Below are 72,089 nucleotides of genomic sequence, written 5' to 3'. Positions count from 1 at the left end.
TTATGGTCCACCTGGGTTATTACAATAGCCTTTTAACAGATCTATCTCTAGAGTCAGCTGACATCCTACCTTATAAAATAACCAAATCAAAAATTTTGTAGAGCTTTACTTTATGCATATATAAATATATATATATGTACTCACATCATATATGACATTCTTGCTACAAAAATTTAATTAATTTCTATTTTGCATACACATGCAGTATATATACACATGGACTACATGTATGTTTGCATTCATGTATGTATGTGTCTCTATATGCTGAATACCTCATAAAATTCTCATTTGTTAATAGTGATCCTAAATCCCTGTCTTCTAAAAACAAAATCCAAATTAATTAGTTGAAACATCAAATTTAGCATTTCAGACATATTATAATTGAGATGTTTAATTACTTGAATGTTTCTGAGTCCTCTTGGAAACTTTCTATATCTGAACACTTTGAGATAAATTAAACCATCTTACCTTTGTCCTTAAGAGATATTCACTAGAGTAGTGGTTTTTCTTTTTAGTTTTGTTTTATTGCTTTTGGAGGCATACAAGTTTCCTGTCTCACGATTTGAAGTTTTTAGCTTTGATGAAAATGGAAGTGGGACAAGAGATGCAGCCAAGAAAGAATTAAGACATGTTTAATTCAATGATGAGAAGAAAATACTGCTTCTGAATCTGAAAGCAGACAGGTCAACCTTATCAAGTCTGCAATTATTCTCCTGAGAGTTAATCTCTGCAAAACACTAAAAATCTAATGCTTGAAATGTGCTAATCCAAAATTAAAGTACACATTTACTTTTCACTGAAATAATTAAACTACTTTCTCCCCAGTGAACAGCTTATACCCTGGAGAATAAGTTAGGCATTTAGAGAAGTACAGAAACTATTGTGTGGTCCTGAGACTCTGTGGAGTGTAACACTGAATTAAATGGTACAAAATTGACCTGATCCTGCCTCCAAACTTCAGAATTCCACTTAAAATGTGATCGCTATTCATTTCTATTAGAATATGGCTCTCTCCGTGCATTAATAAATCAATTAATTAATTAAACAAATATCTAGTGAACTTGTGTTATGGACCATACAAGGATCCTTGGTACTTGATACTTGATAGAGTAGCCAGTAAAACTAATCTTGTTCATTCCTTCATGCAGCTCGCAGTCTGGATTGGGGGGTGAACAGCTATTGCAGGGTGATCAGAAAAAGTAAAGTCCAAAGCCAATTTGTGAACTACCAGGCTTATTTGATCAATCACTCCTTCCCAAACACCTTCCTCATTGTAAGTCGTTTCCTCCTTTCATTTGCTCATGCGTCCACATATATGTCTCCTTGCTATTCTTTTGACAAACCGAGGAGAATCTTGCCTCAGGCCCTTTCTATTTACTGTAAGTATACCTGGAATGCTCTTCCACACACATTCAGATGATATTACCTTTACTCAAGCCTTTCTCAAATGTTATTTCCACAGAGAACTCTTCTCTGATGACACCATTCCCTACTCTAATACCTGGTTTATTATTCTTCAAAACACCACTTATACCCATGTCAAACACGTGCACACACACACACACACACACACACATACACACACACACACATGCACATTTGGCATAGACAATAGAGTCTTCCTTACTAGAGTATAAGTTTTGGGGATATCAGAACCTTTAATTTTTTTACCTGTTATATCTCTAATACATGTTACATGCAAGTCTTTCCATTAATAGTTTTTTGACAGTTTTATTGAAGTATACATGTGCCCAAACTCAACAAATTATATACATTAAATGTGGGCAGAGTTTTGTATATCTATCAATAATTTTTGAATGGATTATGACTAAGGATGTAAAGAGCATGTATGTTCTTATTCTAAGTACAAACTAAGGACAAATAGCAGGAAATACAATTTATAATTTAACATTTTAGAAAAGACTATTTTAAGCTCAATGACACATAGGTGTAATGCTAAGATACAGATCTTCCTGGTAATACAAAAGTTGTGATCATTCTATAGATGTCTGAGTATGATCACTAAGTAAGGAAAGTAAATTTTCTACTCCTATGTGTATTTTCTACTTTCTATGTGTCCAGAGTCCCTACATGCCAGATTGTCAATTCAATGTATGACTCTGGAGTTCAAGTGAGAGGTCAGGGCTGTACATATGGATTTTGGAATCATTTTAGACTTCTTAGATCACTTAAGAAGTGGATGCAGATGCAGAACCAATGTACCATAAACTAATATAAAAGATTAAGCTTTTGGCTCCAAGATTTGAAGGTTAGCATACAGAGGAGGAAAAGTTATCACAGTTACCTAGGAAGAAGTAGCAGTAGCGGGAGAAGGAAAATCAGAAGTTTGAAGTGATACAGAAATCTAGGAAAAGATGGGTTTTTTTGGGTAGCTGAAGGAATTAGCAGTGTCAAATCCTCCTGAAATACCTAGCAAAGGTAAGATAGAAGAGCAATGTTTAGAGACAGTAATGTGAAGTTCTTATGTGTCCTTGACAAGATTAGTTTCAATGGTGAGGCAGTAGAGAAATACAATTTGAGCATGCAAAATTGTATGAGATACTTGAGAAAGTAGAGATAAGGAGTATAGGTAGTTATTTTGAGAAGATTCATTGTAAAGAAAGCAGAGAAATAAGTCGGTGAGTGGACAGGAGTTTCAGCCAAAGAAATTATTAAGAAGGGTGATACTAGAAGATGTTTATAAACAAATGAGAACATTCTAGTAGAGTTTCTTTGAAGTAAAGTTTATGGAAAGCTCCAAAGGTGTGAAAGAACTAGTCTAAGGTACAAGCAAGGGACACACTATCTATTTGACAAGTGGGAATAAGAGTGTATGTACAAAGATTAGAGATGGTAAAATGGAGATGATCTTGTCTAATTGTTTTTATTTTGTAGAAAGAAGTATGACACAAGATCAGCAAGGGAGAGTAGCATGCTGAGAAGTTTTCTCTAATTGCACTAAGCAGCTTTGGTGGAGGACGGAACAAAGAAACGACTGAGTATCACTAAGCTGGAATTTAATCAGATGAGCAGAATGGAGAGAAAGTAGAGCATGGAATTGAGGCTGATTGAGAATGAGTCCTTATTTGATGAACCATGGAATTTCAGCTGGGCACTGAGAACAGTGATGAATATTGATCAAGTGCAACTCTTCTTAGGTTGGTGAATAAGAAGCAACTGAAGGACAGATATTATAGCATATGAGTTACAATAAAAGGGAACATGAAGGAGGATACCAAGCGTGATACAGTTTTGAATGTCTTTGAGAGAAACCTTGATTAACATTTGAAAGTGGAAATTATAGGGGGATGGAACTATTATGAGTGGGCAAGATGATTTAACACATTCTTTGTGGTCTCTAACCAATTTGGGGGGTGGGGAGTGAGGTGGCCTTACTTGGAGCATGAGAAGTACTGGCATTCTCCCTCAAGGTCTACAGTGGATAGTGGGATGGAGAGAAATAGGGAGTAGACATTTACGTGATTCCAAATCATCAGGCCTCCTTTGACATGCCATCTCATGGAAGAAGGTTGTTCCTTTATTGCTCCCACATTGTCAATGCCCTGCCCCCCCATTATGAGCAATAGACAGAGAATATATTTTCAATAAACATTTATTGAAAACCATATGAAACTCTGGAAGAAATGAAGATTAAAAGTTAAAGTACATCACTACCCTCAACATATTCCAGTTAACTTATTAAATCAGGAAAATACTACTCTGTTATTGTTGTTATACCTATATTATATATATCAGATCAAGCAAAGCTAAATATTGAAATTGGAACTTAAGCCCAAGTCAGCCAAATCTAAGAATTTTGATACTTTATCAAGCACCAACCTCCCCTACTATGTTTATTCATCATATAGGCTCATGGGTATACATGTAAGATACCAGAAGATTTAGAAGTATACCTGCATTTTAAAACAATCAAGTTTAACATACACATACACACACAGAGCTTAAGCAACCAAACAATAAAATTAATGTGAAAACATAATTTCTTCTACATAACAGGATGATATATAACACACCTTTACAGTATGTGTTTCTGTAAGATCTTCTTTAGGGCCCCTTTCACATCCTTATTTTTCAAACTATAGATGAGAGGGTTTAGCATAGGAATCACTACTGTATAAAAGACAGAGACAACCTTGTCCTGTTCCATTGAATAGCTAGTTGTGGGGCGCAAGTACATGAAGAGAATTGTCCCAAAAAATACGGTGACAGCCATGAGGTGGGAGGCACAGGTGGAGAAGGCTTTGTGCCTGCCTTCTAAAGAGGGCATCCTCAAGATGGCGATGACGATACACAGGTAAGAAATGAGAACAACTGTAACACAAGTGATGACATTAAAACTGGAGAAAGCCATGATCACAATTCCATTGATGCGAGTGTCTGAGCAAGAGAGCTTCAACAGTGGTGGGGTGTCACAGTAGAAATGGTTGATCTTATTAGAGCCACAAAAGGACAATCGGAAAGTCATTCCTGTGTGTATGGCTGCATTCCCAAAGCCTGCTAGGAAAGAGATAGCTACTAGCAAGAAACAGATTCTACCAGACATGAGAACTGAGTACAGCAGAGGGTTCCAAATGGCTGCATAGCGATCATATGCCATCATGGCCAACAGGAAGCATTCAGTCCCCAAAAAGGAGCCAAAGAAGTAGAACTGGGCAGCACATCCATTGAAAGATATGGCTTTATTCTCAGCCACAAGGTTCACCAGCATCTTAGGAGTGACAGAAGAAGAGTAAGAGGCATCCACGAAAGAGAGGCTGCTAAGAAAGAAGTACATTGGGGTATGGAGACAGGGATCCATCCTAATTAACACAATCATCCCCAAATTACCCACCATGGTTGCCATATAGATAAACAGAAACAATCCAAAGAGGACACCTTGTAGATCTGAATTGTCTGAGAGCCCTAAGAGGATAAATTCTGTCACTTCTGTTTGATTTCTGCCTTGGACCTGTTTCGTATATCTGATCATTTCACCTAAAAGAAGATGGAACATGACATTTGGTCAGATGCAAACATGACAGAGCCATAAACATCTTTTAATTGACATGTATGCATAGAAATTCCAAAAGTGTGTTGGACCTGATGACAAGTCAAAAGACATCGAAAGACTGTGCTAAGTTCTAGGTGTACTGCCTACTAACTAATGACCTTGAGATGAGTGACTTAATATATACATTAACTAAGCTCACGTCTACCAGTAACTATCTATTGGATAATTATAGGAATTTAGCCTTAAGATGTAGCTCTCTTCATTATTTATAATAAATAAGCTAATTGATATATTATATAGTCTTTAGACACAACTTCTGGAGAAAGATGGCAACATGAATTCAGGCCACTTCCTACTCCTGAAAAGTAGTGAAAGCTAGCAAAATTAGTTAAAAGTACCAAACAAAAAGAAAAGAGTCTTCTGGGGATGGAAGAAACTTTAAAAACTGATAACTTAGATAAAAAGAGGAAATTCGCATGCAACTAGCATGTTTGCAATCCTACTGGAATTTCCCAATGTCAGCATCTACAGAGGAGAAAAAAATGTTGCTAAGTACTGAGAATTTTGAGTAATTCCCTCCAATATTTACAGAATCAGATTACAAGAATTAGTAGACACCCTAGATAAAAGTAATAGAGCAAGCAATAGCACTGAGAACCTCTACCTAATACTCAGATTCCCAGGATTACACCAGAACTGGGAAGCACGAGCAGTGGCAGCACATGGAATGATCCAGCTACAAAGTTATATTGAGGGAATCATACACTGCCAGGTAATTTAACTGGAAATAAGATTCATCCCCAGCAAAGTGTAAAAAAGCCAAATACAAGGCAAAAAGAAATAAAGAAGAAAAAAGGAAGGGAAAAGGAAGGAAGGAAGGAAGGAAGGTAGGGAGGGAGGGAGGGAGGGAGGGAGGAAGGAAGGAAGGAAAGAAAGAAAGAAAGAAAGAAAGAAAGAAAGAAAGAAAGAAAGAAAGAAAGAAAGAAAGAAAGAAAGAAATGAGGGAGGGAGGGAGGAAGGAAGGAAGGAAGGAAGGAAGGGAGAAAGGGAAACGAGAAGGAAAAAGAAAACCAAGCTTGGAGATTCCACATAAAAGTTTAGGCAACATCTCCAGTGGAATTCTTCTCCACTTCCAGTCCAATCCTCTACCCCTTCCATGACCTCAGGCTGTTAAACAGTAGATAGAACTGGGCTGGGTTGGCTGTATAATCACAGCTCAAAGGGTTAAGTCGTTTATCACTCACAGCAGGAAGTTGTTTGATACTGTCTAAAATTAACACCATGGGACCAGAGTAACCCAGTATCTGCTAACATTGGAGATACTGGATCTCTTGAGCACAGCTGGGGGGAAGAGACCGCAGGAGCCGCTTCCATCCTCACAGACCTTCCCATACTCAGAAGTGCCTATCCATGCTCTGCTCATTCCATTGGAATAGGGGTCTAATACCCTCACCAGTGATAACCCTGGCATTGTCTGTCATACAGTATTGTAATGGTTTCTAACTGTGATTACACCCATTATCTTATCCTTACATCACTACAGATCAGTGGAGATAAGCAGATATTACCCTAAGAGTGTTCATAAGATTATCTTTTGTTAGATGAGGCAGTGAACTCAGCTAACTCGTGGTGAATTTGGGTCTAGAATGATCCTAGGTTTGACCAATTTCACGGTACAGCTGTCCAGCCCTGGTCCTCATCTTGCTATTTGAACTTCAAAACATAGCATCCCCAGAAAGAATTGAAAAGAAGGAATGGATCTTTTTCTCTCATTCTCATTCAAAAACTTTCCCTGAGAGGATTATTATATCAGAAATAGTGAAAAAATAAATAAATAAAATGCCACAGACATTGTGTGCGTGCCCACACACACCAGAGACACAAAGAAAGGTAATGATGACTAAAGTACTAAAATACTAAAATATGTTGAACATTCCCTATGTGCTACAGGAACTGTGTTAAGCATTTTTCTTGTAATATTTTATTTAAATCCTATGAGGAAGGCAGTATTATAATCTTCAGTTTACATGAGAAATGGGATTCTCTCCCAGAATCACAGATTTAAACCAATGGAGTCTAATTTATACCCAGCTAATGCAACTCTTATTCTCCAAACATTTGAGATCATTGAGAATGACCTCCTCAATAACAAATGTGAGCACTAATACACAGAATAATTGGCATTGTAATTATCAGGGCCTCAGTAATATGCTAGAATACACTTACTTACATATAGAAAAAGTTTGTATATCTCCTAAAAATACAATGGCAGTTACTAAAAATTGTCTTTCTTAGAATTCACATTCATTAATTTGCATTACTCATTAGCAAAATACCATATGGACAGAGAATTTCTTTAACATACCTTCCTAGCTTCTCAGTGCTCTTGGACTTTTGGGTATGTGGTTAAATGCAGAAATGTACAGGGGTGTGGATTTTTCTTCAGGTCAGTAAGTTACACAGGCAGAACCTTTATATTTTTTCCTGACCTTTCTTGACTACTGGACTCCTATTGGATCCTTTTGCTTGTTTCTGTCTAATGCTTAAATTCACCAAAAACAAAACAAAAACAAAAACAAAAAACACACATCAGACCTTCTTCTCAGAGAAGACATTCATTAATGCTTCCAGGTTAAGCAGTAGGCACAGTTAGAAGAGACTTTAGGCATCATTCTTTATAGAGATCAGAAAATTGAAACCCTTTACACCTTCCCTGTCAAAAGAGAGTTACTTTGCATTCTTTTCTACTTTTCCTTAACATTAAGTACTGCAATCTGTTACATCATGGTAAAATACATTTTAAAATATAGAATATATTGCTACACTTCAGCTGTAATATTGTTTGCAATTATTTCCAATTGTAGAGTCTCTAGATAAGACTGGAGTAAGCCTTCTGAATTTAAATAGGATATATTTCTTATTCTTTAGTCTCTGGGGACTGCATCCCTTGTGTCATGTCATCTCATGTTAATCGACTTGTTTTTCCCTCTGAAGCTAAGGAAACCATGTGTTCTCTTCACATTTCTTTCCCTTGCTCTAGGGATACCTGAGCCCAGTGGAGAATGAATTTCCGGTTCTGCATTTCTTTTTTTTTTTTTTTTTAACACTTTTTATTTTTATTTTTATTTTATTTTATTTTATTTTTATTTCTAGGAGAGAGAGAGAGAGAGAGAGAGAGCGTGAGCAGGGGAGGGTCAGAGAGAGAGGGAGTCACAGACTGAAACAGGCTCCAGGCTCCGAGCTGGCAGTCAGCACAGAGCCCGACGCGGGGCTCGAACCCACAAACCGCGATATCATGACCCAAGCGAAAGTCGGACGCTTAACCGACTAAGCCACCCAGGCGCCCCTATTTTTATTTTTTTTTACAAATAGTTTATTGTCAAGTTGGTTTCCATATAACACCCAGTGCTCATCCCCACATGTGCCCTCCTCCATGCCCATCTCCCACCCACACACACACACACACCCATCAGTCCTCAGTTTGTTCTCAGCATTCAAGAGTCTCTCATGTTTTGCCTCTCTCCCCCTCCCCCACTATTTCCCCCCTTCTTCTCCCCCACGGTCCTCCAGTTCTGCATTTCTAACCCTCCCTAAACATCCTTCTTCTGTCTCCCCTGACAGCCGGTGGTCTGATTCCCTTAGAAGCATCGAAAGAATCCACAGAATAGTAGGTTAGTTCTACCTCTGCCTTCTGGCAGGATTTTGTGTACTTACAAGAACTTATGCTAGCTGGTTCATGGTGAGGGGATGATTGACAGAAACACACAGAAGTAACTATGGAGCAGGAAATCTCAAAGAGCTCCAGAATAAGAACAGAACTCATTTCTAACCCTAGCTTGACTGTCATTCAAAGAGGTACCAGATGATACTATATCTCCTTTCCACCATGATGAAGACCAACAGAAATTAGGCTGCAAAGTGATCTCCATGGAGCACTCAGAATTAACACTGGATACAGGAATGGGAACTTGGTACCGTAAAAGAGAACCCATTGGTAAGGTTGCAATGAACTTCTTATGAATAACCGTGGGACTCTGAAGCCTAGTAAGCAGGCAACAAGTATTTATTGATCAACTAAAAGAGGCCATACTAACCTGTAAAGATGTGCCCTCCCCTTTAGAAGAGCTTATATATTAACATGGATTGTGAACCAGTTGGTCATCTCCTGGGTCGTAATTAGAAGACAGTAGAGCCAAGCAATAATAGCAACTAGTATCAACTGAGTGTGTACTATTTTCCAAAGGCTCCTCCTAAACACATGTGTTTTTTTAATTTCTAGTAAGCACCTCTATTACAGATAAATAAACTGGGGCCTTGAGAAGTGACTTGTCCAAATAGCTCATACACACCAGAACTGGGACTACCAATGTGTTTTTTTCTTACTCCGGAATAAGCATTGCTAACCATTTTGTGTCATCGCAGCCCAAAAGTAGCAAAGAGTTTGTGAAAAATACCCTTCTGTGCTAAATATAAATAATATATAAACTACAATAATGACAAATGACTGATTTGATGTCCTCTGGACAAGATTGATGAATCGGGAATAATGCATATGGTAGGTACTTCTGATGCCTAATTTTACGTGCCAACTTGATTGAGCTAAGGGATGCCCAAATAGCTAATAAAACATTATTTCTGGATGTGTCTGTGAGGGTGTCCCAGGAAGAGATTAGCATGTGAATCACTAGAGTGAGTAATGAAGATCACCCTCACCATTGTGGGTGGACATCATCCGACCCTTTGAGGGTCCCAATAGAACCAAAAAGGCAGAGGAAGAGGGAATTTGTTCTCTCTGCTTGATCTGAGATATCCATCTTCTCTTGTCTGGAACATCAGCACTCCTGAATCTCAGGCTTTTGTACTCAGATCGGAATCTTCACCTTACCCCACACTCTGACACCATTTTCAAGCTTTTGAACTCAGACTAAATTATTCACTGGTTTTCCTGCTTTTTCGGCTTGCAGACAGCAGATCATGGGACTTCTCAGCCTTCATATCCACATAAGCCTAGTCCTACACTAAATCGTATGTATCCATCTCCTATTGGGTCTGCTTCTCTGGAGAACTCTGGGTAACACAGTCTTGGTGGTGTTGGTTGCGAAGAGAGAGTGAATCAAGAGGTATTAGAGGTAGAAAGGTGGAAAGCTAGATGTCTAACTTAGTACACTATATTACCCCTTAATTGAGAATTATTATTTAATATCAGATTCCTGAATTTCAAGAAGATCTCAATAGAGGTGATGTTTTCCTTCTGGAGACATTATAGAAATTTATGGTTGTCACATGAAGAGGGTAGAATCTAGTGTGTGAAGGGCAAGGATGCTAAAAGCCTGAAAAGTGCAATACAATCCCTAACAACAAAGAACTCTCCATGTCCCATGGTATTCAAGTATATTTCAAGTATAAAATACTCAATAAATAAATGACTAAATAAATACTCAAATATTTACTGTAAATTATAAATTCTTTTCTTTTTATTTCTCCCTTTTAAATTATGTGTGTAGGTAAATTATCTATGAATGTCATTTCAGGAACATAGAGGGATTAATATAAACTACTTGCTATAAAAATACGTCATTGGAGTCTGAGAGAATGTATACATCCACTTTCCCAGCGGATACTTACATACTACTCACTAGCCACCAAGTGTTTCATCCAAATAGATCTTGTATCATCTAGCAAAACCAAGAAGACGAATTTTCTTGATAAGCTCTGGAGGCTCATTTAATTTTAACTAAACCTTTATTTGGGAGAGTAAATGAGGCCACATCCTACCATACCATACACAAAAACTACTACTTCTACTCTTATTATCATACTATCAATTAAAAATACAGAGAGAGAAAATTTAGCAAATTAGTAAAATGCAAATTAATCTAATAAGCTCATGTAAACAAAAAAATCTCCAGTTAGAAAATTTATAATTAGATGAGATCCCCATTTTTGAATTCCAAACAAAAGATCTAAGCATAAACCAAGTATGAAATGTTCAAAACAGGGTAACAGAAAGGTACAAAGGTAGAATTGAACTAGTATGAAGCAAACATGCTATTTGATAACAAGACTTGATGGCATAAATGTGGCTATTCTCCCTAAGTTAATTTATAAATGTAATGTAGTGTCAATAATGCCCTCAGATTTTTCCCCAAATAAGTTGACTTTAAAGTTTATGTAGAAAATTCTTTAAAAATTCTGTTACAGTCATGAAAACCCTGGGGAAAAAGGGAGAAGACATAGAGGTGGGGACTAGATTTGCTGTTGTAAAATACAAATATAGACCCTATGAAATAAAAATTCAATTTAAAAAATTGGGAAAGATAATTTTTAAAACAAATGTTGGGGTACCTGAGTGTCTCATTCAGTTGAGTGCCAGATTCTTGATTCCAGCTTAGGTCATGATCTCACAACTGTGAGATCTAGACCCACCTCAGCCTCTGTGATGATCATGGGGTCTGCTTGGGATTCTCTCTCTCTCTCTCTCTCTCATTCTCTCTCCCACTGGCCCTCTTCCCTACTTGAGCTCTTTCACTTTCAAAATAAATAAATAAACATTTAAAAAATAAAACAAAATGAAACAAAACAAAACAAAACAAAATAAAATAAATGTATTTGAGACAACTGTATATGCCCAAGGATATTCATTGCTGCATTTTTTTTTCTTCTACTAGGAAAAAATCAGAACCAACTCAAATGTCCATCAGCAGGATACTTTAAATAGGCAACGGTACATCCATACAATGGATTATTATGCAGATGGAGAAATGAGAGAATATTGATTTCAAATCAAGGTTTGACTTGACAATAAATCTTATAAATAAGTAAATATTTCAATGTTATTAGGATTTAAATTTTCATCGTAAAATGAGATTTAAGAATACAAGTAACATGCTTGGTAAAATAACAACAATAACAACAACAATAAACCACACACACAAAAAGCAAACCAAACAATATCCACTATCTGCTGGCTATAAGAGCTCACTTCAGGTTTAAGGACACACATGGGCTGAAAGTCAAAACATGGAGAAAGATATTACAAAGGGGCTTTAAGATTCTTTTAAAATTTTTGTTCTTGAATCTCTTCTTTTAGGATGAAAATTTATCTCAAATCAAATAGCATTTCCAAATTAAGTAGATTTTTTAAAATTACCATGTGTGCAGTGAGACTCATAACTGCTAATTTTATTTTTCTTTATATAATTTTTAAAATGTTTATTTATCTTTGAAAGACAGAGAGACAGAGCATGAGCAGGGAAGGAGCAGAGAGGGAGGGAGACACAGAATCCAAAAGCAGGCTCCAGGCTCTGGGCTGTCAGCACAGAGCCCGACACAGGGCTCCAACCCATGGATCGTGAGATCATGCCTGAGCTGAAGTCAGACACTTAACCAACTGACCCATGCAGGGGCTCCTCTTTTTCTTTACATAAATGGGAAACTGAAACAACATATATGTCATCTCTTGTATGCATCTTATGTACTCCTATGCCACCCTTATCTACTTTGTTTTCATTGTACCATTTTACATTCTTATTAACAGTAATGAAATTTCTAGTTCTTCTACTTCTTTGTTAACACTTCATATGGTTCATCGTATCACAAAAATTTTTTAAATGTTTTATTTATTTCTGAGAGAGAGAGAGAGGCAGTGTGAGCAGGGGAGGATCAGAGAGAGAGGGAGACACAGAATCCAAAACAGGCTCCAGGCTCTAATTTAGCTGTCATCACAGAACCTGACACGGGGCTTGAACCCACAAACCGTGAGATCATGACCTGAGCCGAAGTCTGATGTTTAACTGACTGAGCCACTCAGATGCCCCTCATCTTATTAAATTTAAAACCATTCTAATAGATGTGTAGTGATATCCCATTGTAGTTTTAATTTGTAATTAAACACAAATGATTAGAACATTTTCCATGCATTTATTCGCCCTTGTTTCTTTTAAAGTCCAGTTTAAAGATGGCTCATCTATATCACATGGAAGCTGTCATCCTCTGTGAAAAGACTTTCAGGCATCAATAAACACCAAAGTTACCATCAAAATCACACCCAGTAGGCAGCTTTGGGCTGGAAAAACAGTGCCTGCAACTCTTTTTCTTGACACACTTTGCCACACTGGAGTGGCAGGAAAGAATTCCCTTCTGTTTCCTTCTTTTTACCATTAAGGTGGAAGGAGGAGGGAGTGAAATTCCTTGGGGATGACAGTTCCTCAGATCTTCCAGTCTCCTGTGAGTGCAGAAATCATGTCAGCTCTTTTCCTCTGGGGATACTGTGTAACTCTGAAAACTTGATAAAACCTGCATACAGGAGCTAAGGTGGGTGAGCCAGGAGCTCAGGGACAGCCACAGAGTGAGTCACCATCTTTGGATTTTTCTCAGAATACTTGTTCATTGTACCCATCAAATGAAGAGGAGACATTGTCACCGACTGGTAGAAAACAAGTCAGGGCACAGGTCAGTATTGGGACAGATAGTAAAAGATGTGACCCACTAAGGATGACCCTGCCCCGTGCTCCTCTGAGCATGGCTTTACTTGGCATTAGGTCCATGTCATTTTAAAATTTCAAAAGTAAACATAAACTATGGGTTTGGCTTTTAGATACTTCATAATAAGTATGAATGCAGAAAATAGTAGAATAGAAAAGTCATTTAGAGTTTGAATTCTTCACCCTATTCATTTCACAGATAAGAAGCTGCATCTAATGCAACAATTCATTAAGTTTGAACATCTAATTAGTGGAAAAAATAGGATAACAACCAGGATCCCAGACTCTTATTCTAGAATTCTTTTCATATAAACATGCAAAAGGAGATGATACATAGAAATCTAAACTATATTTGACTTCTATTTGCTTGCATAAGACAATACTTTTGCTGGTCTTTTTTTTAAATAGAGTTTATTAACTATGGAATATGTTTATTTATTCACTATTCCACCATTTTGTCAAGAGTCAGATCAATTGAAGTTTGGCTACATGAGACTAAATATATATATATTTATATATATTAGAATGTTTTCACTAGGAGTTGTGAATGCAACATTATCTTCTGAATTAAATCATCTTGCACAATTAACACTGACACAATTGCCAAATATATCAAGTGCTTAGCATACAACAGTCACTGAACTTAGCACTAGATAGATGATAGTTAAGTATATAGGTACATAAATAGATAGGTAGGTAGGCAGGTAGGCAGGTAGAGAACAGATAGATGATAGTTGGTGATGGATGGATGGTTGTATAGATAGATAGACAGGCATACAGATAGATGATAGATAGATAGATAGATAGATAGATAGATAGATAGATAGATAGATAGATGATGGATAGATAATAGAATATACATATATAATAGAACCGTTTTTTTGCAGAAAGTTATTAATATATAGTCACTAATCTCATCAAAAAATGAAAAACTAAGACTCTGAAAAGGTAAGTAATGTGCTAGAAATGAAAAACAAATGTAAGTGGCAAAGCCTGGATTTGCCCAGCATAAGCTAGAACAGGCAGAACACTTTATGATTGGTGAAACCCCTTCTCTTACACTTCCATTTCAACTGGAACCTTGACTCTATAAGGGAGGGAAGAATGATTCTCTAACTCCATTTTTCAAGTGAGTGAAATGAATTGCTCTCCACATGCCAAACTGCGGATCAGCGAGCCCTGCCCCAGTATGCTGTGTTCTAAGCGTGCCTGCCTCCCTCCTGTAACTACTGGGTCCTGGTATCGTCCTGCACTTTCATGCTTGATGTTTGGGTCTGTTTCCTCCTCTATTATATTATGAGGCGAGACTGAATAAGCCATTCCAGTATCAATAATATGAATAGTTTCCCTTTTGCTAGAGTAAAAGAATAAACTCAGAAATGGGAGCATTCAGGTAGAGCTCTTATATTCTTTTCATCATTGATTATTTTCACATTCCAATATGAAGGGGTGAGAGAAAAAATGAAGACATCACTGTGTATGAAATTGGCAGTCCTAGGCTCAATTGCCAACTCTGTAGCTAACTTACTGTGTGACTGCAAGTCCCCTCTGCCTGTTTTTGTTTCCCCATTAACAGAACCTGTGAAGTGACATACACATCCACATATAATGAGAATGAGTAGAACTGAGGTAGGGACAAGTATTTTTTTTTTTTAAACAGCCTTATTGAAATATATTTGACATACAAGGAATTGAATACATTTAAAGAGGAAAATGTAATGTTTTCCTGTATGTATACAGCCCATGAAACCATCGTCACAATCAGCATAGTCCACTTATCTGTCACCCCAAAAAGTTTCCTTATGCTTTTGGGTCATCCTTTCCTCCTGTCTCTCCCCATGCACACCTGTATCCAGGCAACCATTGACTGGCTGTCATTATCGATTAGCTTAGTCTCTAGACTTTTAAAAGTGGAGTCATGTAAGGTATATTCTTTTATCAAGTATGTTCTCTCAACCTAGTTATCTTGAGATACGTCCATCATGTATCATGTATCAATTATTTGTTTCTTTTAATTGTTAAGTAGTATTCTATCTTATGGACATACTAAAATGTGCTTATCTTATGACTTATGGATGGGCCTTTATGTTGCTCCTGGGTTTTTTGTTGTTGTTGTTGTTTTTGTTTGCGGAGGGAGGATGGCTGGACCATACAATAGGTATGCATATATTTGTACTGCCATAGTGTTTTCCAAAGTGGTTGTACTATTTTTTTTTTTGGTTGTACTATTTTACATTCCTACTAACAGTAATGAAATTTCCAGTTCCTCTACTTCCTTGTTAACACTACATATGGTTCATCTTCTTAAATTTTAACCATTGTAATAGATGTGTAGTAATATCCTGTTGTGGTTTTAATTTGTGTCTCCCTAATAGCAATGATTTGAGCATGTCTATGCATTTATTTGCCCTCCATGTATCTTGCTTGGTGAAGTGTCTATTCAAGCGTTTGACCCATTCCTTTTGGGTTGTTTGCTTTTCTCATTAATGAATTTTAAGGTTCCTTTCATATTATGGGAACAAATTCTTTTTTTAAGTTATTTATTGAGAGAGAGAGCACACATGAGTGGGGGAGGGACAGAGAGACAGGCAATCCCAAGCAGGTTCTGTGCCATCAGCATGGCGTCCAATGTGGGCCTCCATCTCAGGAACCATAAGATATTGACCTGAGCCAAAATCAAGAGCTGCATGCTTAACTGACTGAGCCACCAAAGTACCTTCTTAAGAAAAAAATTCTTTATGAGAAACATATGTTTCAAATAATTTCTCCAAGATATATCTTTTCATTTTGTTTCCTAATCTACTTAATGTATGAAATGATGCACACCTTCAGGACATATTAAGAATGAGTCAAAAAGTACTTGATAAACTATAGACTCTCAGAAAATATATAGTATTGATTATTCATTATTAGACCCCTTCTTTGTTGCAATTGATTACATTCTATGCAGAAACTGATGGGGTCACTACTTTCAACCACCCTAGGATTTAAGATAACCTGTTATGAATTTCCACATCCCCATGAAAGACATTATACTATTCTGCTCTTGTCTTTCTTAAGTAGTAAGGCAACTAAAGGAGATACAGTCTGACTTCTCTCAAATTTAGTAGAGAATGCTACTTGGTATGGTTTCGCCCACTTCCTTCTTAAAATTTTTCAATGGGTAGATATAAACCCAACATGTGGTTTATACATGCTGCTGTCTGACCACAGAGTTGGATAATGCTTTCTCTATTCCCTCTGAGTGAGGTATCCTTGAATCTTAACTCTAAACTGAGCTATGCAACAATTTGTTGACTAGTCAATAGAATTGTCCAAAGACACAGCTGTGTTTTCATCCTAATTATGCTCATGCCAAATCTCTGGATGCTTCTAAATATTAGGGAGACCAAAGGGCTAATTCTGTGTGCATAACATGCAAGACAGTATTTTGCAGGTGCAAAAATAAAGAGGTGTAATTTTCATTACATCACATGTACACAGAAGACAATAAAGTGAAGTGAACCCGAGAGTCAGACAGACTCAGCACTGCTACTTACTGGCTGCTTATTTGCTGAAGTTTCTTAATATCTAGTCTTATTATTTTCAGGTATAAGATACAGATGATGTCAGTATCTACTTCACAGGGCTGTTATGAGGATGAAATTATGTAATATTTGGAAACACTCAAAGTTCTGGCATATAGTTAACACTCAGTAAATCCTGGCTTTTTAAAAATTATTATCCACTGCCTTTTTTAATATTGCTAACCTTCTGCTTCAAGTATTTTACTCTCCCTCTCTCCCTTCTACCCCACCTCTGTGTGTGTGTGTGTGTGTGTGTGTGTGTGTGTGTGTGTGTGTGAGATATTTTATACTTTGAGATCACTGGGTTGTTCAGTTTTCTTTCTGTGCCTATTTGCAATGAGAGTTAATGTGTATTCATTATCTGTGTCTATATTTGTTTTGTTTTAGAAAGAAGAAAAGGACACTCAAAACCATTCTTCTTTACTAATTAACAAGGCAGACAATTGAACGGATCAAGTCAAACATTTGGTAGTATGTGATAGATGACCACAGAGCACCAAGGTCTTTGGAGAAGCAGCATTTCCCATCTTCTATTTTCACTGGGCACCAAGAGAGAACACAAACCCATCACTTTCCTTAAAATCATTTGAGTTACCCTATGGGTTATAGAGCCTACTTACTGGAAAGACTTTTAAACATCACTTCAAACAATAAACCAAATCCAGGCACACATAAACTTTAAAATATGGATAAAGAAAACCACTCAATGGTGACAGAGTTTATCTTTATGGGAATCACTCAAGACCCTCAGCTGCAGATCATCTTCTTTGTGGTCTTCCTCTTGGTCTACCTGGTCAACGTAGTGGGAAACATTGGTATGATTATCTTGATCATAACAGACACTCAGCTTCACACCCCCATGTACTTTTTCCTCTGTAATCTCTCTTTTGTTGATCTGGGATACTCTTCAGCCATTGCCCCGAGGATGTTGGCAGACTTCTTAACAAAGCACAAAGTTATCTCCTTCTCCAGCTGTGCCACCCAGTTTGCTTTCTTCGTAGGTTTTGTGGATGCTGAGTGCTATGTCCTGGCTGCCATGGCTTATGACCGTTTCGTGGCCATCTGTCGACCCCTCCACTACAGCACTCTCATGTCCAAGAGAGTTTGTGTGGCTCTCATGCTGGGCTCTTACCTGGCTGGCTTGGTGAGTTTAGTAGCCCACACTTCCCTCACCTTCAGTTTGAGTTACTGTGGTTCCAATATTATCAACCACTTCTTCTGTGAAATCCCACCCCTCTTAGCCCTCTCTTGCTCAGACACCTACATCAGCGAGATCTTGCTGTTTAGTCTGTGTGGCTTCATTGAATTCAGCACCATCCTCATCATCTTCATCTCATATGCCTTCATCCTCGTTGCAATCATCAGAATGTGCTCAGCTGAAGGCCGCCATAAGGCTTTCTCCACCTGTGGGTCTCACCTCACTGGCGTCACCCTTTTTTATGGCACAGTCATGTTTATGTACCTGAGGCCAACATCCAGCTACTCCCTGGACCAAGACAAGTGGGCCTCTGTGTTCTACACTATTATCATCCCCATGCTGAATCCCTTGATCTACAGTTTACGGAACAAGGATGTGAAAGCTGCTTTCAAAAAACTAATTGGAAAAAAACCTCAGTAGTAACAATACATGGAAAATTGTTATTACCACAGGTAAATGATAGTGGTAAAAGGGTGGTAGCAGTAGATAGAAAGTGAGAATGACATTCCAACAGATACTACTCAAGCTACCATCTGCTCGCTGCATCAATCTTAAATTCTGTGGGGTTGTCTATAGCCTTTAACACTCTGACATGAAGGAAATATAGATTAATATTTTTTAAAAGCATGCTGAACAAGGTGTATTTGGTTTTTATTTAAAATTGGGTCACATGATGCTTGGAAATGGATACAAAACTTGAAAGGGGAAATAAATAGTCAATTGCTCCAAAGCATATTTGTTTTCAAGGTCATGAGGAATGACAGGTCCAAGTGTTGAAAGTTTCTCAACCCTGAAGGCAAGTTACATATATAGAGAATGGGACTGGTATAAGAGATGACTTAACTCAGCCCAGGATCCATCCATTCATATATTCAGCAAAAACTTGTAAGTGCTAGATATATGCCAGGTTCTGGAGGATACAAACCTAAGATAGGCATTTGCCAATGAGGAATCTGTCATGCTTCCAATTACTATATTATCTCTCTGAAACTGCTGCCACCAATAACCAAATCAATAGCTATGCAAAGCCCAAGAATAAGAGCTGTAGACTTAGGCTCTGCTGCTAACAGGGTATGTGAATTTTGACAAGACCCTTCTCTTTAGTGTCTTCAGTTTTCCCTCTGTCTCATGGTTGGTTTCACCCTTTGGTCTCCTCTGCCTAATATTCAAAAGAGGTGGCCATCTGAGTTTTGTTAACTTTACATATTGACATTTTTTTAGTCTTCAGGGAAGCTTTGGGACTTTGAGATTCTAAGAAAGATATAGTTTGGATCAATCTCTGAGATTAATTTTAGCAAGATTGTAATATCTACCAGATTAGTGTCCTACTCCAATCCCCAATCCCCTATGCCTTTCTCTCCCTCTCTTCTAATAGTGGTTAAACCTTAGCGTTTTCCTAAGGTTCGAGGAGTCTTCATGCTTTCTACCATCATCCCCAGGCCCTTATCAAAGAGCAGTTTCATTAATCCTGAGGTATCAATGACTGACAATAGAGGAAGACATAACTCCTGCATGTCATCAAGGCTACAAATCTTGAATTAAAAAACAAGAACATCAGTAGTAGGTATAAGAAGCAGATCAAGATGGGGGAAAGCTAAGTTTTTCTCAGATATTCTAAAATTCCATCACACCATTAGTTTCAAACACTTCTAAGCAATATGTCCCTATCTCCACCCTTCCTCCAGGGCAACACAGTCAAAGGTCAAGGAAGCACAATAATTATCTTAAAATGTATGTAGTGTCCCCATTTGTCATAAAAGGCAGCAAAAAGTTTTAGGGATAAAAATCCTAGGATTTAGCAGTCTTTATAATGGTATCATTATCTATGATATCATTATATATGAGTTGAAATTTACCTGGTGCAAAATTACCCATTCATATCATGAATTTCTAAAAACATATTTCTGGTGTCACATTATGAAGAAAGTACAGCAACTGATGGACAGATGTAGAGCTGGAAATCCAGAAGCAGTCCAGAGATTTAACCTTCAATTTCTTTCTGTCTTTCTTTCTTTTTTATAGTCCAATGTGCAAATCTATATGCTGTGTAACAAATAAAAATAGAATATCCTTATCTCATTAACTATAAACCAAATGTATATTTTAATTGAAAGACTAGTTGCCTTAGAATCAGGAAGACTTTTGAGTCCAATTTCTACATCTCTACTCAGTGACCTTCCTGCCAGAGAACTACTTTTTTTTCTGAATTGATTGTTGTATGCAATCAAAGTTAATGATATAATCAAGAACTGATTGAAGGGCTATGCCTTCCACTCTGACTAATGGCAAATATTCAGGCTTTGGACTATTTATAAAGAAGCCCTCATCTAGGTTCTGCTATTTTCTTTGTTCTGTGACTGTGGGCAAGTTATTTAATCTCTATCAGACTATTAAAAGACAATAATAATGCTTACATTTTAACATTTTTCAAATAATGTGCTGTGATCTCTGTAAAGAAGCTGTCACATAAAAGAAAATTAATATGCTTTCGCTGTATCGATTTTTCCTTCATTTATATCTTAAATATCTTTAATTCTGCTACTGATATGATAAAATAAAATGAGGAAACTAATTATTTTACATGTAATTGGTAGTGGAAGTACTCATATCAATTTATAATGGCAAGAGAAAGATGGATAGAAGCTGGGTCACCTTAGTCTTCATCCCACTCCTACCAATTACATCAGATAAATCTCCTAATGTTTCTTCAGCAATAAAATGAGCACTATTATTTATACCTTATCAATCCTACTAGTTTGCTCAAATAAATGATACATAATCGCTTTATGCTTGAAAAGGCCAGAATTCTCTTCCATACATTAAATACTTCGCCCAGTGATAAAATCATAAAAAGGTATGTCAATCATATTCTCTATAATAGCCAGAAAAAAAATCAATGAATGGGTATTTTTGTTAAATAACAAAGACTTGCTACTCGTTGTACTGGAACTTTGAAGAGTAAAAATTGATGCAGAAGTGGTTAAGATGGGAAGATGTCAGAGTGAGATAAAGCTGAGATCAAATTCTGCTTTCTCCATTCTCAAGCTGTATGACCTCAGCTGAGATTCTTTAAAAAACAATTTATGCTTACAACTTGGTGGACTGTATATCTATAACTACTTTTTGAATGGCCCTCTCATTTTTCTATCTCTGTATCCTTCCAAATTCCTTCTCCTCTCCACTCCATGCTTCCTTGATAGTCCCAACTCCACACTTCAGCACATTCAAACTCCCCTCGTCTTTCAAGAAGCAGAGTAAACACACTCCTCAAAAAGCCCTCTCTCTGAGCTACTGGACTGGTAAGAAACTCACTCTTTTGAACAATAAAATGACTTCATTTATAACTTTCTTATGGTTTTGTGTGTGGATAGTAGAGTTACATACATACAAGTATAAATGCCTTAAAGGCAGACACTTTATTTTTTTCTTAAAGCATTTATTGTCAAGTTGGTTTCCATATAACACCCAGTGCTCATCCCAACAAGTGCCCTCCTCCATGCCCATCACCCTCCTTCTCCTCTCCCCCACCCCCATCAGCCTTCAGTTTGTTCTCAACATTCAAGAGTCGCTCATGGTTTGCCTCCCTCCATCTCCTTAACTATTTTTCCCCTTCTTCTCCTACATGGTCCTCCATTAAGTTCCTCCTAATCCACCTATATGTGTAAATATTTGGTATCTGTCCTTCTCTGCCTGACTTATTTCACTCAGCAAACACCTTCAAGTTCCATCCACTTTGCTACCAATGGCCAGATTTCATTCTTTCCCATTGAAAGGCGGATACTTTAAAGGTGCATCTGAGTTACCCCATAGCAATAGTGAGCTCATAATGGACACTGAAGGAAAAGGCAGTTTACAAAAAGAGAGAAGTGAGGTAAACTGTTGGGTAGACTGCTTCAAACAGCTACAACATGCTGCAAAAGTGTGAGCCTCATGAGGAGTTTTGGAAACAGCTGCACTGGCATCTGTGTTTTTAACTCCATTTGATTGAGTTTTCATGAGAATAATAAGTCTCTTTATCATTTCCTGGTTCCAGGATACTGGGTTAGGAGTCTAATAAATCTACATTTTGAATGGCATTTGCAGATTACATCTGAAATTCTACCTTTTCAACTTTATCCCAGCATTTCCTTCCACATCCCACCTCCCGAAGGTCAAGTGACATTGAACTCAAGCACATGATAAAATTTCTCCTTTTGTACACTTTGACTAAAACCAGTCCACTAGCCCACCTAGAAAAGACTGTTTTATGTCATAAATCAATCATCACTTCTGTACACTTTTCCTGGACTCACTTTTTATCATCTGAAAAATGGTGCCCATAATGCATTGGGTTGCTGTGAGAATTAAGACGAATAATGTTATGGATGATAAGGAGGGCACTTGTTGGGTTGAGCACTGGGTGTTATATGTAAGAGATGAATCACTGAATTCTATTCCTGAAATCATTATTATGCTATATGTTAACTAACTTGGATTTAAATTAAAAAATATTTCAAACAAACAAATGGATTGTGTTACTGTGGCCAGTTGTCCCTCTGGCACAAGGCAGTTTTGTTTTTGCCTATTATCCTGGACCAAGTATCAATACTGTTACTTCTCACTTTTAAAAATGCCCTGGTTCAGATATTAAAATATAAGAAAAAAACTAAGTAGTGTATTTAATTACTTTGGGGCTTAATAAAGGACAGTTTTCCTCTGTGTTACTGTGGTACTGTGTACATTCTTCTTTAACATAAAGACTTCCCTGGTAGACTGTGAAATTTTAAGGGAGTCTCATTTTTTGTCCTCAAATGCTAGGATTTAATAAGTGAGTAACACATGCTCATTGAACAAATGAATGACCATGCCCTCCTGGACTAGAGAACTACCAAAACCTAGTCCCAACTCTGGGTCTTAGACAACCTACTGAAATTATGCATAAGATCTTGAAATCCACAGGGCAACTTTACTGACCTTAGATTATAAGATGATGAAACTGGAGTTATAAAAGGTTAAATGGCATACCAATGTGCTCTGAGCTTCTAAGTAGTGCCTGGGACTGGAATGAGTTTTTTTGATTCTTAGTGTTCTATAAAATAGGGAAGTGTGCATCCCTGTAGAAAGTGACAGGCATAATCAGAACTGGGGAACCTGCAAGAAGGTCTGGTTTTTGGCTACATTCAGTCTGATTATTTTATTAGATTGATTAGTTGGGATTTAGACAGGATTGTATTATGAAGCATTTGTTGAAAGGTTCACATTTACCTATGACCCCAGTGAGCTGAATCTTTACAAGGTCGGATGGGTTGGAGGAGTTGCTATATTATGAATAAATAAGGGAAAGAAGCAAAACAGGAGATGATATCAAAGAAATAGGTTAGCTTTCCGATGACACTGAGAGAATGGTATCGAGGAGGAATAATCAGTTTCACTGTGTTTTTTTTCCCTTCCAGTATTTCCCTTCCAGTCTCTTACCAACTAAAGTATACTAAAACAATACTAAATTACTGTTTTTCACTTTAAGAGGAAAGATACTCATTAAGAAAGCTGGTAACATGACATATGACAGCAGTGTTTATTATATCCTCTATACCTATGGCGATGACATTAAAGTCTTTCAACATTACATTTTTATCCTTAAAATAAATCCAAAAAGTGAAAATATAATATCACTTCAGAAGAAATTCTGACAGGTTTATTATATATAAATTTTATAATAAATTTATAATAAATCTATTTCAGAGAGACCAGAGATGGCTACTGTAAGAGACATGATTGATTGATACTTAAAGATGATCTAATCCAACAACAATCTTCTTTTGTAAATAAAGGAAATGAGGTTCACAGAAATGGAATAACTTCTTCAAACTAACATGGCTAAATTAAAACTGTGAAATTACAATTTCATTTTTCTCATTCCAAATGTAGTTTCTTATAATACACAATAACACTTTAAGCACTGATTAATCAAGCACTGAGAGACTGTACATTCTCTAATTATTTTGTTTACTCTAGATTTTAATTTTATTTACATATGAACAAAGTACTAGTTAGTATTTTTCTTAGCTATGCTGTCATCACGTTACTGTAAACACAAACAAATTTAGGGAGGAAATAATTCAATGGGACGTTTGATGTTGTGAAGGACTAATAATTGCTGAGTTCACCATTATTTGTGTTATTCTTTTTTTTAATTTTTAATGTTTATTTATTTTTGAGAGAGAGCAAGTGAGAAAGAGAGAGAGAGAGCAAGAGAGAGAGCACACAAACAGGGTAGGGGCAGAGAGAGACAGAGACAGAATCTGAAGCAGGCTCCAGACTCTGAGTAGTCAGCACAGAGCCCCATATGGGGCTCAAATTCAAAAGTCATGAGATCATGACCTGAGCCAAAGTCAAATGCTTAAACTACTGTACCACCCGTATTTGTGTTAATCTTAAAATAAATTGTTGTTTGTTCTAGCAATGAGGTAACATATAGTCCATAGAATTATCAGTTAAATATCTTTGCATATTACATTTACCCTTTCTGCCAAAAGAAGCAAAAATAGGAAAGGAAGAAAGTTGGCTTGAAAGGTTTGGATGGGAGCTCGAATAGGAGTGGGGTATGTGAATTAGTTTATTACCCTTTGTCAACTCAACTTCAACTTACTGATCAAAACAAACTAGTCAGAATGCATTGATGAGATCTAAGCAATTGGTCTAAATAATACATTTTTAGAAAAACCATACAAACTATTCACTTCCATTTGTTTACATGTTTTGGCTATGTGCCCCCCTGGGAGAATGGTTTCCAAATTTTTTCTTCATTTTTTAACTAATTCTCTCGTTTATGGAACTGAGAGGTAAGATAGATTGGTAATTTTTTTGAAACAAAAAATAAGCTTTCCATTTGATGTATTTTTGGACATTTCATGTTCCGTTACCAAAACTAATTTAATATTGTTTCTAATTCATAGAGCCAACTAAGTATGTATTTCTTATTTGATAATATTTGAGAGAATTTCAAGTTTTACTTTTGTTCAGAAGAAAGTTGATTAGAAGTATATGTTTCTAATCCTTATTCATGTCTCAAGCAAACATACAATTAAAGTTATTTATATGTTAAGACTCATAAACAAACATCCTACTGTGCAATGAATTTGACTAGTTGGTTAGTGATTTTGCTTTTTACTTTTTAAATCAATGTTAAACCAGTTAAACATTGATTTAAATCAATGTCTATTTTACTTATTCCATCAAAAATGCTTCATTCACTGATTTTATCTGACCTTCATATTTAGTTAGGCAAAATGGTTGCATGTCAGTTGTTGAATATCTGTAAAAGTGGAATTACATTTTTACTTTATTCCATATTATAAAACAAATAAGTGAGAAAATTTTAGAAATAGGCTACCTAATTTAATAGCATGTTAATTGAAGGTCATATTAGTGCTTATTAAGCAGAATAGTGCTAAATTATATTCTTCTACTCTCTTAATTCAAAGAATAATGATTTTTTTTAATGTTTTATTTATTTCTAGGAGAGAGAGAGAGAGACAGCGCGAGCAGGGGAGGGTCAGAGAGAGAGGGAGTCACAGACTGAAACAGGCTCCAGGCTCTGAGCTGGCAGTCAGCACAGAGCCCGACGCAGGGCTCGAACCCACGAACCGCGAGATCATGACCTAAGCGAAAGTCGGACGCTTAACGGACTAAGCCACCCAAGCGCCCCATTATAATGATTTTTTTAAATAATTCTTTTTAAAGCTCCAAAACACAGGAGATAATTATTTCCACAAATTTATGATGTGTATACATATATATATATATAATGAAATATATGTATATATTCATATATATGTACATAATGTATGTGTATATATGTGTGTATACAAATTTATATATTCATATATGTATATGCATATATATATTACATTTTACTAAGAATAAATCATGACTCCTTACCACAGTCATCTCAGCTCTGCATGGTCTGGCTGCTGCATGAACTTTAAATGAAGCAGTATTTTAATCCATTTGTTGTGAAGCAATGCTGTATGTAAAGGGGTCAAAATTGGTCTAAACCACAAAGTAGATGCACAGTCTTGTTTTCTTGTACACTACAAAGGAAGATAGATTTGAAATGGTTCTTCCAAAACCCCTTATCTGAAGTTCTCCACCTGGGTTAAAAATTCAGAATGTTTGTCTATATGAAGATGCCTTAGATCCCCCAGACAGGAATAAGATGCTTCCTCTTACAGTTTTATATCAAGCAATTAATTTCAGACAGTCTATGATTTTAAGGAACTAAAATTTCATAGTGAGTTAAGAAAATAGTCTCTCAGTGAAGGAAGCTGAGATTTGTCCTTGGAGAATATGTGTTTCTTGCTGAGTTTGCAGCTGGCTTTATGTGTCCTTCATGAATGGCAGGACAAACGTTGACTATTCAAGGTCTTATTTATTGTCTTACTTCATATCCAGAAGTCATTTATCTTATATTAACAGTTAACTTTAGTGTCCCATTAAGACCCCTCATGTCCTCTGTTTTGCAATAGCTCTCCTTAAAGCTCCCTTTACATCTTGGTTCCTTAGGCTGTAGATCAAGGGGTTGAGCATGGGTGTGACCACAGTGTAGAACACTGCGATGATCTTGCCCCCAGCCCTGGAGGACTTCGACTGGGGTCTCATGTACATGAAGATAGCAGTTCCATAGAATAAGGCCACCACTGTCAGATGGGAGGCACAGGTGGATAGTGCCTTATGTCTTCCAGAGGTAGACCGTATCCTGAGAACTGATAGAAGAATACGGGCATAGGAAACAACAATGAGGAGGAAAGGGATGAAGACAATAATAATACTGAAGACAAAAACAACCAGCTCAGTAAACGAGGTGTCAGTGCAAGCCAACCTCAGGACAGAGGGGACCTCACAGAAAAAGTGATTCAGGACATTGGGCCCACAGTAGGGCAAACTCAAGGTGAGGACATTGATAACCATGGAACTCAGGAAGCTACTGGACCAAGAAATGGCTGCCAATTGGACACAGATACTTTGGTTCATAATGACAGTATAATGAAGAGGGTGACAAATGGCTACATATCTGTCATAAGCCATGACCCCAAGAAGAACACATTCAATCATTCCAAAGGAGAGGGAGAAGTACATCTGAGTAGCACAGCTAGAGAATGGGATGGTCTTTTTCCCCACCATATTGGACAGCATCTGTGGGACATTGGTGGATGTGTAGCAGATATCTAGAAAGGATAAATTAGTGAGAAAGAAGTACATGGGGGTTTGGAGACGAGGTTCTATCTGAATAATAGTGATAATTACAATATTCCCCACTACTGTTAGTAAATAGAAAAACAAGAACACAATAAAAAGAATGAGCCTCATCTTTGGTTGAGATGAGAGTCCCAGGAACACAAATTCAGTCACAGTGAAGTTTGTTTTTATCATATCCATTTTCCAAGCCACTTCCTTCTTACAGAACCATCCACTTGAAGACAAACATCAAATGTCCCATATTACAGTGTTAGAAACTCAAGACATAAATAAGAAAACAAAGAGAAGCCTTGATCTGGAGTTATGTCTTGAGTACCTGAGTTGTACTACAAATGGAAAACTTTTCTTCTACTTTTGGAGGACATAGTCTCTTAATGAGATTAAGATTTTCAAACTCAATGACTGTTTAAGTTAAACAGATACACGTGAATTTTCTCCAAGGATATGTTTTTTTGCTTGTTCATAATCTGTTCAAAACCTACTCATTCTTCAAAGCCTTCCTCAAGCCCTACCTCTTTAAAAAAATCTGATTATGTCTTTGTTCCACACTGAACAACAGGACAGCATGGAACTTAAGAAGAAAACAATGATGGGCATAGCTTTCTGTGCTAACCTAAAAATAATGGCAGAAACAGAATGGCAGATACATTCTTCTGAACACTCTGATGCAACCTTCTCCTGTTGAGACAGACTGAAACCCTGAAGAACGAAGACTGCACACACTACCAACAAAACCAGTCATGGATCACACTAGTGGCCAATTCCACTGACCTCACCATCTCCATATTGTGGAGTCTTTGATAGTTCCATTATGTAAAAACACAGGAGAAATTATTTTTTGCAGGTTAAACTAAATGTGTATAAAGAATTTAAGACAATGTCTACATGTAAGAGACAATCCAGAAATAACATCCAGTGTTAATTGTTCTACTACTGTACAGTGATGCTACATTTTCTAGAATTCACTTCTATAGTAAAAACTTTCAAAGAAAAAATATTAATGAAAAGGATCCAGACAAGTTAAAGTTACCAGGTCTACTCACTGAGAGCTCCTCAGCCCCCACCCTGTGCCTACTTACTCTAGATGTATTTATGCACCAAATTAATATGTTTGGTTAACTGACTTGCAGCCATGAGCAGATCAAAAGAAACGACTTAAGGCAGATATGGGGTAAGGAAGAGTCCTAGAGGCAGGGACAGTTACTGCAGTCAGAAAAAAAAACAACTTCCAATCATTCATTCACCATTTGTTCATTCATTTTTGTCTTTTTTTCTTTTTTTTTCAAAAATCCATTATGATAATCTAGTATGAACCAGATGCTGGGCATACACTGGTAAACACAATATGTATTTTTAAAAGTCTCAGAGCTCAGAGTCCAGTGGAAAGTTGTGATGAAGGAAACAGCCCCATCCCTGAGAGCATGGGGAATCTTATCAGGAAGACCTTTTAGAACCAAGTAGTTGTGGGTCATGAAAAAGACTACTTTATGCAACACATCCTTTCTCAAATAGTATCAATTCACATGGAATGTCTTTTAAAGGGCTTTCTTATATTTTGATATAAATCAGCGCTTTTCAAATCAAATAATTCAGTGAGCTACACTAAATTATCTAAAACCTGAAGTTCAGGGATAAAGGACAGATAGACCTGTAAAAAGGAGGGAGAAGTCAGGACACAGTCCTGTTTTCATCAGGAAGCAGGAAAGGGAGTGAGTGGGAGTTCCAGAGCTCCCTTCCAGGCCCTTCAAACAGCATGGAGGAAGTTCTTTTGCAAAGAAGAAATGTTTTGGTGATTTTAGAAGTGACTATGACCCAAATGACTTCCAAATGAGTTTCTCAGTTGACAAAGTGGCACACAATCAGAAGATGGCACCGCTAGTGGTGCGGTGGGTCTCAGTGGCTAGATTCCCCTGGAGAGCATGATGACCTGTGTGAGTCCACCACGTGCCCACGCACAATTCATGACACCAACCTGTGCCCCAACGGTCCTCATCTGTGGGACTGGGGCAGAGCACACTCCTCAGAATTGATGCATGAGATAAATGAGATAATGCAAGTAAAGCACCTAAAACAGAGTTAGACATGTACAGTAAGAACTCAATATATGTTAACTATTATCATTATGATTCATGTGATCCTCATTAGAGGATCCTTGTTAAGTGCACACATCATGAATTATTGGCATTCTTCACCTACTCCCCTAAATAACAGAAAGACTAAGTCTTTAAGACGGTTAAACATCTTGTCCTAAATCACTGAATCACTGAATAAATACACAACACACATGTGTATGAATATAGCTGTATCTACAGTGAGAAAACCACAGCAAATGTAATAGTCCTGGTTCCCTAGGCATGTATGTATGTGAAGAACTGCGTTTACATAAAGAACATAAATATATTGGCCCAATACTTAAATACCGTTTATATTTTGAAGACTCAATAAAATAGGATATTCCCTTTAGTTCCTTTACATGCACAAACAGCATTTTTAGTTACTTGATGGCTGCAGCTGCTGAAAGAGAGTTAGGACCCATTCAATGTCACTTTCCAGGATACAAATCTGTTTCTATTCCTATCAGAACACAGAGTTGCAAATCCATTACAAGGTAAGGAGGAATAAAGACACTTTTGTAGATAAATGTATCTCCTACAATAGGAAGCAAACTCACCCAATTAGATATAGGTTGAAAAAAGCCCCGAATAGTTTGTAATTTCCTGTAGATTCTATACAGCCATCTCAAGCAAGCAAGCAACCACATAGCTGACTGCACACCTCCATCTTAACTTACAAGGCAAAACGCTGCTGTTGCTAACTGCCTCCTTCCAACTTTTCTGCCTGGAAAATTCAGTTCTATTCAGTCCTTTAAATACTAGGCATGTATGACGTTCTCTTAGAAACTCTCCCTAACCTAATTCATCTGAACAAAGTTAACCAGAGCACCTTCCACTGAACCATTTTCATCCTTTGAACATACTTGATTGTTGTCCTTAAACGTGTGAGTGAATACAAAATTATGAATCTATCTCTCCAGTTGACTTGGGGTTTCTAGGGATATTGTCATGTTTAGTTATGTTTTACCATTCCTTAGCACATAATAAGCACTATTAAATGTTGATAAAAATCAAATAAACTCCTATTTCTTATTTTTCTTAAGTCTTGAGCTCAGATTAAGAATAAATTCACACCTCGTGGTACTTTTAATGAAAGAATAGAATCCAACAAAATCATTTACTCCCAAATCACTTCTTTTTCTAAACAATACTATGGTTCAAAAGCCTTCTAATTCAGTTTGGAGAAAGAGAGAGAGAGAGAGGGAGAGGGAGAGAGGGAGAGAGAGAGAGAGAAATAATGTGGCTTGATGCTAAGAAGGTATAGCATGTGCTAACTTACACTTCACTCAAGCTCATGTTATTTTGTCTTCATATAGACACAGCATATCAGGCATTTTACATATTTCACAGAAAAAAATGACTGCTCTTTCTGTTTTACAAGTCACAGGAAGAAATCTAAAATATATTTTATGCCAAACTAGAGAAAGCTAACGTTCTTTAATAAATTCAAGGATTTTTAAAAGCTAAATGTTCAATCTTTGCAATCTAAATCATTTGTGCAAATGAAAACATTGTTTGCTCCAAATTGTTTATTAAATTTGGAGGATAGATATGATGTGTAGCCATGATATTGTTGGTCTTTCATAATACATACCTCCCTTTCCAGGGATAATTTTGCAAGGCACTGTAGTGTAAGGGTAAAAATCACCTCTGGAAAAGGACAACCAGAATATGAATTCTGACTCTACTGGTTCTCTGGTGGGTCACTTAGGTAAGTTACAAAACTTTTCTAAGCCTCTTTTTTTTTTCTCCTAGGATAAGTGAGAACTATATTAGTATTTAATTCATAGGATTATCTTAATGATTACATTAGAAAGGCCATCTAGCGGTTTTAGCATAGTATCTGACACATAGTGAGAACTTAAGAAATCGTAGCTCACAATATTATATAAACTCTAGGCTTATAATCAATTTGCTATAAATAAATTTATGCTCTGAAAGTGGAACGACTATTAGACATAATTATATTGGAAGTTATTTATTACATCACTGCAGAAATGTTTAGAATCTACACAAACCTATATAATCTCTTCATAGGTGTAGTATTGCCAAAATGTGTAATGTCTTTTCACCCATTATCAGTTCATCCATCAACTAAAGATGCTAAAGATTAATGACTAAGAAGTTTAAAAATTAAGAATAAAGATAGCATCATAATCCTGTTTCCTACCTTGTTAAGGAAAAACATTAGGAAAATCTAACCAGGAAGACTTCAAATATTTTTGCCAGTGCTTCCATTGGTGAGTTTTGAAAAACATACTAGAAAATGAATTAATCATATTTTTCTAAAAGCACCACTAAATTGTTTATGAATTGTATTGTAGATGATTATTTATCACTTAGTCTAAATTAGTTTCACAAAGTCTTTCTTTTAAGTTTATTTATTTATTTTTGAGAGAGAGAAAAAGAGAGAGAGAAAGAGCACAAGCAGGAGAGGGGCAGAAAGAGAGGGAGAGAGAGAATCCCAACCATGTTTTATGCTGTCAGCACAGAGCTGATATGGGTCTCTATCTCATGAACCCAGAGATCATGACCTGAGCAGAAACCAAGAGTCAGACACTTAACTGACCGAGCCACTCAGGCATCCCTTTCAGAAAATCTTTAAACAAATAATGGGGATTTGGATTTGATGCGACAAGGAAAAGAAGGAGGAAAATATGAAAGCAAGGGGCTCAAGAAGGCCACTCTCTGAAAGGAAGCCAACCCTACACTCCAGCAAGAATACCATGTTAGTAAACATTAACACAAGTTAACAAATTGTAATCTTCAGTAGAGGCAGTTAAATCACCTGTCCACCCCACCTGCAAAAACAAACAAACAAATAAAAAACCTTTCTTTATGGGAAAGAAAAAATCACCAAAAAAGAAAATGATATTAGTTTCTGTGTATTATAATTCTCTATTACATGACAAATATTTGTAGGTACTTTGCTGATATTAAATTGTATTTTTACAGCAACTCCAAAATGTACTTCTATCCATTTTAAAAATGAGACGATTGAAGATCAGAGATACTACATAGCTTTTTCAGTCAGAGCTTTAGCTGAGCCCTAATTTGTACGTTAGTCTGTGTAACTCCAAAATCTTCTAGGTAAATAACTGATAGTTTTATTTTACTATTACTATTTTTTTACATCTAATAGACGATTGTAATCATAGGCACAACAGATAAAACATACCCGAAGGCTGTACCCAATACAAAGCAATAGCCTGCTTCATACCTGTCCTCATCACATACTCATGTACACAAAAACCCATGAAGAGCAGCAGACACAATATCCATGTGTCAAAAATATAATTCCATGGAAGTAAAAACAAATCTCTTTTTTATGATGAGAGATAGTGCTATAATCCAACTCAGCCTTTTTATAAAGGTGATGAGTGCGTATGTAGTGCAATCCTTAATTCGTCTGAGTTCCCTCGCTTTAGGACCTTAGGCTCAATTTGAGATTCTTGAGGGATAATGTCCCAGATCAGTAATTAAAGCTTAATTATTTTTTCTGAGGGATTCCTGGTTGATGCATTTGTTGGTTGCTCCCTGTCCCCTACCTTCTCGGCATATGAACATATATCATGGTTAAAGTGACCCTTCCCAGTGACCAGGATGTCCTGATCCTTCAGTGCTGCCTAATACTGATTATTATAAATACGAGTACATTCATTGCAAGAAGAGCAAAATGTAAAATGCAGAGTTCAAAGATCAAACACAAAGCCATTTCTTGGAATCTACTGGAATTTAGAAATAGTAATGATGTTGGTGTACTCTCATCTATCCACATAGCAAATTTGAGCCTATGTACCCCTCTCCATGATCATAGCAAACTCTAGAACCATGTACTATTGTATAGCAATGAAACACACACTGTTTTTAGGGGAAACAGTAGGGCCAGAGTGGGGACTTCCTAAATGTAACATCGAGCACATCACTTTACTTTCTTGAGCCTCAGCTTATGCATCTTTAAAATGGATACAAAAATATCTACACCACTACATTGCTCCCTTGTTATGGAATTAAAGGAGGAAGTGAAAAAAAAGGGAAAAAACAGGGAAGGAAGAGAGAGGGAGGTAAGTAAAAAGTTAACATTAGTTAAGTCCTTCCAGTGTACAAAAAGCCAGCTGAGTCAAACCGTGCCTTAACATAATGATATTGCTTAATCTGTTAATTCTCAAACCCTGAATGGCTGTTGTAGTTTATTTGGCTTTATTTGTCAATTTATTTATCAATGCCCAGACCTACCTGGAATCAAATCATAATCCTTGCAGATAGGACTCTGGTATAAGTATTTTTAAAAGCTCTCCAGGTGAGCCCTTAACACCTGATTTTCCAATGTTTTTACTGGGGAAAAAAATACACTTGTGAACTTACACAAAACTGAGTCCAAAATATTCAACCTCTTAGAGAGTTTCAAACTGTTATTTCCATTTTTTCCCTACTGTATTACAACTTTTAAGAACTGCTGTTGAAAACATTCTAAAAAGTACTGCATCCAAGACTTTTTGGAATGCCCAGTTTTACTTTGCTTGGATAAAGCTGGAGATTTCCAGAGTAAATCCCTACCAGGTATCAACCCCTGAGAGTGCATTGGCTTTGGAATTGCAACTGAAGCTACTTAGTACACAAAGGAAAAACAATACGTGGAACAGATTTGTTACCATATATTTGAGCCTCAAAACTCTGGGAAACTGAGGACTCCACTAGACTGAAATCTAGTGATTGCTTTCCTAGGCTTGGGTAGTTCATAAGTGATACAATAAGCACTGGAATTTCTCGCACATTAATATGTACATTGTTGGGGTGCTGGGGTGGCTCAGTCAGTGAGCATCCGACTTCGGCTCAGGTCATAATCTCACGGATCGGATCATGGGTTCAAACCCCGCATTGAGCTCTGTGTTAACAACTAGCTCAGGACCTGGAGCCTGCTTTAGATTCTGTATCTCCCTCTCTCTCTGACCCTCTCCTGCTCATGCTCTCTCTCTTTCTTTCTCTCTCTCTCAGAAATAAATAAAACATTAAATTTTTTAAAGAAAATATGTACATTGTCTGGGTCCGTTATAAATTCTGGATGTTTTTTGAATCAATATGGGATCCTATTGATGACATGACAACATGATTTTATATATAGAAAACCCAGAAATCTCCATCAAAAACTTGTTAGAACTATTACAAAATTTTAGTAAATCTTCAGTGTAAAAAAATCAGTATGCAAAATTAGTTGCATTTATGTATCTTAACAACAAACTATCTAAAAGAGAAATTAATAAAAAATTCCATTTACCCTAACATCAAAACAAATAAAATATTTAGGAGTAAATTTAACCAAGGAGATGAAAGATCTGTTCAGTACAAACTAAAAGACATTGATGAAAGAGATTGAAAAAGACATAAATAAATTTTTAAAAAGCCACTGTTTATGAATCAGAAAGAATAAGATTGTTAAAATGTCCATACTACTTTAAATGTCCATACTGCCCAAAACCAATCTACAGGCTCAATCTATGAAAAACCTCAATGACCTTTTTCCCAGATACATAAATAAAATGTTTTAATGCATATGGAAAGGCCATGAATAGCCAAAACAGTCTTGAATAAGAACAAAACTGATGTCCTCATACTGTCTTATTTTACAATATATTACAAAATACTGTAATTAAGGAGTATGGTGCTGGAGTGAAAACAGACATGTACACCAGTGGAATTGAATACAGAGCCCAGAAAAGGCTGATCATTGAAGGTCAACTGATCTTCAACAAAGGTGCAAAGGAACCCACAATGGGGAACTATAGTCTCTTCAATAAACATTGAGAAAACTGGATATCCACTGCAAAAGAGTGGAATGGGACCCTTAATTACCCCCTGTATACAAAAATCAATTCAGAATGGATTAAACACTTAAATGTAAGACTTGAAACTGGAAAGTTGTGAGGGGAAATAGGCTTACCAGCATTCTCAGTGCAGATTGCCTTTTCTGTGGTCAGTGCCCTGCACTTCACATCTGTGATGGAGCACGAGAACTTACACACTCTCCTTTCCAAGAGCGCCATCCATATACTCTCAGACCTCCTTGTCACTAAATTTCCAGTCTTATTCTCAGTCCTTGCTCAGTTAGTCCATCCACTAATCACTGTTAACAAAACAGTATAGAGACACTGCTCAGACCACCACTCTTTCTATGCTCAGAGAAGAAAATCCATTGTACCACTTGATATTTTGCAAGACTTTTGCACACTTAAGACCTAAATTTGTATGCTTAATACTACTGCTTACCTAGGAATCAGTAATTCTTAGAGGACAGTCTATGTTTTTGAGTGAGAAAATATATAACCTGTGCCTAAAATATTCTGTTATGTCTAGAAAAAAATAGATGCTTCTAAAACATTAAGAACAGGAACAATAGGAACCGACTTAAAGGGTCCTGTATGGGTGAAGTTGTGGCATTCTGAGAATCAAAGAAAAATCATGATAATAACCAAAATAGTATACTTTTCATTGCAATATATTGAACCAATGAAATCCAAAGAGTCCAGGATACTCATAAAAAGAGAAGCGTATATAGAGAGTATAAGAAGGTAGTGATATTGGGGCACCTGGGTGGCTCAGTCAGTTTAGTGTCCAACTTCAGCGCAGGTCATGATCTTGCAGTTGGTGAATTAGAGCTCCGTGGCAGGTTCTGTGCTGACAGCTCAGATCTTGGAGGCTGCTTAGAGTTCTGTGTCTCCCCTCTTTCTGCCTCTCCCCCATTCACACTGTCTCTCTTTCTCTCTCTCTCTCAAAAATGAATAAACTTTATTTTTAAAATTAAAAAAAAAAGAGGTAGCAATAAAACAAAAGAAGGGGAAATATTCATTTTGACTGGATTTTTAAAAATGTTTTTTATTTATTTCTGAGAGAGAGAGAGAGACAGCGTGAGCAGGGGAGGGTCAGAGAGAGAGGGAGTGTGTCTGAAGTAGACTCCAGGCTCTGAGCTAGCTATCAGCACAGTGCCCGATGCGGGGCTCGAACCCACCAACCGTGAGATCATTACCTGAGCCAAAGTTGGACGCTTAACTGACTGAGCCACCCAGGGACCCCAATGACTGGATTTTTAAAAGTAGCAATATGATTAAATATGTAGAGGGAAATACATAGAAATATATGGAAGTCCAAATAAATATCGATATACCCATGTTTTATTGGTATAAGCAGCAAATAATAAGTATAAAGATATATGTTTTCCAAATGGTGCCAGTAAAATTGGGAGCTGTACAAAAATCAGAAAGAAATAATCAGCATTGATGAATACTAATAATAATAATCAGCAACAGGTATAACACCAGTGAATAACCAATTGAAAGGCGGTACTTCTGGTATTCTGAATTAGATAATAATTCTTAAATGAAAAGTTAACTATGCAGATTCAATCTTTAATTTAACAGATGAAGATTGAATACACTTATTAACAAAAATAAAGTTATAAGATTAAATTATTCTTGAATAATTCTCATGTATCAAATTAATGCGTAATAATAACATAAAGTGGGTTATTTAATGTTGGCTGAGAATTGAAAAAAACAATTTTAAGAGGAGTATCATTTTGCAAAAAAACACAAAAAACAAAAGAACACCAAATTCTGTTTGAAAAGTCATATTGACAATAAAAGTTTAACAATAAAAGAGGAAAATTAATCATTTGACATGTTTCTTCTGTTTTATTTACTTTAGCAAAACAGCTCTATTTTCCAAATAAAAAATTACTGCCGGCCTGAGAAAATATCTTTATTGATTTTTTATCTTGTAAAATTACCTTGAGGAAATTTCTGAATAAATTTATTACAACATGAAGAGATTACAAATAAGCATATAAATAATCCTAGGAAGTTAGCACACTAAATATAGACATTATGAAGAAATGAAGCCTGTGGTATGGATGTTAACCACATATTTTCTCATCACTGCATTGGGAATGTCTTGTCTTCAGTAAGTAATCAGTGAAAAAATATCAATTCTATTGAGTATTTAATTATACCGTAAATTTCTAGCATTCTTGAGGAAACACAATGAATTCCTGCATCCTTCATGGGTGCATTTGTGATGAGAAATTTGGCTTGATTAATCCTTACATTTCATTCTCCTAGGTTTATCACTTTTAGAACCCAATCTCATACATACTTCCTGAATTTGTGCCAATACACATCAGGAAGATCTTACAAATTTCTTAGTGTATATTTCCTTTAAGAGAAAATCTTTAATTTCTTCCTCTGGGCTAATGATATTTAACTTTCACTATAGAGTTAATGTGGTGTGGTGAAGTTGGGTGTTGAGAAATACAGAAGGCAACTTCTTTTTTTTATGTTTGTTTGTTTGTTTATTTGTTTTTGAGAAAGAGAGTGACAGTGAGCATGCAAGTGGGGGGAGGGGCAGAGAGAGAGAGAGAAAGAGAGGGAGAGCCTCTGTAAGCACAGAGCCTGGTGTGGGTCTCAAATTGTGAGATCATGACTTCAGTCAAAGTCCAGTGCTTAACCTACTGAGCCACCTAGATGCTCTCCCCTAAGGCAACTTCTTAAGCACAGTCATTGGAAAACTTGTCCAGAGAACAGCTATTTCCCTCAAGTGGGCAAAGTTAGGGACTGTCTCTTCATGCAAGGGTTTCTGTTTTTGTCTCTGTCCTTGTCTGCCCAATATCACTATCCCGTTGCTTAATGGTCACAATGCTTCCCTCAAAAATTATTTTAGTTTACCATAAAATCTTTAGCAATGATTAGCATTTAGAGATGACCCTTGACCACACAGGGGTTAGTGGCACTGACCTACACATAATCAAAAATCAGTATATAATTTATGACTCCCCCAAAACTTACCTAATTGCCCACCATTGATTGGAAGCCTTAGTGATTACATAGACATATATATTGTATGTTCTATGTATTTGATACTATATTTTTACAATAAAACTAGAGAAAAAATATTATGAAGAAAATCACAAGGAAGAGAAAAAATATTCACAGTGCTGTCCTGTATTCATTGAAAAAAAAATCTGCATGTTACGTGGACCCACACAGTTCAAAACTATGTTGTTCAAAGATCAGTGTCATTGGTATTGCTTCTCTGCAGTCCTCACAATCAGTCCCTGGCTTGCACCTCAACCACATCTTTCCTAAAGGACTCAAAGGGATGGGAAACTCCTTCAAACTACAGGGGAGGCTTTCCAAATGCCCTTTCATGTTTACAGTCAGGTAATCACAGTTTTTGGTTCAAAAAACCCTATGATTTTTCCAATCAATGTTATTGTGGTTGTGATCAGTCCTAAACCAATTGATTTTTCAAAGCTTTACTCTTCTACTGCACTTCAAACTGTGACATTTCTGGTGATGATTAATAACACAAGAAACAATAGGTGCTGGTGAGCACGTGGAGAAAGGAGGACATTCTTGCACTGTTGGTGGGAATCCAAAATGGTACAGCCACTCTGGAAAATAGTATGAAGTTTCCTCAAAAAACTAAAAATAGAACTACTTTAAAATCCAGCAATTGCACTACTAAATATTTATCCAAAGGATACAGAAATACTAATTCAAAGGGACACATGCACCCTGATGTTTATAGCAGCAGTATCAATAATAGCCAAACTATGGAGAGAACCCAAATGTTCATTGACTGATGAATGGATAAAGAAGATATGATACACACACACACACACACACATACACACACACAATGGAATATTACTCATCTCTAAGATAGAATGAAATAAGTCAATCAGAGAAAAACAAATAACACATTATTTTGCTCATTATGTGGAATTTAAGAAACTAAACAGATGAGCATATGGGATGGGGAAGGATAGAGAAGGAAACAAACCACAAAAGACTCTTAATGATAGAGAATAAACAAAGGGTTGTTGGAGGGAGGTGGGTGGAAGATAGGCTAGATGGGGTGGTGGGTATTAAGGAGGGTGCTTATTGTGATGAGCACTGGGTGCTGAATATGCATGATGAACCACTGAATTCTACACCTCAAACCAATATTGTTTATGTTAAACAACTAAAATTTAAATTAAAAATTTTTTTAAATTATCATGATGCCACTACGTGTCATGGTTTACCAGTGTCTCATTTCCCTAGTACATGATAAGGACATTCTTTAAATATGTAATCAAACTAATACCAGAGACTAGTTTAAGGATTTAATTTTAGACTATTCCTAATATTAATTACTGTATCAGTCAGAGTCCTATCAGGAAACAGATGGCCCACTCAAATTGAAGAGTACATAATAAAAGGACTATTTATAAAGATGTGAATGGAGTATGGAAAAGCCACCAAGAACAGACTAGTCCTTTAACACAGCATCTTACTACATGCAGGTCTAAAGGGAGAAGGGGAAAGAGCAGTTATCAGAATCCAGAGAGAGAGGGAGAGAAAGATTTTGTAGTGAGGAAGATGGGATATAAACTGTGGCATTAGACTAGAGATTAATGTGGCCTTGATTGGCTGTGCAGGGACAGCGTCTAGGAATACACATTCTAAACTATCTTTTTTTCTCCTATTAGTTTCTGCCCCAGTGACCAAATTATCTGATACAGCTCACACAGGTTGGTCTCCTGGAGCAGAAGATAGGGTGGCAAAGGATGAAAGTCCATGTAGAAAGGAAAGTGGAAAATATCCTAGTAGCCTACAGAAATACTGTTACCTGAAACTGGGTCAGCCTCTTGGTGGGTGTGAAGCCAAAAGACATAGCAAAGCCAAAGAGTAGAAAAGGAAGGGTTTTTTTTTTTTAATTAAAAAAAAATTTTTAATATAATTTATTTATTTTTGAGACAAAGCATGAGTGGGGGAGGGGCAGAGAGAGAGGGAGTCACAGAATCCAAAACAGGCTCCAGGCTCTGAGATTTCAGCACAGAGCCTGATGCGGGGCTTGAACCCATGAACAGTGAGATCTGACCTGAGCCAAAGTAGGATGCTTAACCGATTGAGCCACCCAGGCCCCCCAAAAAAGAAGGGTTTTACTTGTAACAAGTAAAGGAGAACATCAGGTATCTTTCCCAAAGCAGCACCTCCCGGAATTATAAACATGGAAAAGTATTCAGCTAAGGTTGCATACATATTCACCAAGGGGCTTCTGCAATGGGGTATTCTACATGGAACTGGGACAGGTGACAATCTTAAGATGACTGAGTCCAGGTCAAACTCACAAGAGCCAGCAAAAGTCTGTATCATCAATACACTGGGCCTAGTTGCTCAGGTATCTGAGGTATTTGAGTGCTCACAGGGGTCAGATCCTGAAAAGATAACCTGAGAGTATATACCAGGACAATCTTCACTTTTGAATCAGCAGTGGGAGTTTTACCACTTATTTGTTGTCCCTGGCATGGTTAGATTATTTCCTGGCCTGATAATGACTGTTTAGCAGAACAGAATGACATAGATTCTTTCACAAGATCATATGACAGAGGCCTAAAATGGCTTTTCAAGAAAGCTATGCCTGTCTTTCATCTTCCAGGGACCTAACTTTTGCTGCTTACAAATCAGTACCTGTGTGTTTATCAGTGGTCAATTATGTATATATGGATACATATCTGTTTTACATATATGGATGGGATTCAGCAAAACTCAATATAGAATATGAAGGGAAATTATGGTCAAATAAATCTATCACTGGGGAATGACAGTCTCTAAACAAAACCTTCTTGATTGTTTCTTAAATAAGGTTGACCTGATTTTGTCCATGTATAGCTTTAATTGCTTTGTTTGCCATTCCCCCAAGCTTCAAAACCATGAGGAATTCCATAGATATAAAACCCTTGAGATTATGAAACAACAAAAATTTCACTGAGTAATTTAGAAGATCAAATCAGCTTTCTTAAATGATTTATGAATTAGGCAGTATATCACCTTACAGATAGAAAGGAGCTCTGTCAAGCTGCAGAAAAAGAAGTGTATAAAAGTAGAAAGGAGGTGGACAAGGGAAATTATTGGCAAAGAATATATTGTTTAGGCAAGTCACCTTCATAAGGGGAATGGAAAGAAGGAGTCTGTCTGGAAGAGTATGTCACTAATGCTGATCAGGTAATTCCACACTGACTAAGTTAAAGGTTACCTTCTGATGCAGGCGGAGTAGAGTTGAAACTGTAGTAATTAAGATAGGTATCAAATCATGGTTGCTGACATGAGGCCTTAACATAAGTGATTCCATTTTGGGCCTATGGTTTTCTTTTAACAGGATCTACTAACTATTACAGAAAATTCAAGAACTAGCTGACTTGAATATTAGAATGTTGGAATAAGGTCTTGCCATGTGTTTTGAAAGTTGTGGGATTCAGTTGTTACTGGTGTCATAGAAATTTGCTTTTTTCCCACAATAATTCAACAGCCATTTACAGTCTGTTATACATGGCAGGAGATCCAAAGCTTCATTTTCATGCCCTACCATCATTTTATAGCAGTTTCTGAAACAGCTAGAGGAAAAAAATAATAAGACTTAGCTTTTTCTCTTATTTGTGGTGAAAAAGGGTAATTTGTAATAAAGGAAGGAATGGAAAATAAAACTATTCAATTGACACAAAAGTGAAAAAAATAGCTATTGAGAGTGTTTCCTAAAGAAGTAAGTTTTTGTGGGGACCTCAAGAGCCCTAGGGGCAGACGAAGAAAGTCCCCTAGATAGGGGTTCAAAATAAATCATGAGAAGTGTAATTTCTATTAAAATTTATGTTTGTCCCAGAGGATGGAAAGATGGAAGATCCATTTAAAAAGAATGTCAGACAACAGCTTATGATTACTGGCACCTTGCCATAGCCTCTGTGTAAGACTGGCCAGCAGAGAATTCCTTTCTTAAAGTAAAACTTGAACCTGTGACCTAGAGTCCATGTTTAGTCTCCAGGGAAACACAATGGAAATATATGCACTATTTTGTTGTACATGTTTGTGCTGTGGATTTCAGTATTTTCAAGATCCATAGAGTTCAGGCTCCAAAAGATGCTAAAGACCCAAAATATCCATAACTAAATAAGACTGAGAAATAAAGAAGTCAGCAGAAGATGGGGTGAGGCACCATGGAGGACAATCAGAGTCATCAAGAGAGGCTAATACCAAAGGGGAGTATGCTTGACTAGCAGAGGAAAACAGTAAAGGTAACAAGGGGCTATATTGCCACCAATTGTATTATCTTCACTCTTTTCCATAATACTGACAATTCTACTACTTCACTATCATACGACATCAATAACCAATGTAATATTTAATGCTCAACACCTAATATCCATTATTAGATGTCAAATACCGTCTAATTTCCTTAAAAATACATTGTGCTTCATAAATATCTCCACAATCTTATAGAAATGCATTGTTTCAGATAAGAAGTCCATTATACTACACATGAGGAAATTGATTCTCAGGAGAATTAACTAAGGATTCAAAGGTGACCAGGTTATAAAAGATTGGGATCAGAATTCAGCTTAAGTCTGTCTGATCCCATATTTCATGCTAAAGGGTTCATATTGCTTCCCAAAATATACTCTCCTGCAAAATATCTCTGCACAAATATATATTAGTTCATTTAATCTTCACACCTCTATAAAGTAGGACCGTTGTCCTAACAACAGTTCTAATAAGTTCTAATAATGACATTTTAATAAGAGCTGATTTGCTAAAATTTACATATCTAAGGGAAGCCACCTCTGAGCTCTATAGCAGTTGATAGTTAAGTTCTCTGAATTGGAGGGTCACTGGCGTCATAAGCATATTTCCTGTGCCCAGCCTTCCAATACTAGCTTAGAAACGTTATATTCAGTCTTTACACAGCCCTATCTAAAAGTCTTGTTTTACAAGGTTTAACATAAGCCAGTAACTTGTGTAAGGTCTTCCAACAGTTGTAAGCAGTAAGATCAAACTTGAACCCCAGTCATCAGCCTAAAGGCCCAATCCTGTCTCTGCTTCGACCACCCTCCAATCATGACCCCTTTTCATTTCAAAGATAGGCCTTTTCATAGCTCTTCAACATGAAAGAATTTGCTGCTTAAATGGAAACACCGCCCCCTCACAAATATTTCCAGGTGCAATTAAAGTGCATATTTCCGTGAACAGACTTTGTATTCTTTTACTATTTGTCCTTGGTTTTTCTTGTGTATACCTGTGAATAGCACAGAAGGCTCAAAGATTTCTGTTATTACAAGTAATGTGGAATGACAAAGAAGTCCTTGAAGGCTTCATGCTACCATTAAGGTAGACCAGAATGCGGGTATAATTGACATGCTTCTTGAGAATTAGAGCAGTCCCTCTACTCATCTATTCAGCAAATTATTACTCATGCCTTCCCTGTGGTAGATACTGTTTTTTAATTTTTTTAATGTTTATTTATTTTTGAGAGACAGACAGAGTGTGAGCAGGAGAGGAGCAGAGAGAGCGTGAAACACAGAATCCAAAGCAGGCTCCAGGCTCTGAGCTGTCAGCATGGAGCCTGATGTGGGGCTCGAGCCCACGAACTGTGAGATCATGACCTCAGCCCAAGTTGGACGCTTAACCAACTGAGCCACCCAGGTGCTCCAGTAGATACTGTTTTAAGCACTGGCATCCAGCAGTTAAAAAAAAACAAAAACAAAAACAAAAAAACCCTCAAGCAACAGAACATGACCTTCTTGTTCTCACATGCTAGTGGAAGGAGACAGACAGGAAATAAAATAGTTGATTATATGGTAACCCAAATGGTAATTGCTCTGAAGAATGAAGCAGGGTAAGGGATAGAAAGTGCTGGGGGGTGTGGACAGAACAAGATTTTGAAGAAGGTGATATATTTTGAACTAAAGGAGGCAAAAGAATGTTCTAAGCAGAATGAATAGCAAGTGCAAATATCTCAGAATTGAACAGCCTTTGAACTGTAAATGCAGTGTGTGCATATATGTGAGTGTGCAGAATTCATGGGGAGAAATGTAGACATCACTAGTCAAAAGGTTTTCCTTGGAGTACGAATGTCCCACTGTACTCTGAAACTGTCCCCTTTCCACCTATGCCCCATCTCACTAGGTTACTGACCATCTTTATGGGAGAACTGGGTGGGTTAGGGCATGAGGCTTGGGAAGTCAAGAGTTATTTGTCCCTGCTCTTCATGATATGACTAACAGCAAATATGCCTAAAAGGAGGAGGAAGTTTGTCATGGTGGGGGATGTTTAGCAGGAATTTGCTGTAATAGAACACAGAATGTAGAGTCAGAGGCACTGAGTGTTGAACAAACTTTGAACAATTTTTCCACCTTCCATTCCATGTCCTCCCTCTATACCTTGATGATTGTAGTTTCTTTTTCTTTGCCAGAAGTCCATTCCTCACACATGGTAATTCAGCATGCATCTCAACCAAGAAATACGTTCCCCCCTCATGTGCAAAACCTACCATAGCACTCACACAACACTTCCCTCATTGCCCCTAGCAAGCTCTCTGGTTTCCCACTTTCAGTTATGATAGATAATCCAATCATAACCTATGACACTTCTTTGTTTCCAAACATTGGGTTTCTCCCAACAAACTACACCCTTCTTGAGTTCAAGTCCATGCCTTAGTTGGCTTTCTTGTCCATAGTGCCTGGCAGAGAATTTAGAACATAGTAAATGCTATATAGATATGTCGGTTTGGGGACAGATGATACACAGTGACAGAACTTGAATCTTGGCTCTGTAATCCTCAAATGTTATGACCTTGAACAAAGTATGTACACTCATTCCTCTATCTCAAATAGCTTATCTGTAAAATGGGAATAATAATCACTTCTACTTCACAAGATCATCATGAAGGTTAAATTGACATGACTTTTAAAACACTCAGTGGACAGGCCCTTGGGTGGCTCAGTTGGGTAAGGATCAGACTCTTGGTTTTAGCTCAGGTCATGATCTTACCCTTCATGGGTTCAAGCCCCACATGGGGCTCTGCACTATCAGTGCAGAGCTTGCTTAGGATTCTCTCCCTCTCTCTCTCTGCCCCTCCTTTGTTCACTCTCTCTGTCTCTCAAAATAAATAAATAAACTTAAACAAATTTAAAAAAACAATATAAAACAGTGGAGTACCATGGACATGCTAAATATTCAGTAAAAACTTGACATGGTGCTTTTAGGGAGAATACAAGATGACACCTTTCTTGTCATTTAAAAATTGGTTAACAAGTTGATGAAAAATGACACTGGATATATTTTTTGCAAAATCCATCTGTATAAACACTCAGGATAATGAAATTCTCTTCTAAAGTTTTATGGTCATAGCTGAATAGATATTCAAAGATTATGTTTCTCCAAAGTATGCATTGGTATAGGGGAAAGCCTATGAACTTTATAATCGTGCTGCCTTGAGTTAAATCCTGACTTCATTCACTTCTAAGTTTGCCATGGGAAAGTTAATTAAGTATTCAGGATATATTTTCCTGTCTGTAATAGGAACTGTAATACTACTCCATAAAGTTGTTTAACAATCAATTAATGTTTCCATGAAGGTGTTTTGCAAGGAGTAGTTTCTCAAAATATCACAATAATTATGATTACTTTTAAAATCATTCTCTTTTTTTTTTTTTTTTTTTTTTGCACTGAGTAAGAGTCTACTACATGAAGGAGCACCTGGGTGGCTCATTCAGTTAAGCATCCCACTTGGGCTCAAGTCATGATCTCACAGTTTGTGAGTTCAAGCTCTGCAATGAGCTCTGTGCTGACAGCTCAGAGCCTGGAGCCTACTTCAGATTCTGTGTCTCCCACTCTCTCTGCTCTTCCCCCACTCATGCTCTGTCTGTGTCTCTCTCTCAAAAAATCAATAAACATTAAAAAAATTAAAGAAAATAATCTACTACATAAAGTTAATATGCTTTCTGGTTAATTGCCTTTTAGGCACTTTCAATACCTAAACCCCTGAGGTGCTTGAAGAATCACACACTGGGGATCATGAGCAAATATAAGACACTTGGATCCAAATGTGGTCCTTTGTTGGCTGTGACTGTGAGTTTCAGGTAAGTGTCTTCATAGTGGGCAAGGTAAGTAGATCATTTCTATGCTCATAATCAGGTTTGTGTGTAAATATAAGATAAAGGACCCTGCCAGATGATTGGGTATTACTTAGGAGCATTTACCTGATCCCACATGTACAAGGTATTGTCCTGTGACAGCATCTGAATCTGTCAGCTTTATCCTGTTGGTTTGGAGTTAAAGTGTTACAACTGAAAGAGAGAGAGAAAGAGAGAGAGAGAGAGATCTCATAAGCAACTTAACCTAATATCAAATATGAACGGAGATGGCTCAGTGGTCTCTGGAGTAAGACAACACCACTTACTAATTGTATACTTACGAGCTATTTCTTTACGCTGAATTTGGTCATCTGTAAATTACTGCTATTCATCTTTCAATATACCTATGATGGATGTTATGGGAATGTGTAAAATAATATACATGCAACACTAACAGAGTTTGACTCAGAGTAAAATATTCAAAATCGTCCATTAGTTTTAGAAATAATCAAATTCTGAAATAATTATGACAATCAGAGAACAATCAAATTAGAAGATACTAAGTTGAGGGGCACCTGGGTGGCTCAGTCACTTAAGCATCTGACCTCAGCTCTGGTGATGATCTCATGGTTCTTGACGTAGATCCCTGCATCAGGCTCTGTGCAGAGTCCTGAGCCTGCATGGGATTCTCTCTCTCCCTCTCTCTCTGTCTCTCAAAATAAATAAATAAATTTAAGAAAACAGATAATAAGTTGAAGATTAAGTCCAGGAGTTTTCAAGTGTTTCCCACAGGAAACTGCCTTTTAGTTCTCATGGATCCTTGTTTTCAAAGATTTTGCCCAGCTATATGAATGTTTTCTGTTTCTATTAAGTGATACATTTAAAACAAACAGCGATAAGTTTTTATAATAACCTACACATTGAGATAAACATCGCACTGATATATTTTTTCTGTCGAAAAAAGGCAGGAAGGGGTATATTGTTGAGAAACACAATTCAGTTGAGTAAAGTTGAAGATTTAATTGGCTTTACCAAGTGATTCATGAATCAAGGAGCAGCCCAACCAGCAAGCAGAAGGAGACTCCCAGGAGCTGCACAGAATGGAACAATTTTTTGTAGGAAGGAGGGTGGGGCAAGGCAGTTATTAGCAAAAGAAAAGAAAGGATTGTTTTAGGCCAAGACACCTTTTTTGGGAAAAGGGGAAAACAGGATTTTTATCATGCAGATGACTTCACTAGTAATAATCAGGGAATTTCAGAATGTCTATTAAGCCTCTGATTTTGGCTCAGGCCATGATCTCATAGTTCATGAGTTTCAGCCCTGTGTCAGGCTCTGTGCTGACAGCTCGGAGCCTGGAGCCTGCTTCAGAATCTGAATATTTCTCTCTCTGCCCCTTCCGTGCTCATGCTTTGTCTCTCCCCACCCCCATGCCCCACCTCTCTCTCTCTCTCAATAACATTAATTTTTCTTTTTTAATTTAAAGGTCACATTTCTAGGATATGTTGAAGCTGTACATAAATCTTGATTTGCTCTCCCAGGGAGCAAAAGACTCTCTCTTAGATTTGTTGTTTCCTTTTTTAAAACAACATTAAAATGAAGAGAAAAGATGTACATAATATTAGATAATGAGCAGTGCTAGGGAGAATAGTAAAGCACGAAAGGGATATAAGAAATGTCAGTGGAGTCGATTGCAATATGGTGATCAGGAACACCTGAAAGGGGGCAATATTAGTGGCAATTAAGACTTGGAAAAGGCTTGCTCTAAAGATAGACTGAGGAAGAGCATCCTAGCCATAGGGAGAAGTAATTCCAAACTCTCCGAGTATCTTATTCTAAGAATTAAAAGGAGGGTGGATTGGTTGCAATGGACAATAGGAGTCAGAAGCAGAGAGACAATAAGCTTGTCCTTCTTTGTAAGGATTTTGGTTTTACTCTGAATAAGCTGAGAAGTCATCAGAGTTTTGGAAGCAGAAGAGGAACATGGTCTAACTGGCCTTTTACCAGGATCCCTCTGCCTGCCTTGTTCAGAGACCCAAGTGGGGTAAGGATGGAAGGAGGGAGGAACTTGAAGACCGTTAGAAGCTCTGTGGCAACACCCATGAGGGATTGCATTGGTTTTAGCCTAGCAACCACTGGAGCTCAGAAACACTTTTCAGATTCTAGATACATTGTGAAGGTAGAATTAAGATGTTGCTGATTAGTCAGTTACAATGTAAAACCCAGAGAAGAGTCAAGAATAGTAAATGATTTTCCCTAAACAGGGATAATGCCATTTATTGCAGTGGAGAAGCCTGAGAGAAAAACAGGATGGAATTCATTAGTTTTTGAAATGTCCAGTACACCTCCTATAAAATATATTAAGTAAGGATTTAGATTTGTGAGTAGGGAGTCTAGGGAAGAGAAATGGTCAGGAGATTTAAAATAATGAAATTAAAAATTAAACTCTAGTATATATAATTTATTTATTCAGTATATTTTCCATTTATTCAGCATAATAATGCAAGCTGAAATCTATTTTTTTCTCCTCTTAGGTGAGCCATGGAGAGAAGCAATCATACAGTGACTGAGTTCATTCTGGTGGGCTTCACCACAGACCCAACAATGCAGATGGTCCTGTTCGTCGTATTTCTTGGTGTGTACTCTCTGACTGTGGTAGGAAATATCACCCTCATAGTATTAATCTGTAATGACTCCCGGCTGCACACACCCATGTATTTTTTCATTGGAAATCTGTCTTTTCTGGATCTCTGGTATTCCTCTGTCTACACCCCAAAGATCCTCATGACCTGCATCTCTGAAGACAAAAGCATCTCCTTTGCTGGCTGTGTCTGTCAGTTCTTCTTCTCTGCTGGCCTGGCATACAGTGAGTGTTACCTATTGGCCGTCATGGCTTATGACCGCTATATGGCCATCTCAAAGCCATTGCTTTATTCTCAGGTGATGTCCGTAAAGCTATGTGCATTTTTGGTAGCATCTGCATACCTTGGTGGCTTTATTAACTCTTCTATTATCACCAAGAGAACTTTTGCCTTGAACTTCTGCAGTGGCAATGTCATTGATGACTTTTTTTGTGATTTGCTTCCCCTGGTGAAGTTGGCTTGTGGCAAAAAAGATGGCTACCAGACTGTACTGTACTTCCTCCTGGCCAGCAATGTCATCACCCCCACAGTGCTCATCCTCGCTTCCTATCTGTTCATCATTGTCACCATCTTGAGGATACGTTCCACCCAGAGCCGCCTCAAAGCTTTCTCTACCTGTTCCTCCCACCTGATCTCTGTCACCTTGTACTATGGCTCCATTCTCTACATCTATTGTCGTCCCCAATCCAGCTATTCTTTGGACAGGGACAAAATAGTTTCTACATTTTACACTGTGGTATTCCCCATGTTGAACCCTATGATCTATAGCCTGAGGAATAAGGATGTGAAAGAGGCTCTGGATAAACTCATTAAATAAATCAAGACTCACTCCTCCTAAGGGGATGCAAAGACAATTCTTGATCAGATTATTATATTTCAAGAAGAGCTGCCACTGTGTTCCATCAAGATGAAGAATTCTAACAATGAAAGTTAAAGAATTTGTACCTTCAATGCATGACAATTCGAGAGTCCTGAGAGAAAATTAGGGGAATTTAGGAGATTGGAATTATGCATAAATATGGAGATATGGAATTTAAGCATAAAATATAAGAACTTGTATTGAATTTCATGTTACTCTAGATTAAAAACAAATAGAAATCTTAAAAACAAAAACTCCCCTTTACTATCAGAATGTGACAAAACAGCCCACTCCTTTAGCAAAAGAATATTTATGACTGATTGATATATATAGAATAGTATCTAAATGGTTATTTCCTAAAAATAGGAACAAATGTGCTAAGTTAACTGTGTTTTCCTATGGCAATGAATTAGTTAAAATTATAACTTTCTATTCCCTTAACCGACTGTCTTTAGCATTTGCATATGCACTTTTTGCCCCCAGGAGCATTAGTAGAAAGACCCAGAGTCACCCATGAAATAACTTGGCACAACAAAATCAGCAAGCAAGATGTCTCCAATCTTTATCTCTCACATATGTCCCTCAATTAAGGAAAAATCAGTCAAATTCCCATAGACATGATTTTTGTATATTTCTATATAACTACCAGAATTTTATTTAAAAATTCCTCTTTTATTTTACAAAGGTGAAGTTGCAAGGACTTCTATGTCCAAATTGTGGCATCCTGAGCATCAAGACGCCATTATTATGAAAAAGAATGACAACTACAGTAAGATGAAACCATTTGAGAAATAAAAGTCTGTGACTACCCATTACTCAAAAAATTATATGGGTGATACAGACAGATACTGATAAAGAAAAGGGTAAATATGATGAGTTGCATCTAATTTTGATTTTTTTTAAGTGAGGTGGTATAAATATAATTCATGTCACCAAAACATGAATACATTGTTTTTTATACTGGTATAAGCAATAGTGAAAAAAAAATGTAAGAAAGTGGAATTCTACTAAGAAGTCCCCATAGGACTCCATGCAGAGTAGAAAAGACTAATTGACACCAGCATTGATACATATTAACCCAAAAAGTAAATCCAAGGTATTGAATCAGTACAAGTTGTTCCACATAACCCCAAAAGACACAAAAACAATGGTGTAATTCCAACGTGTTTGATTTTGACAGTTTTCTAAAATGGAAAGCTATTTATGCCAATACAGACTCTCACTTTCTAAAAGATCTCTATTTCCCACTAAAACTAGTAAAATTCCTATAAATTATATTATTTTGAAGTAATGTTAACAGATCTAGTCAGTGTATTAGAGTGACAGAAATTCAGTTGCTTAATGTTGATTACGTGAAACTAGAAAATACATCATTCCAAACATCAGTTTAAAAAAGTAAAACTGAAGTAATAAACCTTCTTAAAAACATCCTACTATTGGGGTACTTGGGTGGTTCAGTCAGTTGAGCTTATGATTCTTGATTTTGACTCAGGTCATGATCTCAGGGTCATGATCTCAGGATCGTGAAATTGGGCCTGGTGAGAGAGAGATTCTCTCTCCTCTCTCTCTGCCCCTGGCCCACTTACGTTCCCATGCATGTGTGCATTCTCTCTCTCTCTCTCTCTCTCTCTCTCTCTCAAAACAAAAACATCCTGATGTCATAAATCCTGATTTTTAACTACAATAAAGATGTTCAAACTGCTTATCAAGAAAGCCTATTTTAATCCTTTTAAGAGAAGCAATCAAACATTATTCTTCAAATAATTACCAATATATATCCAGATAGCGTTACTTTTCATTGGCCTAATTGCAGAGTCATAATGTGTATGGAAAAGTATCTCAACTCCAGAATCAAGTATAAATAACATTACTGAGACCCTAGTAAGAAGATAAACTATAGCTAAGAACGATCTAAGACATACAAATTAATAAGTACATAAGACACATGTAATTAAATATGCGTCATTGGTGTTTTAGAAAATGTTTTAGAATATGTTTAAGTGTAAGTTTGGCAATAAAGTTTTTAATCACAGTGGGGAATGTTTCGTCTGCAGTTCATGACTGTGAAGTATTCGGAAGAATCTCCCCTACTAACTTATCATTACACTATACACTATACGTTCCTAAGGGACTTTCATTACTCAAATCACAAGTGAAGTTTGAAGTTTAAAAACAAGTGGTTTCTAAGATGTATTATTTAGATAAACAAGTTTTAATAAATTAAATAGTTTTTTAAAGTCAACTTTCTACCTCACTTCTTGCATTACTCTGGTTCATTCATTCTTTCTCAACACCTCGGTTGGAGGAAAGTTACCTGGTAAGCTGTCTATAGTTTCTTCTGATTAGGTCTGAGCCTTTGATCATCTTGTTTTTATTTGGTTGTAGTACTTTACCTTTGAAATATAAGGCCCCAGGGATACTATGAAATATAATGCAAAATCCTTTGGGGCATTTGGGTGTTCCTTTGGGGCATTCCACCCTTGTGGACATAGACCCCAAATGTACTGAGTATAAGGCTATGAGTAAGGAAATTAAATTCTTGTGGACTATTTTATGTAATAGTAAAAGAGGCTGTGGTAGTCAGGGTCTTCAAAGAAGCAGATACTGAGATAGAATTAAAAGTCCAAGGATTTTAGTAGGAGAAACAGTTGTGCTTGTGTAAGAGAAAATAGACAAGGAGTCAGAAGAAGCGAGAAGTGCCACTAAATCACAAGGCAAGTCTGAACGCAAGTGAAGAAGAGAGGAAGTAAAGATGGGAAAAAGACCTAGTTCAGTCTATGATGAGTTCAATAAGGTTACCAGGAGGCACTTGAGCCAAAATTAGCCATCAAAGGAATCCAGTGCCTAAGAGAGATAGTCGTACCTTGGTCTCCCTGCTGTGCTCAGTCATTAGCTGTGAGCAGTCTGTGGGGAGCATGACCTTGATATGAACGAGGAAATGTATTTCAGCAGGGACAATTTGCACATGTATACTCCCAATGCTTGGAGCTTTGAAAGGCTTGTTTTCCTGGCCACAACAGGTACCATGCCAACCTCATCCCCTTGGTCCATAGAGATATACGTTCTTGAGAAAGGAAGATGGAGCCATGTATTGGCTCTTGTTTTAAAACACGCAGCAAACTTAGAAGACACCTTACCAACCGTGACTGAGTTTTCTTTCATATAGCCTTTCTAAGATTTGATCAGGGTGATTGCTTCTGAATGTTGGGGCAAATAGTGAAGCCAATCATTTCTGTGGTTTGGAGGAAATTGTTACTATTCCTTTGCCATTTAATGCATTTCTTGGTAGCGACAATGTTTGATGGGATATCACGTTCATGAAAAAGGCTACATCTGCAGGTGCTGACAAGAAAAAGCTGGTAGGAAATGAGTAGATAAACCAAATAAATTTCCCAAAATGTACTTATTTTTTTGAAAGAAAGCCATTAACTTTATAGTTTTGAATCAGTAAGAAGTAGTCTAAATTATGGTGTACCTGGGTGGCTCAGTCAGTTAAGCATTCCACTTCAGCTCAGGTCATGATCTCACGGTTTGTGGGTTTGAGCCCTGTGTGGGGCTCTGTGCTGACAGCTAGCTCAGAGCCTGGAGCCTGCTTCAGATTCTGTGTCTCCCTCTCTCCCTGACCCTCCCCTGCTCACACTGTCTCCGTCTCTCTCAGAAATAAATAAAAAACATTAAAAAAATAAAAAGAAGTAGCCTAATCACCCTGCTACCTAAGCAATTACAATCCTCCCAGAAAATGATGGCGTATCAGAGGCACAGTTGTGATCTCTGTTGTTGGGAATTGGGAAGTAGTGAAATTAATCTTGGAGAAGAAAACCATGTTGTCAAGTGATTCCAGCTGTTATAGCCATTTGTGCAAGGGCCTGTTAAGCATAAACTGGAGTGTGTTGAGAAAGAGGTGGACTAACATTCACAGAGAATGTCACTTCAACCACTTGATTAACAGCAGCCTCCCAATCAATATATGCATGTGTGGGTAGAGTCATGTACATATATGTGAACACAAAGGGTTTACAACATCTTCTAAATAAAATCTATGACTTGCAGGTACAGTGAAATCAAACAGTCTCTCAGTCTCCTCCACAAACTCAGTGATATTGAAACACACTGCTTACCCCTCAAAGGGTACAACCACTTCATGCCAGTGTGAGTCTGTTCAACAGTACAGATTTTTGAGGATACAAAATATTTTTCTTTTTTAAAAATGTTTATTTATTTTTGAAAGACAGAGCATGAGCGGGGGAGGGGTAGAGAGAGAAGGAGGCACAAAATCTAAAGCAGGCTCCTGGCTCTGAGATGTCAGCACAGAGCCTGACATGGGGTTCGAACCCACAAATAGTGAGACCTGAGCTGAAGTTGGATGCTTAACCAACTGAGCCACGTAGGTGGCCAAGAATACAAAATTGTTTTCAATGCAAACTGACTCCCTCCATTTTATTCCTCGAGATGAAAGTTACTATTTTCTGCATCTTTTCTCCAAATGTCTATCTGTAATGGGTTCATTCATGATCTCCACCTTGTAGATTCTCAATACCTTCCCCCCCCAGACAAAAAAAAATGATTTAAAAGTGATGAATTGGGATCCCTTCCCATGTATCTTCCAATATATAACATATCTTCCATATATAACAATATGACTTCTGGGTCTGGGTGAATAGTGATTGGCTCTACACCTGGTCCCACTGAACCTACTAAAAGATGCATTCAGGCCAAAATCATCATTGATGTGGTTTGCATTACAGTCCTGGCAAGTATGTACCTTGGCTGTTTTCCATCTCTGCAGATTAGTGTCAGTTCAGAACCATATCTAACAACCCACAGAAGATATGGGTACTTCTGTTTTCCTAACGTGGGATTACCATCATAAATGGCTGCAAGCCATTCACAAGAAGGCTTGGAGGACAACAGACGGTGTAAATCTTGGCTAAGTTTCAGGAGCTTTCCTCAGAGTAAACTTTCCTAACCATAAGTCAGTGTTTTCAGTGGCTGTAAACTAGCTTAATTCAGAGAATTATGGAAGTCGTATTTCCCTATTAGAACATCCTGAAATCATTTTTATCCAAGTAAAAATAAAATACTTTTATTTACAAGACAAATTTGGTTTGTCTGCCTTGGTTGGTTTGCCATCAACTTCACTTCTTAAGAACCACCTAATCCATGAGACATTGCCACAAATGTGTGAGCAAAATACTCGGCTACCACCTAGAGTTTGTAGTATATTGGGAAATTCCTTCTTTCTTGTCTCTGAGAGTTATTCACTGCAATATGGTTCCTGGCTACCTGTTTGTGTTTTAGTATATGTGCTGCCGAAGCGAGCACTACCTGTTTGTGTTTTAGTTAGAGTCTATGTTTAAATTGCAGCACAAGCCAAATCACCACGTGATATTTATAATGTCTATTTGCATGCCCCTGTGCCACAGGAAAAAAAAAAAAACGCCTTGCCCTCTATCTGTCCTTTCCATGATGCCACTGGGTGATCTTTTAATTAAATTTGATGTCACTGGATGCAATAATTACCTTCATCCCATTTCCCATCCTAATGGGTTTATATAGCCAACCTTCAAATATATGAACAATCCAATCCCAATTGAATTATCTCCTGGAACTACTTTTAGGAACAGTATCTGGAAAGTAACAGATGGACACTTAAACTGATGCATTCGGGGTCAGTTTAAAAAGGGATTATTACAAAGACATGCATGTAGTATAGGGAACTCCCAAGGAATAGTGTGCTAACTCTAAAACCAGTAACTTCTGAGAGCTATCACCTTTTTTATTTTTGCATGAAGACAGAAAAGTCTCGAGCAATGGAGGGAGGGCTTTGAAATGGGTCACCTGGCAAGAACTATGATCTAGATCCAGGGATACATCTGGCTGTGGCATCTTTACAAGAAAGAAGACTGGAGAAAACTACTCAGACCTCACTCTCTCCCCCACCAATGATAAACACTGGTTAAATCCACTAAGTAGACAGATACCAAAGGAGCCCACTGATGCAGTTAACATAGCTGAGTATCCTAGGGCAAAGAGGAGGTTAAAAAGATGGCAAATGGATTTGGAAGGACAGAAGAAAGGTCTTTAACACTTAACAAAAACATCAGTATTGTTTAACATAGGTGCTTTAATAGGCAGATATATGTATTTGAATATATATTTTTATATGTAATATATGTGAACATATAGGCTTAGTTTGGCTCCACACAAATCAAGAGAAAATGAGAATGCAAATTATGACTGATTACATTTTCACCAGGGAATCACAGTCTCACAAAATGAATTCTCCATTATTAAATAAGATCCAATGTGTCAACACATAATTTTGTTTAATTGTCTTGTTAGTTATTTCCCAAGTTTATGAAATCCTGAGAGGTTGCAGGAATCTACAGCTCTGGGGATCCAGAAAGTGATATAAAAGTTCCTGAGGTAAGCAAATTTGAATTCTGTGGAAATGATGGTGTCGCTGATAATTTTGGGTAAGTTGTCCGATCCAGATGTTAGAGGTAGATGGAAATTTTCACTTGCTTCTCACAACCAGGACAAAGGTCATGTGCATGCCAAGATATCATAAATGTTAAGGAAAAAGCCTCTTTTGAAATATCTTCACATCTTCTTTGCCACAACCCAAAGGAGAGCTCAGTTATCTCCGCCTTACATCAGAAGAAATTGAGGCTTTACAATATTGACTAGTAATGGAGAACTTGAATACTTGTTAATCTCCTGAAAGTCAAATGCTTTTTCCATGACATCCTGGGTATGAGCATTCAGCTCTGATTTTAAAGTCATGCTTCCTCTCCATCATGACATTAGGACAGAAAATCTATTGCTGACATCAAAAACACCTTCATAGACCCACTCCATTTAGGCAACTATTTGGGAAGGCTTTTTTTGTAAGTGGATTTATTTGTTTCTTTCTATTTATGTTTGCAAAGAAAAAGGCAGGGATTGCTGGTGCCAGAAAATGTATGTGGGAATATCAAACAATTCTGCTGATGGTTTTAGAGTGAAATGACATAATTAGAAGCCACCCAGAAAAGCAATTCTACTGTTTTTTTTCCAACTTGGGGCTGCTCATTCATTCATTCACTCATTCAATATTTATTGTGTGTCTATTATATGCCAGATATTATTCTAGGCACGAGGTGTATAATAATGAATGAAACAGACAAAAATTCTTCTCTCATGGAGTTTACATCCTAATGGGCTTTTATCTTTGTGTGGCCCCCATGACCCTATAGACCCATGAAAAGTGGACATTTACCACTCAGATATTCACCACTTATTTTCTATTTCTTCACGTTTTCCTGGAGGAATCCTACAAAAGTCACAAAGTGGGGTGCCTGAGTGGCTCAGTCAGCTGAGTGTCCACCTTCGGCTGGGGTCATGATCTCATGGTTCTTGGGTTCAAGGCCCACATCAGGCTTTGTGCTGACAGCTTTGAGTCTGAAGCCTATTTCAGATTCTGTATGTGTCTCTCTCTCTGTCCCTCCCCTGCTCGCATTTTCTGTCTCTCTCTCAAAAATCAAATAAATAAACATTAAAAAGAAATAAAGGTACAAAAGTCACCACATAAAACACAGAGCTGTGGAGTGGAGTTTCTTGCCAGAGGGATAATGTCTTTTAAGGAACATTTTTGGAATGTGTGGTTGGATTTTTACTGTCGCAAAGATCACAAGCCCTATTTAATATGCAGTAGACAGGATGAACATGTTTTGCATGTATGGGGAAGTCCCAGCCCAAAAAATGTCCCACTCTTTACATCCAGTGTCTTGATGGACATTTGTGCTTTGAAAAACAATCTGTATAATTATGTCAGTTTAAAATCTACCCCACTTTACAAGCATACACTATATTTTGCAATGTTTTACTGTAAATCAACTTGCCTAAGAATTCAATATTGAGTAAAGATTGTCATTAATTTTGTTTGGAACTTTATCAAGAATTATTCACCTTGTCAGAAAAATCTTATCACTAATGGAAAAGTTGCTCTTGATATCTGAGTCACTAATACATATGTGATGATTCTATTTCACCAAGTATCCCAGCATTTACGTACTCAAGTTCACTTTATTTTAGAATAAATCCTATAATTATTATCATATAATAGTTACATTATGAGCTACTTTTCTTTATTTGCCACTTTACATTTGAATTAGGATATTTTATATACATATAGACACATACATTGTAGGTAGGTTATATTAACTATACATTTCTTTTTAAGACCATAAAGGAAGTATTTTTAAATGTTTGTGATAAAGTGGAAGTTTCTGAATGTGATACAATTGAGAATTATTACCACAAACAATATCAAGCTGAGATAAGTGTCTTTTTAAGCATTGTACGTGGCGAGTTTTAAAAGCTGGAGAATGATGTTAAGTCCCAGGCTTTTAGACCTAAAAGACTTACAATGACATCACATATTTTGTTATTTGACATAACCAGATGGATTAATTTATTGATCTCCACTCTGAAATTTCTCTCGGATTCTCAACTTGTTTCTCTCACAGGAACTTACGATACATGTACTCTTTCACAATAACATAGGAGAGATCTTCCTCTGTGATTGTGGAAGAAAACTGTGTAGGAGAGGCAAAATTTTACTTTAGGTTTTGGATGGGCTTGAGAATTAAATTGGCATAAGACAGATTGACAGGAGAAAACCATACATATGTGTTTAATATAAATATTATGTGATATGGGAGTGCTCATAAGAAAATGAAGATCTCAAGAAGTCAGATAACTTAATTTTTTTATATGCACGTTTGAACAAAGAGAAGCAACTGTGGAAGACTAACTAAAATGTATGGGGAGACTGAAGGAAGATAAAAATTATTTTATTTTTTAAATGTTTATTTACTTACTTTGAGGGGGGTGAGGGGCACAGAGAGAAGGAGAGAGAATCTTAAGCAAGCTCTGTGCTGACAACAAAGACTCCAACCTGAGGCTCAATCTCACAAACCGTGAGATCATGACCTGAGCTGAAATCAGGAGTCAAATGTTTAGCCGACTGAGCCACTCAGGGGCCCCAAGAAGTATTTTAAAGAGAAAAGCTAAGAGCAATTTCAAAACTTACTATAAGCTTAGAGTAGTTAATACAGTGAGGTCCTGGCATAAAGATCAGTAGAAAAGAATGGAGAAACCAGAAATAAATCTTTACACTATGGTTTTGGTAGGTAGGGTAAGGTCTCCCCAGAATGCCCATGTTCTAATCCCTGGAATCCATGAATATGTTAGATTACACGGAAGTGGAAACTAAGGTTGCAAATCACCTGACTTTAAAATAGGTTATCCTGATTTTCTCACCACTACTGTCAGGTTTGCCATCATTTGACCTTCTACATGACAGTTCTTCATAATTCCTATAATCATTTTTAAAACTTTTTACTGCTTATTGGCTATGCTGTGTATAGAAGTTGTACATTAAACACACCCTCATTTTTCTTAAGTACAGAATTTTTAGTTTCTTTTTCATGATGTGCTAACTACAAAGTGATGGTAGATTTAAATAATTTTTTTATTAGGGCCATATCCTCCCTCCAAACAAGAAAAAAATACAAAAAAAAAAAAGAGGGTAATGGACAAGTTTCTGTATGTATAAAGTCATGATGTATTTCAAGAGAGCAGCTGATCACAATTTGCTTCATGAATCTCACCTCAAGATGTGGAAATGGTTGCATAGTGATTTATTTAGAAGATGGCTACTAATACAGACAAAGAAGAAAAAAATATGCAACTAAAAGGAAAAAACACAGGAAAAAGTTTTCAATGTTGAGAATCCATATTTGTATATCAAGATAAGATAGTTTTAAAAAAGTAGAGGAAAAAACTTTATGTAAATTCCTCCTTTTCCTCTGCCTTAATAATTAGTATTTATTCAGTAAAAAATCTAAATAATTAATTAAAAAAGAAATTGTCCTGGATAATCACCTATGCTGAATGTAATCACAAGAGTTCTTAAAAGTGAAAAGAAACAGAAGCGTTGAGAGCCAAAGGAAGATGTAACTATAGAAGACTGACCATACAGATACAACGGTACTGACATTGAAGATGGAGAAGAGGAACCATGAATCAAGGAATGTTGGCCATCTCTAGAAGCTGAAAGAGACAAGGAAATTGATCCTCCCTTACAGCCTCCAGAAAGGAATACAGCCTTACCAACCTCTTGATTTTAGCCCACTTGGATGGAGCCATGTTGGATTTCTTTATAACCTAAAAAAGTGTAAAATAATATATTTTTGTTGTTTAAAGTCATTAAGTGTGGAGTAATTTGCTATAAGCACAATAGGAAACAGATAATGGTGAACAGATTTTTGACAAGGGTACCAAGGCAATTCAGTGTGTGGGGGAAATAGTCTTTTCAACAAACACTGTTGGGACTAGATATACATACTCAAAAGAATGAAATTGGACTCCTACTTCACACCATATACAAACATTAACTCAAAATGGATCATTGACCTAAATGTAAGAACTAAAACTAAAACACTTTGGATAAAACAGAGCAAGCTGCTATGAATTTGGGTTAGGCAATGGTTTCTTAAATAAGGCACTAAGAGCAAACAAGAAGAAAAAAGATAAATTGGACTTTATCAAATTTAAAAACTATTGTACAACAATAAACTATTTGTAAATAAATAAATAAATAAATAAATAAATAAATAAAATTAATTTTAAAAAAACTATTGTACATCAAGGAAGACCATCAAGAAAATAAAAAGATAACACAGATTGTGGGAAAATGTATTCGCATATCATATATCTGATAAAAGACTTGTATCCAGAATATATAAGAAGTATTACAATTCAACAATGAAAAGACTAAAAAACTGAATTAACAGATGAGCAAAGATTTGAATATTTTCTTTCTCCAAAGAAGATAAATAGCCAATAAGCTCTTGAAAAGGTGCTTAACATCATTAGTCATTAAGAAAATGTAAATCAAAACCACAATAGTATACCACATTACACCTAATAAGATTGCTAAAATCAAAAAGACAATAATTTGTATCAGAATAAGAAAAAATTGGAATGCATATGTGGTTGAAAAATGGTAGGGCTACTTTGAGAGACAGTTTTGTAGTTTCTTAGGATGTTAAATATAGATACAGCATGTGACTCAGCAATTCTACTCCTAGGTATCTACTCAGAATAAATGAAAACATGTGTATATAAAAGTTCTACAAGAAGGTTCATAGCAACCTTATTCATAATTGGCAAAAATTTACAAACAGTAAAACGTACATCAATTGATGAATGGATAAAATTATATGGTATATCCATATAAAGGAATATTATTTGGCAATAAAAACAAAGTAATAATACATGCTACCACACTAATGAAAAAGAAAAATATGCCAAAATGCCATATTTTGGGGTAGCATAGTGTGCCACCTTTCAAATGTCACCACCTTCCAAACCCCGGGGACTTCCTCATTTCTCATGGACTTTGAACAACTTATCCATTTGAAAAGAATGTTTCTTCTCACTGATAAGTTTAATTAGCTCCTCTCTCAATTCATTTTCACTCCACCATCCAGTTTTATATTCTTAATATTTCTAAAATTAACTGAAAATATTTCTACACTTATTTGTTTATTTATTATGTATGTTTCCCTTCAAAATAAAGTCTGCATTAGAATAAGGGTCAGCCCTATTGTCCTCATTGCTATACCCCAGTGCTTAGATGGCACTTGTGGCTCAACAACTATTTTCTTAAAAAATGAGTAAATCCCCAAGATCGCTCAAGCTTTCCTATTGTTAAATTCATTTCATTGAAATGAATATGTTGAGAGTCAAAAACTCCGGTCAACTGCCCAAGCCAGGCAAGATTCCTGCTCTGATATCCCTTAGCCTAAAATCCATAACCTTGACCACAACTCATAGGTCTATCACAGAGAATGAGCTCCCTTAGTATTGGTTGAGGGTATTGAATTATTCACTCTTTCATTTGTAGGTGATATATCTTTACGCCATGGAGAGAAGCAATCATACAGTGACTGAGTTCATTCTGGTGGGCTTCACCACAGACCCAACAATGCAGATGGTCCTGTTCGTCGTATTCCTTGGTGTGTACTCTCTGACTATGGTAGGAAATACCACCCTCATAGTATTAATCTGTAATGACTCCCGGCTGCACACACCCATGTATTTTTTCATTGGTAATCTGTCTTTTCTGGATCTCTGGTATTCCTCTGTCTACACCCCAAAGATCCTCATGACCTGCATCTCTGAAGACAAAAGCATCTCCTTTGCTGGCTGTGTCTGTCAGTTCTTCTTCTCTGCTGGCCTGGCATATAGTGAGTGTTACCTGTTGGCTGCCATGGCTTATGACCGCTATGCGGCCATTTCCAACCCTCTGCTTTATGCTCAGGCTATGTCAAGGAGATTGTGCATCTGTTTGGTTATATATTCCTATACTGGAGGTTTTGCCAATGCAGTAATACTCACCAGCAACACTTTCACATTGGATTTTTGTGGTGACAATGTCATCGATGACTTTTTCTGTGATGTCCCACCCTTGGTGAAGTTGGCATGTGATGTTAAGGAGAGCTACCAGGCTGTGCTCTACTTCCTCCTGGCCTCCAACGTCATCACCCCCACGATGCTCATCCTCGCCTCCTACCTGTTCATCATCGCTGCCATCTTAAGGATCCGCTCCACCCAGGGCCGCCGCAAGGCCTTCTCCACCTGCTCCTCCCACCTGGTCTCTGTCACCTTGTACTATGGCTCCATTCTCTACATCTATTCTCGCCCAAGTTCCAGCTATTCCCTTGAGAGGGACAAAATGGTGTCCACATTTTATACTGTGCTCTTCCCCATGTTGAACCCCATGATCTACAGTCTGAGGAATAAGGATGTGAAAGAGGCCCTGAAAAAACTCTTTCAGTTCACCCGTTCGGAAGTCTGAATTGACATCAATTTCTCCAATCAGTGCTCAGGGGAAAACGCATTGCCTCAGCGGAAGCTTGAGGAATTGACTTTAAAAAAACAAAAACCAAAAACCATACCAAACAAAACAAAACAAGGGGCACCTGGGTGTCTCAATTGGCTAAGTGTCCCACTTTGGTTCAAGTCATGATCTCACCATTCTTGGGTTCTAATCACACAAACATGGAGCCTGCTTCAGATTCTGGGTGTCCCCCTCTCTCTTTGCTCCTTCCTGGCTTGTGCTTTTTCTCTCTCCCTCAAAAATACATATTAGAAAAAAATTTTAAACACAAAACAAAATAAAACAAAGAAACCACCTTTGTTTTCTATCCAAAGCAATCTAGTGAAAAAGTTATATTTATATTAGTTTGATTTACTCTAGTGATTGGACTATATATTATAAAATATTGATTCAATCTAATATTAATATAGATTTTTTTAAAAAAAAACAGCATTGGGGTTTAATGCAAAATAGAAGTGCATATGTTACTTATAATATCACAAAAGGTTAACACTTACTTTGCTATCTTTCCTAAGATTACCTATTTTTCCCCTTGCACACTGTGTTTTATGGAAATGTGAAGATCTTCTGGAGACTTATGTTACCCAACACTTACAGAATTTCTGTAGTAGAAGAATTTTTAAAAAATTAAGAATACTGTGATGAAAAGAGAAGACAGCGAGGCATTATTTGATGAATACAGAGGAAAAGAAAGATCGAAAGTGTCAGAGATAATACAACTGATGAAGTGAATACACCTATTTGTCCTAAATTTTTAATTTAGATGCATGTTATAAATGTGCCCATTACAATGTAAATGGGATCAATCCTTTGATTTCTCTTTCTGCTGCTTCATTATTGGTGTGTAGAAATGTAACCAATTTCTGTATGTTATTATATCCTGTGACTTTGTTGAATTCGTATGTCAGTTCTAGTAGTTTTCTAGTGGAGTCTTTTGGGTTTTCCACATAGAGAATCATGTCATCTGTGAAGAGTGAACATTTGACTTCTTCCTTGCCAGTTTGTATGCCTTTTATTTCTTTTTGTAGGCTGATTTCTGAGGCTAAGACTGTCAGTACTATGATTAACAACAGTGGTGATAGTGGACATCCCTGTCATGTTCCTGATCTTAAGGGAAAGCCCTCAGTTTTTCCCCATTGAGAGTGATGTTAGCTGTGGGTCTTTCATATACGGCCTTATGATATTGAGAATTGTTCCTTGTATCCCTACTTACATGAGAGTTTTTATAAAGGATACTGTATTTTGTCAACTGCTTTTTCGGTATCTATTGAGAGGATCATATGGCTCTTAGCCATTCTTTTATTAATGTGGTGTATCATGTTGATTGATTTGTTAATATTGAACAAGCCCTGTAGCCAAGGAATAAATCCCCTTGATAATGGTGAATAATTCTTTTAATGTAGCATTGAATTTGATTTGCTAGTATCTTATTGGGAATTTTTGTATCCATGTTCACAGGGATATTATCCTATAATTCCCCTTTTTAATGGAGTCTTTGTTTGGTTTTGGAATCAAGGTAATTAATTCTGGCTTCATAGAATGAGTTTGGAAGTTTTCTTTCATTTCTAATTTTTGGAATATTTTGAGAAGAATAGGTACCGACCCTTCTTTAAATGTCTAGTAGAATTACCCTGGAAAGCCATCTGGGCCAGGACTCCTGTTTATGAGAATTTTGACAACTGATTCAATTTCTTTACTAGTTATAGGTCGGTTCAAATTTTCTATTTCTTTCTGTGTCAGTCTTGGTAGTGCATGAGTTTCTAGGAATTTGTTCATTTCTTCCAGATTGTCCAGTTTGTTGACATATGTTTTTTCATAATATTTTCTTATAAATGTTTGTATTTCTGTGGTGTTGCTTGTGATCTCTCTTCTTTCATTCATGAGTCTATCTACGTGGGTCTTTTCTCTTTTCTTTTTGACAAGTCTGGCTAAAGGTTTATCAATTTTGTTTATTCTATCAAAGAACCAGCATTTAGTTTCATTGATCTGTTCTGTGTTTTTGTTTTGTTTCATTTTGTTTTTTCGTTGGTTGTTTCTATATCATTTATTTCAGCTCTAATCTTTATTATTTCACTTCTGATGGCTTTAGGCTTTATTTGCTGCTCCTTTTCTTGCTCCTTTAGGTGTAAGGTTAGGTTGTTTATTTGGGGGTGTTCTTGCTTTTTGAGATAGGCCTGAATTTCCTTTTACTTCACTCTTAGGACTGCCTTTGTTGTATCCCAAAGTGTTTGGACTATCTTGTTTTCATTTTCATTGGCTTCCATGTATTTTTAAAAATTTCTTCTTTAATTTGATAGGTAGCCCATCTAGTCTTTAATAGAATGTTCTTTAACCTCCATGTATTTGAGGGATTTCCAACATTTTTTACTTGTAATTGACTTCAGGTGTCATAACATTGTGATCTGAAAATATGCATTATATGATCTCAATATTTTTGTACCTGTTAAGGGCTTATTTGTGCCCCAGTATGTGATCGATTGTGGAGAATGTTTCATGTGCACTCGAGAAGAATGAGTACTCAGGATGAAATGTTCTGCATATCTGTTAAGTCCATCTGGCCCAGTGTGTCATTCAAAACCATTGTACCTTGTGATTTTCTGGTTAAAGGATTTGTCCATTGCTGTAAGTGAGGTAAAAGGCCCCTACTATTATTGCATTATTATCAATGAGTTTCTCATGTTTGTTATTCATTGATTTATATATTTGGATTCTTCCAAGTTAGAGGCATAAATATTTACAATTGTTAGATCTTCTAGATGGATAGAGCCCTTAATTATGATATAATGCCCTTCTTCATCTTTTGTTGCTGCCTTTGTTTTAAACTTTAATTTGTCTGATATAAGTATGACCACTATGTCTTTCATTTGACCCCCATTAGTAAGCGTGATAGATGGTTACCCATCCCCTCACTTTCAATCTGCAGGTGTCTTTAAATATAAGATGAGCCTCTTATAGGCAGCTTATTGATGGATCTTGTTTTTTTTTTTTATTTTTTTTTAATGTTTTATTTATTTCTAGGAGAGAGAGAGACAGTGTGAGCAGGGGAGGGTCAGAGAGAGAGGGAGTCACAGACTGAAACAGGCTCCAGGCTCTGAGCTGGCAGTCAGCACAGAGCCCGACGCGGGGCCCGAACCCACGAACCGCGAGATCATGACCTAAGCGAAAGTCGGACGCTTAACCGACTAAGCCACCCAGGCGCCCCGGATCTTGTTTTTTTTAATCCATTCTGATATCCTATGTTTTTTGGAACATTTAGTAAATTTACATTTGCACCAAAAAAACAAAAAAACAAAAAAACCCATAACATACCTAGCAATAAACCTAATGAAAGAGGTAAAAGATCTGTGCACTGAAAAACATAGAAACTTATGAAAGAAATTTAAAGGGTGCTTGGGTGGCTCAGTCCGTTAAGCGTCCGACTTCGGCTTAGGTCATGATCTTACTGTTTGTGGGTTCAAGCCCTGCTTTGGGCTCTGTGTTGACAGCTCAGAGCCTGGAGCCTGCTTCAGATTCTGTGTCTCCCTCTCTCTCTGACCCTCCCTTGCTCACACTGTCTCTCTCTCTCTCTATCTCTATCTCTCTCTTAGAAATAAATAAAACATTAAATTTTTTTAAAAGAAAGAAATTGAAGAAGTTACAAAGAAATGGAAAAACATTCCATGCTCAAGGATTGTTGAATATTGTTAAAATGTCTACACTACCCAAAACCATTTACACATCTAATGCAAACCCTATCAAAATAACACTAGCATTCTTCACAGAGCAAGAACAACAAATTCTGAAATTTGTATGGAACCGGAAAAGACCCCAAATAGCCAAAGTAACATTGCAAAAGAAAATCAAATATGGAAGCATCACAATTCCAGATTTCAAGTTGTATTACAAAGATGTAGTCACAAAGACAGTATTGTACCGGCACAAAAATAGACATATAGATAAATGGAACAGAATAGACAACTCAGAAATGGACACACAAATATGTGGTCAGCTAATCTTCAACAAAGCAGGAAAAAATATCCAATGGAAAAAAAAAAGTCTCTTCAACAAAGGGTGCTGGTAAAACTGGATAGCGACATGCAGAAGAATGAAACTAGACCACTTTCTTACATCATACACAAAAATAAATTCAAGATGGATGAAAGACCTAAATAGGAGACAGGAAACCAATCAAAATCCTAGAGGAGAAAACAGGCAGCAACATCTTTGAATTCTGCCACAACAATTTCTTACAATATTTGTCTCTGGAGGCAAGGGAAACAAAAGTAAAAATCAACTATCTGGACCTCATCAAGATAAAAAGCTTCTGTACATCGAAGCAAACAATCAACAAAACTAAAGGGCAACAATGAAATGGGAGAATATATTTGCAAATGACATATCAGATAAGGGGTTAGGTGAAATAACTCAGTAGAGAAAGACAAATATCATATAATTTCACTAATAGGTAGAATTTATAAACCAAACAGAGGAAGCTACCAGAAGAGAAGGAAAAATTAGATAAAAACAGAGAGGGAGGCACACCATGAGAGATTCTTTTTTTTTCTTTTTTTTTTATTTCTAGGAGAGAGAGAAAGAGAGAGAGACAGCGTGAGCAGGAGAGGGTCAGAGAGAGAAGGAGTCACAGACTCCGAAACAGGCTCCAGGCTCTGAGCTGGCAGTCAGCACAGTTCGACGCAGGGCTCGAACCCACGAACCGCGAGATCATGACCTAAGCGAAAGTCGGACGCTTAACCGACTAAGCCACCCAGGCGCCCCGAAAGATTCTTAAATATAGAGAATAAACTCAGTGTTGTTGGAGGGGAGATCAGTGGAAGAATGGGTTAAATGGGTGGTGGACATTAAGGAGAGCACTTGCTGGGATGAGCACTGGGTGTTATATGTAAGTGATGAATCACTGAGTTCTAGTCCTGAAACCAATAGTACACTGTATGTTAAAATACATTTTAAAAAATTAATTAATTGAATAAATTTAAAAATTTATAAAATGAAAAATATATAGATTTAATTATAAATTAAAAAGAAATAAATAATAAACAAATATGCTCATTACAACAATAGCTATAGTCTTTTAATAATAAAGTACTAACTTGTGAGACACAGGCTATTCTTTTGTCATGTAGCTAATAATCTTTAGTCTTCTTTGTGGTTTAAAGAGTATTAAAAAATCAACTAATTCTGCAATGTACTGAATACTGAGCTAAAAGTTTCATTATACTTAAAATCTTCTGGTGGAGGAGAAAAATTGTGTCTAGAATATAGTGGGGCTTTTGGTGGTTTATTTGTTTTGGTTTGTTCCACTTGCTGTTGATCTTTTCCTTATGGGGAATATGTGGTGGTAGAAGTGAGAGAGTGTAAAACAGAGTACTCATTCCAATCTCCCTAGAGAGATCACTCTTTTGAGGTGGTACACAATTCCAGAGACACATATCTATCCAAAGATTTAGAAAAATAAATTGGCTGTTTGTTCATTTGCTTGTTCTAAACAACTCTTAAACATACTGCCTAATATTAAAATGATGTAGAATACACAAGGTTTAGAAGGATACTTTCTATATACTCAGTTAGAGCTTTATGAAGAAATGGTGAGAGAATGCCTTACTAAAAATAAATATTTTTAAAATCTTCAGTAAATTTCCAGAAAGTTAACAATTTTAGCTCTTTCCCCCACACAATACAATTTGCTTGCACATCTGACTTCAGCTCAGGTCATGATCTCACGGGGTCGAGGGTTCAAGCCCTACATCAGGTTCTGTGCTGACTGCTCAGAGCCTGGAGCCTGCTTCAGATCCTGTGTCTCCCTCTCTGCCCCTACCCTGCTCATGCTTTCTCTGTCTCTCTCTCTCAAAAATAAATAAGCATTAAAAATTAAAAAAAAAAAAAAAACATTTGCTTGCCAAGGTTCAAAGTCAAAGTGCATGCACAAAAACTATTCAATTTCTCTTGTCTTTCCAAGATCCCCCAAAGATAATCAAGAGGATAAGCTTTATGTAAATCTAGCATTACAAAGAAGCAAAAATGCAATATTGAGAAACAGCAAACAACCCAATCTTAAGAGATTTGAAATAATTTAATCACACAAGATAATAATAAACAATTAAAGAGTAGTTTCCTCATTGTGTCATTGCTTTAAGTACAACTTGTAGTATTTACTTAAAAATTGCAGTGATTGGAAACATGTATACATAAATATAAGCCAGTTATTTGGGAAATTACTCAATAAGAACATTCTGCAAAAAGATAACCTTTATCTCTGTGGCCTCATGATTTGTGTTGCTTTCCAGAAGGCCTCTTTGACATCTTTGTTTCTCAGGCTGTAGATGAGGGGATTGAGCAATGGGTTGACCACAGTGTAGAACAGAGCAGCTACTTTGTCTCTTTCCAGGGAGTAGGTAGAACTTGGCCTTGAATACATGAAAAGCAAGGACCCATAGAAGAGCATGACTGAGATGAGGTGTGAAGCACAGGTGGAGAAGGCCTTGCGCCTTCCTGAGGCCGAGTGGATCCTCAGAATAGCCAGAAGGATGTTGAAATAGGAAATCAAGATGGCAAGAATGCTGGAGAGGACTGTGAAGCCCACCACCCCCAGGAGGACTTTTTCATAGACGTGGGTGTCCGTACAAGACATTTTTACCAAGGGTGGTGCATCACAGAAGAAGTGGTCTATGATATTTTTACCACAGAAGCTCAGGCGGAAAGTGTTGGCAGTATGGGCTATGGCGTTCAAAAGTCCTCCTAAGTAGGAACCAGCAACGAGTCCAGTACAGAGAGAATTGGACATGATACTTGAATAAAGTAATGGGTTGCATATCGCAGAATGCCGGTCATAGGCCATGGCTGCCAGGAGATAGCACTCAGTGTAGGCTACAACACAGGAAAAAAACAACTGGGCTCCACACCCAGCCAAGGAAATGCGTTTATCTTCTGAGATACAAGTAGCCAAGATTTTGGGAGTGTACACAGAGGTGTACCAAAAATCCAAGAAGGACAGATTGCCGATGAAAAAGTACATGGGTGTGTGCAGGCGGGAGTCAACTCGGATTAGGATAACCAGGGTCATATTCCCTGACAAAGTCATCAAATAGAGCATCAGAAATATTCCGAATAGAATTAGCTGCCACTGTGGGTCTGCTGAGAAGCCCACCAGGATGAATTCACTCAGAAAGGTACGATTTCCTATTTCCATGTCCACAGAGGAGAAAGCCTGATAAAGTTTGTGAGGGGAAAAAAAATCACTTTTTTTCTATTGAAATCAATAAACAAAGATATAAGTTAAGTCAGTAATTACTGGGACATCTATGGACTTTTATCCATGATTACCTAGAATGATAGAACTTCAGTCTGTCACTTGGGAAGACCACAGGAATTGGTGTTAAAATCTGATTGTGAAACTAAGGCTTTCACTTAGTAATTGTTGAATGCAGGACAAGTCCTTTAGTCTTACCAAACAGATAAGAAAAATACAGCCCCCAGCAGGTTATTTGATTGAGTGAAGGAGACATGCATGAAAATACCCAACCCAATGCTAAGTATATAGTGAGTGCTCAAAAAATTTTAGTATCCTTCAAGTATTATTGAGAATTTATGTGTCAGGCATAATGATGATTATATAAATATGAACATGTTGTATATATATATATATATATACGGTGTGTGTGTGTGTGTGTGTGTGTGTGTGCTCCAGTTACTATTTTAAATCCTAATCTTAACCCACTTAATCCTTTCCACAACTTCAGAAAGTAGGTACTACTATGTTTCTCATGGAGTTTAAGAAATCATTCCAAAGTCACAGGACTGGTCAATAGCAGAGCTGGTATTTGAACCCAGAATTTTCTTTATCAAGAATATGTACCCCCAGCTGATAAGCAATTTATGTCTTTTTTAAGTAATTTTTTTCTTTTGTTTTCCTAGCCAAGACAACATTATAATCCTCTGACAAACTGAATTTCTTTATTTAATAAAAAGATCTTTAAGAATCCTTTCTTCTTTCAGAATGTTTTCTCCCCACTTTCTATTGTAGCTGTGAGATTTATATAAGTAGCTGAGGTATTTTTTTTTATATAGTGAATGCTGAACATTGGGAAAAAATCCATTTTTGCTGTGAAGGATTCATGGAGAAGCCACGAATCCTTCCAAGTTATCTTGAAACTCTAGAGCTCCAAGGGAGAAGTTAAAAGGAGAAGTCTAGGGCACTTGGGTGGCTCAGTTGGTTGAGCTTCCAACTTCAGCTCAAGTCATGATCCCACAGTTTGTGGGTTGGGTTCGAGCTCCATGTTGGGCTCTGCACTGACAGCTCAAAGCCTGGAGCCTGCTTCGTATCCTGTGTCTTGCCTCTCTCTCTCTCCCCTTTCCCCTCTCATGACTCTATCTCTCTCTCAAAAGTAAATAAACATTAAATTTTTTTAAAAAGGAGTCTAATTTATTATTTTTAATGTCTTTTTTATTTATTTCTGAGAGAGAGATAGAGAGAGAGACAGCGTGAGCAGGGGAGGGTCAGAGAGAGAGGTAGATACAGAATCTGAAGCAGGCTCCAGGCTCTGAGCTAGCTGTCAGCACAGAGCCCAACGCAGGACTCGAACCCACGAACTGTGAGATCATGACCCAAGCCGAAGTCAGACACCTAATCAACTGAGCCATCCAGGTGCCCCAGGAGGAGCCTAATTTAAAACATGCTATAGAGAACAAACTGAAGGTTGCTAGAGGTAGGTGGGTGGGGGATGGGCTAGATGGGTGACGGGCATTAAGGAGGGAGCTTGTTGTGATGAGCACTGTGTGTTATGTGTAAATAATGACTCACTAAATTCTGCACCTGAAACCAATACTACACTATATGTTAACTAATGCAAATTTAAATAAAAACCTGGAAGAAAAGAAAAAAACATACAGAATTGAGGTTAATGCCCCAGTAGCCAGCTAACTGTCTCCTTAGCTAAAAAGGTAGTGGGAGAAAGCTAAAACTGAAAAAGGATTGTGATTTACATCCATGTTCAGAACATTCTCATGTGAGCTAAGCCAGAATCAATTTATACCTCTATAGAATGCAAATGCAAACTTTCTACCCCAAAGTCTACTGTTCCTGCTTGTTAGGAAGGGA

General features: G+C 37.0%; 6 protein-coding genes across 6 annotated transcripts; 3 read left to right on the top strand and 3 right to left on the bottom strand.

The window, feature by feature from the left end:
- Positions 1-4,036: 4,036 nt before the first annotated feature.
- Positions 4,037-4,990, bottom strand: LOC120225867 (olfactory receptor 5AP2). Its single transcript, XM_039224051.1, has one exon. The coding sequence runs from the start codon at positions 4,988-4,990 to the stop codon at positions 4,037-4,039; it is 954 nt and encodes a 317-aa protein (XP_039079982.1).
- Positions 4,991-17,745: 12,755 nt separating this feature from the next.
- On the top strand, positions 17,746-18,678 carry LOC120225870 (olfactory receptor 1019). The gene has a single exon (XM_039224054.1). It carries the CDS (start codon positions 17,746-17,748, stop codon positions 18,676-18,678), a length of 933 nt encoding a protein of 310 aa, XP_039079985.1.
- An 8,064-nt stretch (positions 18,679-26,742) lies between these two features.
- On the bottom strand, positions 26,743-27,675 carry LOC120225853 (olfactory receptor 2G3-like). Its single transcript, XM_039224038.1, has one exon. It carries the CDS (start codon positions 27,673-27,675, stop codon positions 26,743-26,745), a length of 933 nt encoding a protein of 310 aa, XP_039079969.1.
- A 21,411-nt stretch (positions 27,676-49,086) lies between these two features.
- LOC120225868 (olfactory receptor 9G1) lies at positions 49,087-50,004 on the top strand. The gene has a single exon (XM_039224052.1). The coding sequence runs from the start codon at positions 49,087-49,089 to the stop codon at positions 50,002-50,004; it is 918 nt and encodes a 305-aa protein (XP_039079983.1).
- A 12,016-nt stretch (positions 50,005-62,020) lies between these two features.
- LOC120225866 (olfactory receptor 1013-like) lies at positions 62,021-62,956 on the top strand. The gene has a single exon (XM_039224050.1). The coding sequence runs from the start codon at positions 62,021-62,023 to the stop codon at positions 62,954-62,956; it is 936 nt and encodes a 311-aa protein (XP_039079981.1).
- A 6,286-nt stretch (positions 62,957-69,242) lies between these two features.
- On the bottom strand, positions 69,243-70,196 carry LOC120225871 (olfactory receptor 9G4). Its single transcript, XM_039224055.1, has one exon. The coding sequence runs from the start codon at positions 70,179-70,181 to the stop codon at positions 69,243-69,245; it is 939 nt and encodes a 312-aa protein (XP_039079986.1). The 5' UTR covers positions 70,182-70,196.
- Positions 70,197-72,089: the final 1,893 nt, after the last annotated feature.

The sequence above is a fragment of the Hyaena hyaena genome, unplaced genomic scaffold (genome assembly GCF_003009895.1).
Source record: "Hyaena hyaena isolate Hyena2069 unplaced genomic scaffold, ASM300989v1 scaffold_1535, whole genome shotgun sequence".
Lineage (NCBI taxonomy): Eukaryota > Metazoa > Chordata > Mammalia > Carnivora > Hyaenidae > Hyaena > Hyaena hyaena.
Note: the sequence above shows the minus strand (reverse complement) of the source record. Positions and strands in the feature narration are given on the sequence as shown.

What these genes read in the sequence shown, in the direction of transcription:
- LOC120225853 (XM_039224038.1), bottom strand. Translation starts at nt 27,675, where the DNA reads ATGGATATGATAAAAACAAACTTCACTGTGACTGAATTTGTGTTCCTG.
- LOC120225871 (XM_039224055.1), bottom strand. Translation starts at nt 70,181, where the DNA reads ATGGAAATAGGAAATCGTACCTTTCTGAGTGAATTCATCCTGGTGGGC.
- LOC120225868 (XM_039224052.1), top strand. Translation starts at nt 49,087, where the DNA reads ATGGAGAGAAGCAATCATACAGTGACTGAGTTCATTCTGGTGGGCTTC.
- LOC120225870 (XM_039224054.1), top strand. Translation starts at nt 17,746, where the DNA reads ATGGATAAAGAAAACCACTCAATGGTGACAGAGTTTATCTTTATGGGA.
- LOC120225867 (XM_039224051.1), bottom strand. Translation starts at nt 4,990, where the DNA reads ATGATCAGATATACGAAACAGGTCCAAGGCAGAAATCAAACAGAAGTG.
- LOC120225866 (XM_039224050.1), top strand. Translation starts at nt 62,021, where the DNA reads ATGGAGAGAAGCAATCATACAGTGACTGAGTTCATTCTGGTGGGCTTC.